This window comes from Leptopilina boulardi, unplaced genomic scaffold (assembly GCF_019393585.1).
Source record: "Leptopilina boulardi isolate dan_hultmark-lab unplaced genomic scaffold, ZJU_Lbou_2.1 LbouV2_223, whole genome shotgun sequence".
Classification (NCBI taxonomy): Eukaryota; Metazoa; Arthropoda; class Insecta; order Hymenoptera; family Figitidae; genus Leptopilina; species Leptopilina boulardi.
Genome location: NW_026137778.1, coordinates 27,541 through 99,629, shown reverse-complemented (window position 1 = coordinate 99,629; position 72,089 = coordinate 27,541). Strand labels below are relative to the sequence as shown.

At 29.8% G+C, this 72,089-nt stretch overlaps 3 protein-coding genes across 5 annotated transcripts in view; 1 reads left to right on the top strand and 2 right to left on the bottom strand.

The window, feature by feature from the left end:
• The first annotated feature begins 20,205 nt into the window (after positions 1 to 20,205).
• LOC127279728 (tumor protein D52) lies at positions 20,206 to 35,064 on the top strand. The gene is made up of 5 exons (XM_051302253.1): positions 20,206 to 20,418; positions 25,515 to 25,666; positions 31,072 to 31,220; positions 31,498 to 31,660; positions 34,303 to 35,064. The coding sequence occupies exons 1-5, from the start codon at positions 20,400 to 20,402 to the stop codon at positions 34,429 to 34,431; spliced, it is 612 nt and encodes a 203-aa protein (XP_051158210.1). The 5' UTR covers positions 20,206 to 20,399; the 3' UTR covers positions 34,432 to 35,064.
• Positions 35,065 to 42,834: 7,770 nt separating this feature from the next.
• Positions 42,835 to 58,402, bottom strand: LOC127279734 (putative uncharacterized protein DDB_G0277255). Of its 2 annotated transcripts, XM_051302259.1 has the most exons (4): positions 56,710 to 58,402; positions 50,393 to 50,517; positions 50,072 to 50,310; positions 42,835 to 45,932 (listed from the first exon to the last, which is right to left on the bottom strand). In XM_051302259.1, the coding sequence occupies exon 4, from the start codon at positions 45,800 to 45,802 to the stop codon at positions 43,703 to 43,705; it is 2,100 nt and encodes a 699-aa protein (XP_051158216.1). In that variant the 5' UTR covers positions 45,803 to 45,932; positions 50,072 to 50,310; positions 50,393 to 50,517; positions 56,710 to 58,402; the 3' UTR covers positions 42,835 to 43,702. The 2 variants fall into 2 exon arrangements, with proteins under 2 accessions (XP_051158216.1, XP_051158215.1); XM_051302258.1 differs by lacking the exon at positions 50,072 to 50,310.
• Positions 58,403 to 64,937: 6,535 nt separating this feature from the next.
• The window catches only part of LOC127279735 (serine protease inhibitor 88Ea-like), a 7,545-nt gene continuing 393 nt past the window's right edge, over positions 64,938 to 72,089 (bottom strand). For both annotated transcript variants that reach the window (XM_051302261.1, XM_051302262.1), the window contains exons 2-4: positions 69,854 to 70,236; positions 69,037 to 69,418; positions 64,938 to 66,529 (exon numbers count right to left, since the gene is read on the bottom strand). In XM_051302261.1, the coding sequence (XP_051158218.1) occupies positions 65,976 to 66,529; positions 69,037 to 69,418; positions 69,854 to 70,198 (1,281 nt within the window). In that variant the 5' untranslated portion in view covers positions 70,199 to 70,236 and the 3' untranslated portion in view covers positions 64,938 to 65,975. The remainder of the gene's footprint in view (positions 66,530 to 69,036; positions 69,419 to 69,853; positions 70,237 to 72,089) is intronic.

The window sequence follows — 72,089 nt, the reverse complement described above, 5'->3', positions numbered from 1 at the left end:
TTAAAGAATTTGATTACAACTTTGGAAATATTTCAATGAAATTTTGAAGAATTTTAATTGAAAAATTATGGTTTTTTGTTGTCGCAAAGAGTTCAGGTGAACCTTGAACAAAATTTATATTGAAAATTTTTTTTGAATAGTTGCTGGATACCCACAGTTTAGATAAAGTAAAAATTTTGTTCTAAAAAAAATGAAAAACTAAAATTATTTTAAAATGTAAAAAAGAGAATTTTTTCTTATATTTATTTTTATATGCATCTAATTATTGATTTGATTTCTGTTTATATTCATTTTTAGGGTTCCGTACCCGAAGGGGGAACCCTATTAATGAGACTAGTGAAGCAAGGCATGTACCCCCCCCCTAGCGGCCACACGAATTTATCTAGAGGGCTGAAATTTGGTATACATATGTATTTTGGCGTGTAGATTACAGGAAAAATATAGCGAATCTCATAGGAATTGATTATCATAGCGTTGTCAAGGAAAAACCATGAATTTTTACGAAAAATCCCTGAAAATGACTATGTACCCCCTCTCTGGTTGCCATATCTTTTTACATAGAGAGCTCAAATTTGGTACACTTATGTATTTTTACGTGAAAATTACAGGAAAAATATAGCGAACATGATTCGGATCAATTTACATAGCGTTGTCAAGGAAAAATCAAAAATTTTGAAAAAAAGCGTTTAATCCACCTAGCGCACACACTATTTGACCAAGACAGTTCATATTTGGTATACTTACGTATTTTTGCGTGTAGATTACAGGAAAAATATAGCGAGCACGATTGGAGTTGATGATCATATTGTTTTTAAGGAAAACTCATATTTTTAGAAAAAATCATGGATTTTTCGAATAAAAAAAGAAGAAAATTTTATCCTAAGAGATCCAAATTTATAGTTTTTAACGTATTTTTACATGTAGATTATAGAAAAAATATAGCGAGAACGATTCGGGTTGATTATCATAGCGTTTTCAAGGAAAAACTGATAATTTTCGTTTAAAATCATGAATTTTCCTCAAAAACCGAAGAAAATTTTATCTAAAGAGTTTCAAATATACACTGCGACCCGAGTTTAGCGAAATCTCGGAAACGGCAACAATAGGATGGTAATTAAGCGGTAAGCGTAAGATGCTCCGACTCGAGCAGGAGCGTAGAAGTAAGGCAACGCGGTTCCTTCTAGTTGAAAATGAGTACCAAGCGGAGACGTTTGTCTGGGAGGTACAAGGTTCTTTAATCTTTAATTTTAAATAAAAAATTTGTTAAATTATAAAAGCTTATTTATATACATGTATACAAATTTTATTTTTGTTTTCACTCCCAGCAAATTTATAAATTTACTTTATGAAAATCTTAATTTTAATATTTGCTCTCAATGTTATATTTGATGAAATTTATACTATTTAATTTCAAATGAATTTAAAATTTATAAGGCAAATGGTGAGTTTTTCCCCTTTCTTGTCTGATGTCAGTACAATTATTTGAATTTTTATTAAAAGTAATTTTAAGTATTACTTATTACTGTTTATAATTATAATAAAATCTAAAAATTAAAATATAATTATAATAATTATTGCAATAAAAATATTATGTATTATAAGATGAAGAATTTTTAAAAAAAAGAGTTTAAGGATTTCGTATTTCAAGTAGTTCGTACGGCCCTGATTGCTGACGCCGATTTCGGGAAATCTCATTACTGAGTTTAGCGAACGACCCACCAAACCTGCCGCTAAACTCAGGTCGCAGTGTATACACTTTTACGTAATTTTGCGTGTAGATTACAAAAAAAATATAGCGAGAACGATTGAAGTTGATTATTATAGCGTTTTCAAGGAAAAACTGATAATTTACGATAAAAATCATGATTTTTCACCAAAAAAATTTTTTAATTGAGTTTTTTTCAAAACATACAATTTTTTTAAAAAGTGGACTTTTTCCTTAAGTTTTACAATTTTTGAAAATGTATCGAAATATCTCGATGATCGAAAAAATAGAATGTAAGAAAAAATGAACTTTGCTTTCCAGAGCATCTAAATCAATATTAATTTTATAAAAATCACCTTAAATTATTGTTCCACATATATATTTTGCATAACTTACTTAATTGCAATAAATATACACTTGCAAAGTATTTATTTGTTGTAAATATTTGCAGCTGTCATGAATCAGACACGAACATAACCTACATTTAGTTCAAATCACTTCATTGGCCCAATACAAAATAGCGCGCGCTTTTTTAAAATAATGAAATTTATTAAATTTTAATAAAATAATTGTAATAAATTAAATTATTATGAAAATAATATTACCTTGAATAAAAAAGTGTTTTTAGTTTAAAAAAAAAATTATTCAACAATTATTATTATTTTTAGACAAATTTTACAAATATAATAGATTATTATTTTTCTCTTTGAAACTTTCTCTATAATTACATGCCTTTTTGCATTTTGTTAACAATATTATTAAATATTTAATAAAGTAATTGTAATAAATTATAAAACATAAATTGAAAATTAACTTGAATGAACAAAGAATAGAAGCAACAGAGACGGCCAAAGGCCGTCGAAGGCACTAGTAAGGATAAATAAACATATGTATATTGGCATTATCCATATCACTAGAATTTTTTCTTTAGATTTTATATATATGACACATATGCACGAACAGAACAAACTATATATTATAAAACACTTAGAAAAAAAACATCTTATCTGTTTGATTCAACACTTATTAAAAATATACTCTTAACTTCCGATTTGAAGTATTTGCACATATATAGGTACGTATATCGTTCTCTCGACAACACCCGATTAAAAACAATTGAAAAAATATATACTAAAATTGGAAACAGTTTAAGACAATTAAGAAATTTTTGTACTCAATCGTTCTGAATCGTGTTCAATTGATTTTTTCTAGAAGGCTTACAACATTTATATAGTTATAGAAATTCGTTAATAGTTATTATGTCAGTGATTATTGTTAGTCACATTAACAATTAAATAAATATTGCACAAATAAATAAATAGACATTAATAAATAATAAATTATGTCATTTGATAAAAGTCAAGAATACAAACAATATAAACATGACACTGACAGGCTAGGATAACACTTAAAGGGAAGGAGTACATTATAATGATGACTGTAATGAATATCTGTTGTAGGTGGCGCCACTATATAGGTTGATATTTTAATTTTATATTATTATTTAGTACTTTTTAACATTAAAAATGCAGTTTTTGTAATTTTGATTTAAATTTTTAGTATCAGATCTACGATACACATCCTAATGTTGTGTGATACATTTCTAGAAAGTTACGTTTGAACCAATTATATCTGTTCTTAACTTATAATATTTTAATATTATTAAAGTCAAATACATGGTGATTGTCATGAGAGTGGTGAATTAGGGCTGACATATTTCTATCTTTTGAACATGAAGTCATGAAGACGTCTTTTTTGTCCGAGGACATCCTGGGACTTTGATGATAATGTTTCGAAGACATCATAAAGACATACAAAGGACTTTTTTAATATGCTCTATGTCTGGCCAAAAGACGTCTAAAAGACATTCGGAAAGGACATCTTTTATGCTGAGTCTACATTGGGCACGTTAGTACACGTTCACGTCGCGTACTAACGTGCCCAATGTAGACTTAGCTTTATTAGACGTTCCTAATTTAATTTTCCATCTTTTCTGCATCCATTTAATTGCTTTTTCTTAATTAAAAGCCCTACAAAAGTCATCCTTTTCAGTGCGTTTACAAGTTTATGATTATTTCGGATACCAAAAAGTGCTCGTGTCCGAGATTCTCACAGATTCGTTTACCAGCTATCGAGCTCGTAACCGGAATCCGCGGTTCTGGTACACGGAGAGAAAAATCATACTATATTCACATGAGCCACTGTTGCTTTTTTCACATAACACTATTTCATGTAAAAATCGTTTATCACGCAAGATATTTTTTCATGAAATCTTGTGTTTATTGCATGAATAAACGTTGTGTGAAATTAGAAAGACATGTATACTAATTCTGATTGATCTGTAAACTATAAACGCTTAAGAAACATGATAAAATTGCCTTCCTTCTCTCTATATAAAATTTGCTTGAAATCCATGCGCTTTTCAGATGGATTTCTTACAACGGAGATAGAAATGCTAGTGCGCATGCGTGACTCCCGTTCACGTGTCTAGTCATATATATATAGTCACGCATGCGCACTATCATTTCTATCTCCGTTGAAAGAAATCCATCCGAAAAGCGCATGGATTTCAAGCAAATTTCGCATTGAGTGGAGGGGAGTATTTACGACATGGACTTGAAGCAAATATAGTACATGTTCCAAACTTTTCTTGCATAGAAATCTACGATCCAATAAACACATGAATTTTGTGTAAAAAAAGCACGTCACAGGTGATGTGAATAATGAGTGACACAACCCATGTGAATATAGTATGATTTTTCTCTCCGTGTAGGGATGTGAGTAGATAAATCGTTTCATTGAAACTTTGAAACTGTAAACGTTTCACGGACCAAAGTTTAATGAAACATTTAAAGTTTCACAAATAAGAATATACATGCGCGTAGATATGCAGAATTAAAGTTAGGTCAGTTGCACATTTTATTTTTTCTTATTTAAATTTATGCATTTTTAAACAAAAAAAAGAATTTTATACATTTAACGGTCAATCTATTTCAACAATGTTTACGTGAATATTTTCGAATATGGTTCGTCATAAGCATCTGGTTTACAAATATATCACAACGCATATAAAAAAATATAAACTTACTTTATTTAAAAATAAATGAATGTTTTAAATTTCAATCGAAATTGAATCTTTCTTATTATTACAATTTTTACAATTACAATTTTTTATGATCAATCTATATAATAAATATAAAAATTAGCTAAATTTAGAGATAATTTATTAATATTATAAATTTTAAATAATAATAGCTTGTAAATAATTTACATATAAAATTTAAGTAGTTTTTGTACAATAAAAAATTTGCAACAATTAACTTTCAAGTTAATTAAATAATGTGAAACTTTTTTTTATATTAACTAAAAGTTGATAAAATATTTCATTGTTAAAGAATTAAAACATAATTAGTTGTTCAATTGTGTAATTAATCATAATTATTTATTTTTATCTTTCAAATTTTTAATTTTTCCCACTTCTTCTAACGCCATCTTGAAACTTTGAAACGTTTCCAAAATTTAATGAAACTTTACAACCCTACCGATAAGTCTGACAACAAAGATTCATATCTGGTATAGAAAATATCCGATAGAGGCAGCAGTTGACGGTTACATAAAATTGTAGAATTGTACTTTCAGTCCACAGAAAAAAGTTTCAATTTTGTTTAGAGTAAATAAGATTTTTATAACGCCAAATAAGTGAGAATATTACCAGTCTTACAATAATAATTTCGAGAATGGTAAATTCAATCTCACAATGTTTCTAACAAATTTGAGGAAGTCTGTAATTTGTACAATTAATTTATCATTAAATTAAATATGCACTTATCATATATATATAATATAAATTTTAAACGCATTAATTTAAAATATGAAAATGAACTTCATTTAAGGCAATCCATAGCAGATCAAATAAAATAACTTTCGATAATGTAGAATACACCTTGTCCTTGAACAGGAAATATAGATAACTAGGGATACATTATATAATTTATATACTGCACTAGCGCCTCCGACGGCCGCAAGCGGCCATCTTCTTTGCTTCTGCTCCTTTTTCAATTTCCATTTTATTCGTTTCATTTTAAAAAATGATTTAATTTCTTCTTGATTTTTTTTATCTCATATCGATTCTCAATTGATTCACTGAGAGACCTTTTGCACCGTAGCCGACTTTTAACAGGCAGCTGCGGAGAATTCTGTTGGTAAACTACGAGACTATACGTTTAGGCTGCTGCGGTACATTTTTGGGCGCGTGTCTGCCAAAAAGTTATACAGCTACAAACCAAAGGTGGCGTCCCCATAACTTCGGTGAGCTACTCACCAACATTTTGAACTGTCACGCTCCCAAAATTGTACCGCCGCACACCAAAACCATAGTGGCGCTGCTGTCACTTACCTTGTTCCGCTGCAGTCCAAATAGTTATAGTCTGTTGATAAAATACTTTATCCAAGAAGACTAGAATGTCTTCTTGACTTTATCAATGGATTTTATTTAAGGTCTTTATTTTATAAACTTTTTAGATACATAATTTAAATTTCTGATAAATTTTTAATTATAATATGAAGTTAGTGAAAAGAAATTTTTCAGTCTTTTAAAATAGTCACTGAAATGGTAATTTAAAAAATTACATTCAGTAAATCATGAATTTAAAAAAACCATCAAAAAATTTCTTCAGAAACAATATTTTTCACTATCTACAGTTGTAATTATGTTTATTTTTCTATTTTATAAATTATTTATTAATAACAAAGGAAAATAATATACTATAATATTTAAGTGTTATTAAGTTGAATGACATATTTTTAAATTATGGCGCGCTAATTATTTTGACCATTCAAGTGCTGTAACTCAATAGGTTATATTCATTTCTACAACGTAACAGCTGTTCCAATCTAAAAGCATAATAAAAAACTTAAAAGAGATCCGAAATTAATTTCCGCTTTGTGTAAAATAGTGTTGTACCTATTAATCTTTTTTGTATAATACAATTTAAACATTTTCAATGTTTGTGTTTTATAACAAATAAGATTTAAGGTGCTTATATACCTCAAATTTCGATCAGATGAACATTATTTCTGGACCGTGAAAATGCGTGAAAAGTCATTTTCACGGCGGGTATTTTTGAATTGTTTTAAACAAAAAATGTTTTTTTAAGAAATATAATATTAAATAATTGTTTTAATATGTAAGAACACTTTAAAATAGTGATAGAGAGATGATTTGATTAAAAAATTTAGCAAATTTTGCTTTAAAACGTTTTCTGCTACAAGAAAGTGTAAAAATGACGATGTTTGTGAAATGGTTTGTACAGTGTACATGTGTACATGTTTCTTTCAGTTATTCGAAACAATTAGTTGAATTTAAATTTATTTGATAAACATTTCAACTTACCGATTTATTTTCAGCACTCATTATTTATTACAAGTTAAAAAGAACCGACATAACATAAACAAAACTCTGAGAGACACTAACAAGGAAGAAGCACTGTACAAACCATTTCACAAACATCGTCATTTTACACTTTCTTGTAGCAGAAAACGTTTTAAAGCAAAATTTGCTAAATTTTTCAATCAAATCATCTCTCTATCACTATTTTAAAGTGTTCTTACATATTAAAACAATTATTTAATATTATATTTCTTAAAAAAACATTTTTTGTTTAAAACAATTCAAAAATACCCGCCGTGAAAATGACTTTTCACGCATTTTCACGGTCCAGAAATAATGTTCATCTGATCGAAATTTGAGGTATATAAGCACCTTTATATATAATTTAAATATAAGCGCTCATTTTTAACGAAATCAACTGCAGCTCCACCTGTATACATTTCTAATCTTAAAATATGTTTCGCCCTTCTATTTACATTTCTCATTCTCAATGCTCATTTCTTATTTCGATAGTTTTTCGAGTTCGATTTTTTTCTATTTGACCTTTTATCGCAATGTTTTTTTAGAAAGGATTAAATATACATAGGTACACTGTAAAAAAAATTTTGTGTCGATTTACACGCCAAATGTAAAATAACTTATTCAACAATGTTAATTTATTATGCTTTGTAAATTTACAACGCGCATAATAAATTAACATTGTTGAATAAGTTATTTTACATTTGGCGTGTAAATCGACACAAAATTTTTTTTACAGTGTATATAAAACAGTAGTCAATTAGTATAATATTACTATTGTAATATTATTAGTAACTTCGTACAATTAAATAAATATGTACATAGATATGTTTAAAATTCTGCTTAACAACAAATTCATGAGAGTTTAAAAAATTAATTAAATTAGTAAACTAATTTAAGAATGTCTCGTATGTAAACAGTGAACGACGCATATTTTATTTTATATAAGTGAACAATGTTTAACACATACCAAAAAACCAAAAAAAGATTACAATGTAAACTTACAGCAGACTTGCGGTAAACTAAAAATGTCCGACATACAGTGACCTTATACAGTAAGGTACAGTAACCTTAAAAGATAAGCCCACTGCAAGCTACCATGATAAGGTCACTCTAAACATACATATTAAGAGTTTGTAAGTTTACATGGTAAGGATAAAAAATTAATAAATTAGTTTAAACAATATTTATGCGCAGTGTAGCTTCCTATAGCACATGAAAATGCGTTAAGTCAAACATTTTATTAGGCTCTGTCACTTGTGACGTCAGAGTCGATTCTAGGTGTGAAGTCAGAGGCCTGGAGGGACAACAAAATTCAATTGCATTTATAGATTCTCTGAATTCGTGATAAAATATAAATTTTGAGGTTAGGGGTGTTTGTTTACTAACTTGAAATCTTTTACTGCTGTGGTAATTCTCACTTAAAATACATATTTTATATCTTTTTAATAACATGCATACTGGATATTGTTAATAATGTTGTTAAAATGTAAAATGTGATTAGTAAACAAGGTAAACAAACACCCCTAACCTCAAAATTTATATTTTATCACGAATTCAGAGAATCTATCAATGCAATTGAATCAAATATATAACAAAATTAATTATCAACACACATTTTAATTATATTATATATGTCAACAAGCGTTTTCCATGTTTAAAGTATGAATAAAATTGATGAAAGTGGAAACAAATTTTCTTCCCCGTAAGAATAACATTGTGTCGTCTGTTTGTTGTCCCTCCAGGCCTCTGACGTTACACCTAAAATCGACTCTGACGTCACAAGTAACAGAGCCTAATGCTGACTCTACATTGGCTGCGTAAACGTGTACGTGAACGTGAACGTGCTGACGTCACCCATTTGAATAACATTGTGACGTCAGCACGTTCACGTTCACGTACACGTTTGCGCAGCTAATGTAGAGTCAGCATAATACCCCTCTCTCTCATTAGGTACACGTTCGCATCCACGTCCGACGCGCTTATTGTAGGCTGGTTCTACAATGGGCTCGACGCAAAGTAAACCCAGCGTTGACGCGACGCATCCCCATTTGATTAGCATTGGGATGTGTCGCGTCAACGCTGCGTTTACCTTGCGTCGAGCCCATTGTGGTACTAGCCGTAGACGCTGCTTAAATGTTTGCATTGCGCGACTGACAGTTGGTTCGCAAGCGCATCAAAGCATTGAAACCAATCGCGAACAAAAATTTTGGGTTATGATTTTAAGACACTACATTTTTTAATTATAAATATTAAAGAATTAAAATTATTAAAAGCCGTCGAGAAACATTTGCATTTAAAATTGTAAAGTTGGAAAACAGAGATAGGAGGAACATAAACCAAACTTTTTGTTTGCGATTGGTATCAATGCTTTGATGACGTCACTGCGCTTGCAAACTAACGTATCAGTCACGCAACGCAAACATTTAGAAACATATTGGAGAAAGGCCTTGATGGTGCGTCTCCAAAGGGACCCTAGGAACAAGCGTTGCGTCACGGATGAATAGTAAGGAGACCGATCTTGCTGTAGTAGCGCTTCTGAAAATGTCCGAGAAACATGCACGATAAGTGCCAGTTTCACTGCATTCTACTCAACCACCAAAGTAGTTGAGCATGCGCATTAACCATGTGCTGTCTCTTTCTCTCGCAAAAAGTGTGCGAGTGAGATCTGGCTGACGTATATTTGGGGGCGTCCATTAATTATGTGAGGTCAAAATAGGGAGGGGGAGTCTGGCCAAGTCACACCAAATCTCACTGAGGGGAAGGGGGGGGGGTCAATAAAAATCTCACGTCAACTTGTAATTTTCATCAATACATATTTTATACTCATCCCTGTTGGAATACGTCAGTGTTGGGTAAGCTACTATTTCTAAAAACTCGTGACAGTTAAGTTTCTACCCAACACTGGAATAGATGTTAGTTCAGAGTTGCCAATCACCCTTACCAAACACAACTGCGCTTGTGCTGCGTTTTCTGTCTCATTGGTAAAAATAAGCACGCTTAGCTTATTTTTACCAATGAGAGAGTAAACGCGGCGCAAGCGCACTTGCGCTTGGTAAGGGTCATTGGCAACTCTGCTTAAGGTTAGGTTCGACCACTGCACTGTAAACAACTGTAAAATAATATAAATAATAAAATGATATAAAAAATATAAAATTGTATTACCATATTCTGAAGAGTACAAATGATATAAATAAAAAATATATAATTGTATTATCATATTAATTAATATCATTAAAATATAATGTGATTTAAATACCTTCATTTTTCCCTCGTATTTTAATGAAAAATAAAAAATCTTACCAGAGGGAGTGGGGGGGGGGGTGGAGCTAAATCTCATCAAATCTCACCAAAGGGGAGGGAGGGGTCCAGATTTTTAAAAAAACTCCTCACGTAATTAATGGACGTCCCTTTTCTCAAGTCTTCCATGCGTGTTGTGATGAAGGGGTTAAGTGTTATTATTGTTATTATTTTAATAATTATTATTAATGTTTATTTTATATACTAAAACATGATTTTGGAGATACAATATCGCAATGGTAAATCAAATTTCTGAAATAAACACTGAACACTAAGATTTTTTTTGTGACATACATGTATATCGCATAACCACACTTTTCATCTGTCAAAATTGAGGTCCAATGCGCATGCTCAACTACTTTGGCCAGTTGAGTACAATGCAGTGAACCTGGCACTTATCGTACATGTTTTTCTGACATTTTCAAACGCAGAGATCTGTCTCCTTAAGGCCTTTCTCCAATAGGAACCTAAACTTTTGCGTTGCGTGACTGACGCGTTGATTTTAGCATTGGTTGCCAATAGCAACCGACGCAATGCATACGCAACGCAAGAGTTTAGGATCCTATTGGAGAAAGGCCTTTACTATTCCTCCGTGCGTTGCGTACACGTAGCGTTGGTTCCCATGTAGTTTAGCATTGCACACGACATACGTATACGTTTACGAATGTTCCTATAGGTTCCTATAGGCCAAAGCAGAATAGAAACGTAACGGGAATCGTAACCGGAATAATGAGTTAGAGAAGGACAAACAATATATCTATCCTTTTCTAACTCATTCTTCCGGTTGCGATTACGTTTCCGGTTACGTTTCTTTTCTTCTGAGGTCTTATTGGAGACGCTCCATTACGACAACTTACATTAGTACTTGTATCTGCACTTGCTTTGCATTTGATCTTGTATGTGAACACGCACATTAATTTCCTGATATCGAATTAATTAATGAATTACTAATTAATTAAACGTAATTAAGTATTAATTCATTAATTTAATATTCGATAACTGAAAACTGATGCGCACATGCAGTAGCAAATGCAAATGTTGTAGAAGCTCCTTTAGAAACATATTGGAGAAAGACCTGAATGGAGCATTTACACCTTCGGTAAAAAAATTTCTTTACTTTGCATTTTCCGAAATACACATACCTGATTGGTTGTCCAGAATCTGATTCATTGTGGACAAAATCAGCTAAGTGTATTTCGGAAAATGCAAAGTGAAGAAAATTTTTTACGGAAGGTGTAAATGCTCCATGAATAGGTGCAAAAGCCAAGTTCAAGTGCCAATCTCATGAGTGCGAAAAAGATAGGTAGTCTATTTAACTCTCTTGCACTCATGGGATTTGCATTTGGACTTGTCCCAGATAGCACCTAACTTTACAGGAGGTTAACATGTTGCTCTCTAAATTTGAATCAGCTAAAATCCGCTGATTGACAGCGAATAGTCGCTGATTGAAAAAGCTATAAGTATGCAGCTGCGAATCAGCGACTAACAACTATTTCAATCAGCGGAATACTCCATTTTAAAAATAAATTTATCTTCCGACGAAAATGAAATTTTAGCTAATTCAAATTTAGAGAGTGAAACTTAGAAAAGAAAATTTGCTGAAAGTTTTCCTTTGTAATTTTACACAAAATTTTTATGGTAAACTCAAAAATCTATTTTCATGCGCAGATGTTTTCTATGGCAGCTAGGGCTGTGCAATACTTTTTAATTACGGTTCCCTATAGACAAGCTATGGATGTATTAAAATACATACATCTTGAAAAAAAAATATTTTTCTTTAATTTTGAATTTATCAGAAAAAACTTCTTTCATAATTTATGCAAACTTACTAAAAAAACTTTCGGCAAATTTAACTTTCATTAACTTTTTCTTTCCTTCCAGCAAGTTAACAGTGTTAACTTAAACTCTGAGGACATTTAAAACTTCTGGGAAGTTAATAGTGTTAACTCCCGAACTTATGGTCGTTAACTTCCTGCAAAATTCGGTGCTATCTGGAGTACTTGCTCTTGCTTTTTGCATCTAATATGGAACCGCCTTTCCACCTTTGGAAAAAAAAATTTTTACTTTGATTTTCCGAAATGCAAAATTCTGATAGGTTGTCCATTATCAATCAGATTGTGAACAACCAAGCTGGTTTGTGTATTTCCGAAAATGCAAAATAAAAATTTTTTTACCAAAGGTGTAAATGCTCAATAATTCTCGTCAACTACATTGTGGAAAGTTCATTTGTTCGTGCCACATTTGTCGGACAGACTGTACGCAACTTGTGAAAAGTGGTATTTTTGAAGGGTTATTCACAACAACTTTTGCATGAGGAAAATATTTAAATGACAGTTTCGATCCAAATAATATATATTATATTATATGATAAAATACATTACAAAGCAAAAAAGCTGTCACGATAAAATACATAAAATGAAACGCATCCAATGGAATTATTATATTTGTGAACAGTTGTGAATGACCCTAATATACGAAAACCACTTTCCACAAGTGGCAGAGTCTGTCCACTTGTGGTACGAAACACCGTCACATGCGTACGGAAGCCTGTACAGCTCACGAGCGTCTCGGACACAAGTGGCAATATTTCGTACCACAAGTGTCTTCGAGTCCGTCCAACTTGTGGCACGTTCGCGTTAGTTAGTGCCACTTGTTGGTCGGGCTCCGAGACACGTGTGGAAAGTGGATTTTTTGAAGGTCTATTCACAGAAAAATAAAATAATTTTTAATGAAAAACGATATTATAATCGATTAAAACCAAAATTTATCGTAGAAAAATGCTGCTAAGCAGCATAATTATTTATCAAACATACATGCTAACCACATAAAATATAAATATAAAACAATTTAAAGCAATTATTTGTGTGAATAAACCTTCAAAAAATCCACTTTCCACAAGTGTCTCAGAGTCCGTCCAACAAGTGGCACGAACTAACGCGAACGTGCCACAAGTTGGACGGACTCGAAGACACTTGTGGTACGAAATATTGCCACTTGTGTCCGAGACGCTCGTGAGCTTTACAGGCTTCCGTACATGCGTCCGTGGCGCAAGTGAGCCGTACAGGCTTCCGTTTGTTTTCAGAAACTTGTTTTGTTTACAACTGTGTGGTGAGCAAATTTTTTTCGAAACTAGTGCTAAAGGTGCTTATATACCTCAAATTTCGATCAGATGAACATTATTTCTGGACCGTGAAAATGCGTGAAAAGTCATTTTCACGGCGGGGATTTTTGAATTGTTTTATACAAAAAATGTTTTTTTAAGAAATATAATATTAAATAATTGTTTTAATATGTAAGAACACTTTAAAATAGTGATAGAGAGATGATTTGATTAAAAAATTTAGCAAATTTTGCTTTAAAACGTTTTCTGCTACAAGAAAGTGTAAAATGACGATGTTTGTGAAATGGTTTGTACAGTGCTTCTTCCTTGTTAGTGTCTCTCAGAGTTTTGTTTATGTTATGTCGGTTCTTTTTAACTTGTAATAAATAATGAGTGCTGAAAATAAATCGGTAAGTTGAAATGTTTATCAAATAAATTTAAATTCAACTAATTGTTTCAAATAACTGAAAGAAACATGTACACATGTACACTGTACAAACCATTTCACAAACATCGTCATTTTACACTTTCTTGTAGCAGAAACGTTTTAAAGCAAAATTTGCTAAATTTTTCAATCAAATCATCTTTTTATCACTATTTTAAAGTGTTCTTACATATTAAAACAATTATTTAATATTATATTTCTTAAAAAAAACATTTTTTGTTTAAAACAATTCAAAAATACCCGCCGTGAAAATGACTTTTCACGCATTTTCACGGTCCAGAAATAATGTTCATCTGATCGAAATTTGAGGTATATAAGCACCTTAAGCCATTTGATTCTTAGCAGCCTGAGCTGTGTTACTGCTGTTAAAATTCAATGATCGAAAAAAATTTAAAGTTGTAAATAAAACAAGTTTCTAAAATACGATAGAACAAGCACACCTGTTCTGGTCAGAAACAAGAAAAACTGTAGCCTGTTTCACGTACACCTCTTAATTGCAATATTTTAACCAATCAGAAACAATGAAACTAAACTATTTTTATAAACAGGTTGAGAACCTTTTCCTGCTTAAGACCAACGCACAATAGGTTCGCGAAAGTCGTTCAGGCCTGAGCAGAATAGAAACGTAACCGTAATCGCAATCGTAAACGGAAGAATGAGTTAGAGAAGGATAGTCATATATATATTGTTGTTCTTCTCTTACTAATTCTTCCGTTTGCAATTGCGATTCCGGTTACGTTTCTATTGTGCTTAAGCCTTTCGCGAACGAGATGCATGAGATAGAAAAGGAGACAAATATATCTTTGTCCTTTTCTAACTCATATTTTACTTTCGCGAACCTATTCTGCTTAGGCCTTTACTGAGTATACGCCACAGCTTAGATATAGGCTTGATGCTGATTCTACACTCACCGAAAACTGAGCGATCGGTCCGCTTTTCCGTGACGCTTCCTATAGTTAACTATATCTTTATATATTAAAAACGTAACGCATTTCGGACCGCTTGCACAGTTTTAGGTGAGTGTAGAATCAGCATAAGCAGAATGTTCTACAATAAGCGTGTTGGACGTGGACGTGAACGTGTACCCAATGAGAGAGAGGGGTACGGAGATATACATCTATACTCCTCTCTCTCATTAGGTACACGTTCACGTCCACGTCCGACGCGCTTATTGTAGAACCAAATTTAGCTGTAGTACCCCAAGGCGCACTAGTCTTCTGCGCATACCCACCCAAGCAGACAGCATATGTGTATTGGGATCTGAAATACTGCGATACGCCATCTGGTGAGAGCCTTGTTGTGGTGGCCATGTTTTCATTCCGTGTTTCTCTAACATATACAAAAGAAAGAGATAAAAAACCAAGATGGTTGTCACAAAGAAGGCTCAGGGGTGAGTCAGTTTCGCGTGATTTCTGATCCCAATATTAGTTAAGCATTTGTGGGTAAGCGCAGATACTAGTACGCCTAATCGTGGTGTCACAATCAGGCCCATCGTTACAGCTCAAGTTGTTCCTCCTGTCTCTAGTCTTCTTGGGCCGTACCCTGAGCGCTCACATAGTTGGCTCATTACCATCATATTGGGTGTTTTCGGGAGTTGCTGTGATTGGCTGATCCATTAGCATGTTTATCCTGATTGGATAATTTTTTACTTTCAGCAACTCCCGAAAACATACTATGTGTAAATTTAAGCAGGAAATTCTATACATTTGTATTGTCTATGTATTACGGAAGCTTCTATGCGCCACCACTAATCCGGCTGAAAAAACTTGTACAAGTTCTTGCACATGTTCATTGATGAACTTGTACATTTTCTTGTACATGTTCGAGTAATGTTCTTGTATCAGAACTTGTACAAGATCCTTGACAAGAAGATATGTACAAGAACATGTACATTTTCTTGTACAAGTATATTTTCTTGTCCAGGATGTTGTACAAGTTCTGATACAAGAACAAGTCTCAATTCCGGATGCTGAACTTGTTCAAGAACATTACTTGAACATGTACAAGTACATTAATGAACATGTACAAAAACTTGTACAAGTTTTTTCAGCCGGGAAGTACTCACTCGCTTTACGAGGCACGATTGAATCGACCCACTCGTGTGTGCCTCGTAGTGTGCTTCGTAGCGTCCTCCGAATCTTACGGAAGCTTTGACGATGCTTATTTGTTTTGATTGCAAACCCAGTATAATTATTTTATTGTTATTACCGTGTTTTAATAAATGAAATGACATCAAATGTAACAAAACAATTTAATAAAACTTAATTTGTAAGCATAAATTGATTTTTATAGGTACTGGTTAACATTATCGATAGAATATTATTTATAGTGATTAAATAATAATAAGTGCGAAAATGTTTACGTATATCCATTTGTTTAAGTCTAAAAATTTCAATTTGTTTCTACATAAATTACAAGTTAAAAATCAGATAATAATTGCGTTTGTCAACTTTATCTTGAAACCTTTTTATCAGTAACATATTTCTCTATTTTTTAAAATTTTTTCTTTGTGAATAATCTATATCAGTAGCAGATACATTTGTGTACATGGTGTTCCAAAAGTATGAAAACTTGCAAATATATCGAAAAGTACGCATTTTCGTGATACTTCTTTTTCACTGTCGGGTCCCGGAACCAATTTTTTGGCTTCAAAAATGTAGATCTTTTTTCGGGAACAACTTTTGTTTTGAATATTTTTCACGAAAATGCGTACTTTTCGAGATATTTGCAAGTTTCCATACTTTTGGAACACCCTGTATAATATGACAGAATAAATATAAAATTATCAGAAATAATTTTTTTATTTTGTTTTTAACAAAACGATCATACTTTAACCTTAAAATAATAAAACGAAAGCACATTTAAAATCCAATTGTTTAATAAAATCTATCAAGAATATGAATATTGTTTAATTAAGTATATCAGATAATTTTACATTTGATGTCATTTCATTTATTAAAACACGGTAATAACAATAAAAAAATTATACTGGGTTTGCAATCAATACAAATAAGCATCGTCAAAGCTTCCGAAAGACACGGATACGGAGCACGCTACGAAGCACCCTACGAGGCACGCGTTGGTTCGCAAGCGCAGTGACGTCATCAAAGTCACGCAACGCAAAGGATCATATTGGAGAAAGGCCTTAACGCGAGTGAGTGCTTAGTGGTGGCGCATAGAAGCTTCCGTAATGTATAGACAGTGAAACAGATCTATGGGCGGTATTCATAGTTCCGACTTAAGCAAGGACTTAAGAGTTGCTTGATCAAGACGGTCTTATTCGAATGAGTCGAGCTTAAGACCATATATATTCATAGTCAAAAATAAGCAATTGCTTGGTAAAGGAAATGCAGCTTAAGAATTTCTTGACCAAGCAAATGCTTAAGATGATCTTATTGAACGATCGGATTTTTCCGTCAATATTCTTTTGAATCCACCAATAAGAAATGGTTTTGAAAATTCGCCTCAATGCGCCAAGGAATATTTATACTTGCGTTGTATTCAATTTGAGTTTTTCGTTTCAGCGTTTTTAATGTTATTTATAAAATTGTTTTGTTTAATCATTTGAAAAAAGTAAATTTGTAAAATATTTTTCTTATTAAATGTTTGTAATAAAAAACAGTAATAAAACAAAATTCAAAAATATAAACCTGTGAATATAATTAATGTTGTTTAAAAGTAAAAATTTTTAATAATCAACGAATGAAATATATTTAAAATTTGATAAATAATGATACATAATAGTGAAATATTCAAAATAATGATCAATATATTAACATTAATATTTTTAAAATTAGGCGTACAATTTGTAGAACACAATTTATTTTTTCTTTTTCAAATTAAAAAGACTGGTAATTTTTTTTATATCTTATCTTATATACTCTCGTTTTTAAAAAAGTGCTGTACGCTAAAAAATTTTAATTGTTTATAAACATAAAATAACTACTTTCATACATAAATTCTTTTTTCTTGTAGAAATAATAAATGTATCCAAATATAAATCTGCTACTCTCACTCCCTTAAATTATATATTAAAATAAAAATATAATGGAATATAAAATTTGTAAACAATAAATAATTAAATTATTATAAATAATACTAAATTTTAATACTAATTAATGAAACTTTTTGTAGTAATAAAATGTCTAAAAAGCATTACACCAATACGGATAAAGAAAACTTTTCCTGCAAACTATCAAAATTTTTGCCCATGTTATTGAAAATCGCAAAAGCGATTGTTCCTTGAAAGCTAAGGAGGCTGCGTGGAGTGAAAACGATAACGTCTCTGAAACTCTCACTCATCTATTTCAAAAGAATTTTCCGCATCTCGAATGTATCGTTTTGCACGTCTTATATTGTTTGGACCATCTTCATTATCAATATCATCCTCAATGTCTCTTAAATAATGCATTATATCCATTGTTAACACTTTTTTCACTATAAATACACTAATAAGTTATTGCTTAAGTCAACTAAAACGTTGACTTTAAATCATAGGGCGGTATTCATAGTCGATACTCATTTCTTAAGCAGCGACTTAAGCTGACACCTAGATTCATAGTCGTGCATTGTGGATTGACTTAAGTCGCAACTTAAGCATTTGCTTAAAGAAGTAAATGCTTTGATTTTGAGATGCATAGTCCCATCTTAAGAATGCCAAGTATTCATAGTCAAATAGGATTTTCTTATTTGACATTACCGGTGAACTTATTTGAACGAATTGAGGTTATGATTTAAAGTCAACGTTTTAGTTGACTTAAGCAATAACTTATTAGTGTATTTATAGTGAAAAAAGTGTTAACAATGGATATAATGCATTATTTAAGAGACATTGAGGATGATATTGATAATGAAGATGGTCCAAACAATATAAGACGTGCAAAACGATACATTCGAGATGCGGAAAATTCTTTTGAAATAGATGAGTGAGAGTTTCAGAGACGTTATCGTTTTCACTCCACGCAGCCTCCTTAGCTTTCAAGGAACAATCGCTTTTGCGATTTTCAATAACATGGGCAAAAATTTTGATAGTTTGCAGGAAAAGTTTTCTTTATCCGTATTGGTGTAATGCTTTTTAGACATTTTATTACTACAAAAAGTTTCATTAATTAGTATTAAAATTTAGTATTATTTATAATAATTTAATTATTTATTGTTTACAAATTTTATATTCCATTATATTTTTATTTTAATATATAATTTAAGGGAGTGAGAGTAGCAGATTTATATTTGGATACATTTATTATTTCTACAAGAAAAAAGAATTTATGTATGAAAGTAGTTATTTTATGTTTATAAACAATTAAAATTTTTTAGCGTACAGCACTTTTTTAAAAACGAGAGTATATAAGATAAGATATAAAAAAAATTACCAGTCTTTTTAATTTGAAAAAGAAAAAATAAATTGTGTTCTACAAATTGTACGCCTAATTTTAAAAATATTAATGTTAATATATTGATCATTATTTTGAATATTTCACTATTATGTATCATTATTTATCAAATTTTAAATATATTTCATTCGTTGATTATTAAAAATTTTTACTTTTAAACAACATTAATTATATTCACAGGTTTATATTTTTGAATTTTGTTTTATTACTGTTTTTTATTACAAACATTTAATAAGAAAAATATTTTACAAATTTACTTTTTTCAAATGATTAAACAAAACAATTTTATAAATAACATTAAAAACGCTGAAACGAAAAACTCAAATTGAATACAACGCAAGTATAAATATTCCTTGGCGCATTGAGGCGAATTTTCAAAACCATTTCTTATTGGTGGATTCAAAAGAATATTGACGGAAAAATCCGATCGTTCAATAAGATCATCTTAAGCATTTGCTTGGTCAAGAAATTCTTAAGCTGCATTTCCTTTACCAAGCAATTGCTTATTTTTGACTATGAATATATATGGTCTTAAGCTCGACTCATTCGAATAAGACCGTCTTGATCAAGCAACTCTTAAGTCCTTGCTTAAGTCGGAACTATGAATACCGCCCATAACCTCAATTCGTTCAAATAAGTTCACCGGTAATGTCAAATAAGAAAATCCTATTTGACTATGAATACTTGGCATTCTTAAGATGGGACTATGCATCTCAAAATCAAAGCATTTACTTCTTTAAGCAAATGCTTAAGTTGCGACTTAAGTCAATCCACAATGCACGACTATGAATCTAGGTGTCAGCTTAAGTCGCTGCTTAAGAAATGAGTATCGACTATGAATACCGCCCTATATATACTAGTTTATATACTTCAGTAGTCTTTACATCTGTTTTGTTAATTGTAATATAATAATAAAAAAATTATAACACATTTAGAACAAACATTTTTCTGTGTCTTTATGGTATATTTTCAACTTACTGGAAAGTGTTTTTATGATACATACTTGTGAAAGATTATCAAAGAAATAGTGTAAATATACTAATTTTAAAATGAGTTCCATACCAACAGGTAAGAAGGGAAAAAATTTACAAAATAAAAACGTAAAATTATGATAATGGTCTTTTTTAATTGGTTTACGACATTTTTTCTCTTTTATATGACTAGAAAAATTTGTTGTCTTTTTGATAAGCATGTATAAGGGAAAAAAAGTTGTGTCTTTTTTACACGTGTAATATTAGTAGATAGTTAAAAAAAAGTAAAATTAGATAAAAATGTAGCAGATTGTTATACAATCATATTTATACACTGTTTAGTATTAAAATGACTATCCAATCGTCAATGAAATTATACATACTCTCAAGAGAAAAAATTATAATGCGTTTACAACGCGATAATCACTACATACAAGTGCAAATTTAAACGATCGTGAATATTTCTAACCTAAAATTTTTTTCTACAATTAAATCCATTAAGATTACAAAATTTCTTACAAAAATTAGTTCTAATGCCAATTTTAATTTCGATCTCCAAAATTTCATTGCATTCGAAATTTATCATTTTTGCATTTCTTATTTTGTATGTATCAAGCATAGCATATGTTTTCCTTTATTAAGGAATGTGCAATTTAAGTCATTTGACCTTATTTACAAATAAAAAAGTATGGAGTTGTAAAACAATTAATACAACAATCGAAAAATATTTTTGTTACTAACAATAAGAATCAAACAAATTAAAAAATTTTAAAGTAATAAAATTAACAACTTTTACATATTTAATGTATTACAATGAAACTTAACTGAAATAATCGTTATAATACATACACTGAAAAAAATGTTGTCGAGAAATTCAACTACCATTGGGTAGTTGACTAGAAAGTAGTTAAAATAACTACTTTTTTAGTTAATCTAATCATGTTCATGTAGTTAATGTAACTATTTTTAATAAGTTAATAAGTAATAGTTGATTTTACGTAAATATGTAGTTAAAGTACAACTACAGGTCGGTAGTAAAATTAACTTTCTTAAGGTAGTAAAAACAAGTGGAATTGTAGTCGCCTCAAAATTTGAAAAGTAGTAAATCCAACTACTATTCACCAGTTATATGAAATGTAATAAAAGGAATTATTTTCTTTAATTAATATAACTGCTTTTTGAGTAGTAAATTTTTTATTAATTTCTATGATTTTATAGGCTTCAATAAAATTCTCGTTGTAGAATTAACAAGTCGTCTGTAATTAAAACTACTACTTTAAGTAGTAGATTTTTACTATTTTAATTAATTCGATAAACTTAAAGAAGATTTTTTATGTAGAATTTACAAATCGTTTCCAGTTAAAACTACTACTTTAAGTAGTAGATTTTAGTACTCAAACTGGTACAATAGGCTTTAAGAACATTTTTGTTGTAGAATTAACAAATCCATTGTGATTAAAACTACTACTTTAAGTAGTAATTTTTTACTATTTTAATTAATTCAATAAGCTTGATAAACGTTTTTGATGTAAAATTTAGAAATCGTTTCCAATTAAAACTACTACTTTCAGTAGTATCTTTTACTACTTAAAGTAGTAGTTTCAATTACAAAATATTTATTAAATGTACCAAAAAAATGGTCTTAAAGCCTATTGAACCACTTTAAGTAGTAAAATCTACTACTTACATCTTGAGTTGTTTTAACATTTTTAAATTGAGTTAGTACAATCACAATATGTCATTCTACCAATTACATTTTTAATTGGTTTAACTATTTTTATATAGTTAATAGAACCGTTTAAATTCAGTTGAGGACCTATTGTACTACTCAGAGTACACTGTTAAAAATATTTGTAGTTTTAATATACATAAAGTACTTAAATTTAAGAAACTGGTATATTAGAGTGTAATTCATATACAAAGTATATTAAATTTTGTCACTGAAAAAAATTCAAATAAAAAAATTGCATTTTACTCAATTTATACATGTTCTTGTGTACAAAATAAGGTTTTATTAATAAAGCAAAGTAATTTCTTTCATGTAAATACAAGTTTAAATCAATTTACATTGTAAAAATGCATATAATTTGACATTTATAGTACTTAACCTAAATGTCACATATAAGTATTAAAATTCTTGTATTTAGAATGTTTTTTTTTGAAAAATTTTCCCCTTATAAAACATTATTTGGACATAAACAACACAATAGTTAAAGAATTACGCACTGTTGTTTCAATTTCAAATAAATTTTCAATATCAAGGAAATAATGACCGTTTGGTGAAATAGGCATCTACAGCCGCCATGTTGTCACTTTAAATTTAATATACATGTATCTTAGATTTCAATACCTGTAGTGCATATTCGCTTCATACGCATGTATATTAAATCTAATACAGATTTTTCTAACAGTGTATAGTTAAAAAGTAGTAAAACTAGTTTTTTTTTCAGTGTATACCTAAATTACATTTAAAACTTGTGCAGAAATTTTAGAACTTTCAAAAAGACTAGAAATTATCGATAACAATAAGCAATCTCTGAAAATAAAAATTTTCTTTTAGCCCCTGTGCATTTTAAAATTATACAGTTAAACTTTTTTAAATCTGTTTATAAACAAACTGTTTAATCAAGTTTTATTTGATTGCTTTCTATCAATTAAATAAAATGAAACCTTGATTATTCGAACCCTCTGTTATCCGAACTGTGAATCATTTTATCCAAACTTTTTACTGATTTTCAAAGTGTAAAATGTATTAAAAATTTTTTTTTTTATCATTCATAATTTTAAAAAAGATATAAAGAGTAAAATAATGATGTTTAAAAATACTTTAAAAATTTTATTTATTATTGGTTAATATCCGTATTTAACCAATTTTATTAATATTAGTTTGGCAGCAAAATCTTTTACCCCCTCCCTTAGCGACTATCTGAATTGATCTGTAGTACTCAAATTTGGTACATGTATGTATTTTCGCGTGTAGATTACAGGAAAAATATAGCGAACCTGATTGGAATTGATTATTATCATAGTGCTGTCAAGGAAAAGCCATGAACTTTTTCGAAAAAAATACTCCATAGGAAGTTAATTTAATTCAGTTTTCTTGTACCTTGTACCCTAATCTATCATCCCCCAAATTATAGACAAAAATCTGTTCTCATTTTAGAGTGAAATGTATACTACCAAAACACTTTTTCCCATACTAGGTCACGTGGGAGGTTCCCATATACCCTTAAATAACTTCGTTTGAGCCTTTATTTGGAAGAGTTTGTGGAATGAGGATTTCAACATCTTTTTTAATTTTATTTGATATCATATAAATTTCTTGTCATATTCGTGTATGATAACTTTATTCTTAAAAAATGTTAAACTTCTGTATTGATTGATATTGTGTTTTAATTAGTTAGTGGAATAATACTTTAGGTTGTGCATCACTGAGGACGATTCATTAAATTTTTTTTTTTACTTAAACTAGTAATAATTTCTTAAAGTCAACATAAAAATTTAATAACAGAGGTATTAATACAAATATTTATCACAATAATTAATTAATAATCCTACGTATATCGAAAATATTCAATAATATTCAGGACGGTAATCGAATGTGACGTGAAACGAAATTCATTTTTTATATTTAAGAAATCTCTAAGATATATTTTATATAAAGGTCTACTTTAATACCATAGCTTTTAGAAACAATATAGGTATATAAAGTACCGATTTTCATGTTTTAAATAGTTGCTTTTCAAGGTGCACGAATGAAAAAAGTTACACAACAGGTTAGAAAACCGATTTTTACAAGATAAAATAAGAAAAAAAGCACATTAAGAGTGTTGAAGGGTATCTGAAATTTTTTGGCATTTCATTATGTGTAGGAAAGTAATATAATGACAGCTTTATTACATCCTGCAGCCGTTAGGTATCAGAAGCATGCAGGAAGCACAATATCGCAACTGTCATTATATTAGCGGACAAAATTTTTTTTTTGGGGATATATATTTGACACTTAAGGCGTTACGTCATTTTACAATTTTAAATCAGACAATTTTTTTCTATGTTGCTTTCTTCTTTAATAAGTTGAGTAACATCGACCAGTGTTATACAATAATATTAAGAATAAGAAAGACGCTATTTTTTTGGCCTTAACTATATAAAATCTTTATTGAGTATTGTAGAGTAAAATAAAGAAAATTCTGAAAAAACTGTATTATTATTAGGATACGAATGAAAATAAAAAATTAGGAAGTAAAATTTTACGAAAAACGAAATTTTATTTTTAAAGTTTCATAACGAAATAAAAACCTATAGAATAATAATGATATAATAAAAAATTCTCAGATACAGTTGTACTTTTTTTCCGTGCATAAATCAAGCTTTTCTCATTAATACACTCATACGCATGTACAGAGGACTTACTAGTGGTCTTTTATGTTCTGTGGGTATCCGCACCTGCTTGCTTTTAACTCCTGCGAATTGATAGGATTCTAAATTCTATTATTCTCATTGCTTATTCCTGTAGAGCGCCCAACCTCCTACTTCACTGTTTTAAAATAATCAAAATATTTATAATCATGCCTTGTGTTTCATATAGCACTATGTGCTCCGCTGGGACAAGCCTTTTGCGCAAAACGCTTTATTTTGCCTCCTTGGTACACAATGTACTATTTTTAATAATTATGTTTAAAATTATAAAGATTTAAAGTGATGAAAATTTTCGAACTTTATAAAATCAATTGTTTTAAAAATTTTTAGCTGATGGGATAGATATATTTCCACATATACGGAGAAACCTTTAGGTATACTTTGCTCGCCCAGAGTAGCAAAATTTTTGTTTCTCATTATGTTGGACGTCTGTTCTCCCGCTCCGGTCGCGCAGTGTTCCCGTTTTTTGGTGGGCTTTCCAAAAATTGGAAAAACGCCTAATGGGAGAACAGCATACCCAGAATCGGGCGAACTGTCGACTCAAAGGTTTCTCCGTATACGGAAAAATTATCCAGATGTCTGTGTGTGAGGCCATTTCTTATATCATATTATGTTTAAAAAACACTGAGACAGGTCGTTCTGAAATCTGATTTAAGTATTTCCAAATTGTTGCCTAAATCTGTGCTGAGCAATATTATTTGTGAAATTTTCGTTCTGTTTAAGGTAAAATCAGATGTCTCATTTATAATTAAATGTATTATTATTATCTTTTAGGAGAAGATGCATCACTTTACTCCAGTGGTTCTTTAAATTCTGTTGGATCTGTTTCACCTTCTACAACTGAGGATTTTACAAATGAATTACAAGGTCTTTCACCAGAGGAACGAGAAAGGCAGAAAGAGGAATGGAGTGCAGAACTGGCTAAAGTATATTTGAAATGAAAAACTTTGTTTATAATTTTAATCTTTGAATATTCATGGCGTAAGTATATAAAGTAGATTTTGCACTGTTCTGCTCAGATTCTAAATTGTTTTATTCCATGCACCTTTTTATATCAGGTAATTTCAAGAGTAGACAAAGAAAAGTCTACAAAGATTTCGTCAACAAAATACGACATATTTTTTTTCAAGTATTTATTTGTTGATACAAAAGTATCAACTCGAAAGTAACGAATTTCAAGCCATATCAATTTTTTGTTTTTTTATAGATAATCATCTTTTTCCTTAATGTTTGAAATCATTAACCATTGAAACTCCCAAATAATTATAGCTTCAAGCGAATTTATTTAAAAATTCGTTTGTCATTTTGATTCGACATTTATAAAGTTTAAAAACTGACATCAATTTCAAGCGAACAATTTTGCTGAAAAGAAATCCAAAATTAATTGAGAATTGTAGATTATAGGTTATTTTGAACCCTACTTTTTGATTTCAAACCACTGTGTGAATACACAAATTTTGTTTATTCAAAGAAATCGATTTTTATTTAAAGAAACTTTTGTAGGCGTAGTTTAAAGCGATACCTATACAAATTTCTGATAATAGATCGACAAGTCTAGAATTTTTGAAAAATGTTTGAAATTGTATTTCTCAGAAGTTTCAACTTTTTTTTAAAAACGTAACGTAATGTCAACCCCATGTAACTAGTTGTACAAAAATCGAGCACCAGCAATATGAATGAGCTCCAGTAGAAGTACTTTGCATATGCAATTTACTGTTCAAAAAAGTTTACAGTCTAGTTTTTGCCGGATTATGGTGATCTTTTTTTTGGAAAGAGTCAACAAAAATTTTAAAGAAACTCAAGGACGTATTTCTTAGAATTTTTATTTGTTATCAATTTTATTTTAATGCTAATAACAAATTATTAGTGGCTTTATCAATTTCCTTTCATTTATTAAGGGGTTAGTACCACAGCTCACTGACTTTTCGAAAACATTTTTTTTTATTACAAAATTTATTTTATTTACTTCAAACTTTTTATACCTAAAATATTAAAAATACTTCATTTGTTTGCTCATAATTTTTATATAATTTTTATTTCTGCAATATAGACTAGAAAAAGTTTTGATAAATAATTGTTTTAACTTTTAAATTATTCTATATTTCTTTTTCCAAATATAATTATAGAATATTTGTTATGAGTTTGCTTCTATAATTAAATTAAATGATTTTATGATAAAAATTGTTCTTTGAAAGGTAATAAAATATTTTATTATTTCTTAATAAATAATTATTTTTATTTTTAAATTTTTAACAATGTAATATTAAGTTTCTCACAAGTGCAGAAAAATCTGTCTATTTAGTTCAGAATTTCTCATTTCAGCGTGAATTATGTATCTATGAGTGACTATACACCGCAGTGAGAAGAGAAACATTGTCATGGGAAAGTAAGAAACTTTTCTCATCGATGAGTGAGTGAACTCAAGGTTGCCAACCTAGAAGACGTGTTGGTAAGGTAGGTATTGAATAGTTTCTTAAGAAAAAATTCAATACCTACCTTACCAACACGTCTTCTAGGTTGGCAACCTTGATTTCACTCACTCATCGATGAGAAAAGTTTCTTACTTTTCGCATGACAATGTTTCTCTTCTCACTGCGGTGTATAGTCACTCTATATGCGTTGCGTTATTCTGCTTTTACGTATGCGTACACGGAGAAAAAGAAAAAGTAATTTTTACTACTTTCAGAGTAAAACTGGACCAACTCGAAGTTTCTGCGCATCTCTGGCAATTTTTACTCCAAAAATAGTAAAATTTATTATTTCTGTAGTAAATTTTACTGTTTCCGTAGTAAGTTTTACTATTTCTAGAGTAAATTTTACTATTTTTGGAGTAAAAATTGCCAGAGATGCGCAGAAACTTCGAGTTGGTCCAGTTTTACTCTGAAAGTAGTAAAAGTTACTTTCTAAAAGAAATCTTTTTTCTCCGTGTATTGTAGTTAGCATGTGTTAGGAATAATTTTAAGCCAATCAAAGCGTACCAGTTATGTGTGTGTATTAAGAAAGACCCCCACTACCCTCCAATAGAAAAGGAGAGAAAACCTGAGAAAAGAGCCATTGGTGGTTCCGACGTTCTTCTTTTTTTCACGGCTCCTGCTTTTTCGTATAGTTTTAGCAAATTACGAAATGTTGGTTCTTGTTTTTCGTATAAATTTTGTAAATAATAAACACTGGTTGACACGGAAAATGGTTCAAAGATCGGACTAGGCTATTCTTAAAGGCTTTTCATCGATGAACTCGAATCTGACCTCCAAAAGCTCCCATCACGTCGAGATTTTGAGAAAAATGGACTCAAAGTCTCAAAAAACGCTGTTTTTGGCCTTTTTTCATCACGTGTAGAGAATGATGCCGAGGAGCTAGAAGTCTCTAATTAGTCTTAAATTAAAGCTTGAACTCTCAACTATAAGAATCAAATCAAAAAAGCTCTGAACCAATAAAAAATTTTCATATAGCACAACTTTTTCATGTGCGCGCGCACTCTACTTGCACTCATAGAGCGGTACACAATGGCACACTTACTTATTAATTTTATTTTCGCTATTTATTTTTATTTATCATTTTTGGGTTGTTCACTGAACATTGCTGATTAAATGTAAGGTTTTTATTAAAAAATCCAAAATAGTGGTTTCAAAATGTCGGACATAAAATTTCAAAAATTGATGGATTCGACTGAAACTTGGTATCTAGGGGTTTTTGAGGGTTTTTTTTAATAAAAGCCTTACATTCAATCAGCAATGTTCAGCGAACAACCCAAAAATGATAAATAAAAATAAATAGCGCAAATAAAATTAATAAATAAGTGTGCCATTGTGTACCGTTCTATGAGTGCAAGTAGAGTGCGCGCGCACATGAAAAAAATATATGAGAGATTCTTTTTCAATCGCCCCAGCCCAAAAAGTCAATGTTCTGGGATTGGCTTCATACTTTGGTAAATTGTTGTCCTATATGATAGTAATAAATCCCTAAAATATAAATTAATTAAAAAAATATTTGTAGAAAGTAGAGGGGGTTGAAGTTTTGACGTTAAGGGTAACATTGTCATTTTCAAATCCGTTTAACTATGACAAAAGTTAATGGATTTTAATTTATCTATAATGAATTTTATTGCATTTTTCACGTACTTTTCAAAAATGTATATGAAATTTAAAAAAAAAAATTTTTAACCCCTTTTTTGTCAAAATCAACCCTTATTTTTCGATTTTCACCCCTTCGGGTATTTTTTTTTTTTTTTTTTTTATTTTCATTGGAAAGCTGAGGTTTTTTCCGATGAGCTATTTAAATATGAAAATGGGACAACAATAATTTTGTGAGTAACAGAATATTAAAGTAGGCGGTGCCGATAAGGGGTGTACCTGGAGATCATCTTTGAGGATTTAGATAGGCACCGCCTAATTTAATATTATGTTTCTCACAAAATTATTGTTGTCCCATTTTCATATTTACATAGCTCATGGGAAAAAACCTCAGCTTTCCAATGAAAATAAAAAAAAAACAAAAAAAAATTCCCGAATGGGTGAAAATCGAAAAATAAGGGTTGATTTTGAAAAAAAAGGGGTCAAAATTTTTTTTTTTTAAATTTTGTATACATTTTTGAAAAGTACGTGAAAAATGCAATAAAATTCATTATAGATAAATTAAAATCCATTAACTTTTGTCATAGTTAAACGGATTTGAAAATGACAATGTTACCCTTAACGTCAAAACTTCAACCCCCTCTACTTTCTACAAATATTTTTTTAATTAATTTATATTTTAGGGATTTATTACTATCATATAGGACAACAATTTACCAAAGTATGAAGCCAATCCCAGAACATTGACTTTTTGGGCTGGGGCGATTGAAAAAGAATCTCTCATATTCGAAAATTGTAGATTTGAATTAAGAAATAATAATTTCAGTTTTCGTAAAATGTTTTCAGTTAAAGGTATTCGTAAAACTATACCAACTTTTATTATCAAACCAGAATGTTTCGCAATTGAAAAACAAAAATATCAAAATTTCTATTCAGATTTATTAAATATTCTAACAAGATTTTTTTCCGTGTATTTCAACTACAAATATTAGTAATTTTAACTAGGTGAAATTGATTACTGAAAAGTACCACGAACTGTGTAAGTTTAGTTAAAAACTGAAAATGATTCTGAATATGGTACTTTTAACCAATTTTCTTTAACAGTACAATTTTACATTAAAAATTATTGACTTAAATTACTAACAGATGAACAGCTCTATTATTTATAACTGAAATTAATTTTTTTTTTCAAATTGTTTTGCCACCTTCGGTTTCTTTCACATTTCATAAATCTATCAAAATCTGTAGACTGTGGAATTTTTTAACAGTCAATTGCAAATTCTGATCACAAGCATTGTAAAGAGTAGCAAGGCTATGGGACAAACGCTTTTGTGCAGTATCTGCCCTGCAATAGCGTATCACGAGCTATACAAATGTGAGGCTACTGTTGCTCCAATAGTAGGTATCATTGTACGAAAATTTTTACCTTGCAACTTTAAATGAATAGTTTAAATTCGCAGACCAGTGCAATTTACGTTCTTTTTAATTTTGTAGTTGATTTTAAAAACGATTTTGATTTCTTTATATTTTTATAAGTTTTATTGACTAATTATATATTTAATTATATAAGTCTATAGATGGTATTTATTCAAAACATATAATTCTATTTTATTTTACAAATAAAAAAATACATAATAGTTTTTTAAATCTTCTGCCATTGCTGTCTTACCTCCACTCTAGCGTGTACATAGATCGTAATTTCCATTTTTCTAACATCAAGTATATCTGATTTGGCTCTGATTTTTAACGACAACGATTGTTGGAAATGTTAGAGAGTTAAAAATGTATAAAAAAATTCACAAAGTTATTTATAATTAAAGTCTAATAATATGTTACCACTGGCATTGTAATACTGCCGTTATGATTTAAAAACACGTTATCTCGATCCACCCAAATTTCCTTAAAATAAAGTACAATTTTATCGACTAGATAAATAGATAGATAGTAATAGATAGTAATTTTGTTATTGGGATAGTCGTCGGTCCGAGGTTGTAAAACTGGCTTAAAAGCACATCTACGCAGCTGTGATTTTTAATTAGGTTTCACCTCAATTTTATACGCAAAAAAGTACAGATATACAAACGCGTTTTGTGAAATATCTCAAAAAGTCTCCAAATGTAGATAATGTGTCTTTAAAACCAGACGGCAGAATATACCGCAAATGTAAGAAGTTAAAAAAATGTGAGAAATGGAAGCAGTGAACAATGTATTTATAGTCATTATGTAAGTACAATTTAATAAATGAATATCTTTCTTGATAGGTAGAAGAGGAAATCCAAACATTACGACACGTATTATCAAGTAAAGTAAGAGTTTCACATGAATTAAAAAGAAAACTAGGTATTAGTGTTTGGAGAGAATTATCAGAAGATGTCAATCAAGGACTTCGTAATGTTAAAGAAAGTCATGTGTAAGAACTTGAGTACAATTTTGATTTGATTGATGTCTATTAGGTCAAGTAATTTACATTATTTAAAATTTTTTATATAACATAACATTTTATTTTCTAAATATATTTTCTCATGAAATTAGTATGCTTTGTATACTAATTTATTTCTTATACATATTTTTAAATAGAAATGAAAATTGTAGTCGTGAATAAAAATAATGTACGTACTGACTAATTAATTAAAACAATTGAATATTTGTTTCGAGGTCGACATGATATACATTCTGGTATTTTTTAGGTTTCAGAAAACCGAATCAGTGTTTAAATCCACAGCAGAAAAAACAACCAGTATCCTTGGCGGTTTTGGAAGTGGGCTTTCTATGAAACTTGGACAAATGAGAAATTCTAATAGTTTTCGATCTCTTGAAGAAAAAGTCGGTTCAGCTTATGAGAATGTAAAGGTATATATCATGTTATATATGAGATTCATAAAACTTCTAGCCTAAATGGAGAGGTCCAGTAGTATTGCAGCTTTGCAACATTAATTACACCAAAAAGATTGAAATAATATATTTTCAATCTCGATAAGTTTGAATGTTTGCATGTCATTGGTTGGACAAAAAACTTTAAGCCAATCAAATAAAAATATTCCCACTTTTCGAGATTGAAACTATATAAATTCGATCTTTTTAATGTAAAGTTCAAGTTCGATTTTTAATAGTGTACTATAAAAAGTTTCTCCTATGTGTAAAATTCAGAAAGTCTAGAGTTTTTGTTGATTAAATAATAGCCGCTAATTGGGCTTCTTAGTTCCTAACCTACCCGCTACAGGTAAAACTAAATTAGAGAGAGAAAGATATAGACAGTCTTATTTTATGTATCGAAACTTTTTTAAATTAAAAAAAAAATTTTATATGTTTAATTATACTTAACCCAGATAACCAAGCGTATACTAATCGTTATTTACGAGTACGGAGTACCAGTATTATACTAAAATAAGAAGCACAACATACTCGTACGATACAAGTATAATACTGGTACGTCGTACTGGGAATCTTTGCTGGTAATGCTAACCCAATCTCACTTTCTTGACAATTTATTGTCAAATATGAACGCGTCACTGAAAACGGTGCAATAAATGTTGGTGAAAAAAGTGGTTTATGATGCAGCAAAAGAGTATTAACGTTTGTAACTTGTGCTTCTGTACTTATCTTGAATATCCGAGATTAAATTTATATTAAATTATCGATCTTTATAAGATTTATATTCTTTTACTTTGACATGCCGCTTTGTGCCGTGGTGTTATTTCATTGAAAAACATCAAAATCTTTTCTTTTATAATCTTTTTTATACATTTATATTGAGAAAAATTGATAAATTCGGTCTTGATCATATTGATATATTTTTAAATTCAATTGCGTGTTATTTCGTTATAGTTTTTCTTATACATATAACATATTAATAGGTTAGGATGTGCTAATATGTTTTTCTTAACATCAAAGCAGTTTTAAACATCAAGTTTAAAATTCTTTTGAAATAATGTTTAAATGTAAACAAATAATCAATTAATATTTGATAAAGTTAAGAAATTAAAATAATATAAAACACTGGATATTTTAAGATAAGTGAGAATACAAGTTACATATTTTATATAATATATGCAAAAACATATATCATATGAATAAAAAAAAATTATTCAATAAAAATAAATAACTAAAAATGAATTATTATTATTTCAGTTCTCCCACAGATTTTCTTTTTAATAATAAATTCAAATAATTAAAATACTATTGTGGGAAGAGAAAGGGGAGGGTATATAATATTTTATATTGTACATCATACTAGTATTGTACCAGTACAATAACAGTACATTATACTAAGTCACAAAAGTTTTCAGTACGTCGTACTCGTATTCTACCGATATTGCATACCGGTACGCCGTACTAGTACAGTACCTGATACCGTGCGAAGGTACATGGCTGATACAGTACCAGTACGCCGTACTAGTATTTTTTTAAACATTTGTTTTTATACCAAATAAGTTCGCTTCGAGTACGGAACCCTCGAATACAGTGCGAGTTACACTCGCACTTGTCGAATTTTTTTATGAATATTTCCACTAATTTCCCACGCTTGGCTTCAAGTAGATTTAGGTTTTGCAAAAATGGTGACAAAATCGGATAGCGCAATTTCATTCTTAAATTTAAGTAACTTATATTTACAATTTCTTGTGAGGTAGGTATTAAGTAAAAATCTATTTTATGTTGAAACTCGAATAATGGGATATTTAATAAAAATCCAAATTTGAACCAAAAAATTACAAGCTTTTTACTTTTTGAACTTTTTTTAATGAATGCGGCTATTTCGACTTATTTTTATATAATGTGACTTGTTTGTTGTCATAAAAATCTACTGAAACGACTTCTTTCTCTTTCTAAAATCAATCCGAGGTCTAAAATAGGAAAAAATAAAAAGTGTATGTAAGCAAATCAAATTTTTATAAAACATTGAAAATGACATTTAAAAAAAATTTATTATTATACTGGGAAAATCTCTTCCTTAAATTTCACTTCTCTCTATAACTTTATCATCTTTTAAAAAATTTGGAAAATAAATTTTAGTTCTATACTTACTATGTTTTAAGATATTTTTTATTCCTAAAGAATGAGTGGTCTCAAAATTTTCACCGGTAGTGTAATTTAAAACAACTTTAGGGGTAATCCATAAAGCATGTGATACTGTAGGGGGTAGGGGGGGGGGGGTCAGCAAAATATCACACTCCATGTTAATCGGTATTGGAAAAAGCATCACAAGGGGGAGGGGGGGTGTTAAAATTCTGAAAAAATGTATCACATGCTTTATGGATGACCCCTTTAAAGCATTTTGTTTAAGGAAAATATACATTTAGATTTTACTTTACTTTTCCCCTTTTTTCAAACAAAATTTTCCCTTCCCTTTTTTTTAGCAAATTTTATGCTGTCAAGTCTGCTTAAATTTAGCCCATATTGAGCTACCTGCTCAATTGTTTAAACGTATTTAATATATAAAAGTATGTTTTTTCTTTAAGAGAGAAAATGAAATCATACAATATTTTTGTTTGCAGACAAAAGTCGTGCCTTCCAGGTCAAATTCTACGCAAGGCTTTGATGAAGCTTTAAGAGAAGCCGAAGCGTCTAGACGGTCATCCGCAGCATCGAACGCGACCAGTCCAACTGATAAAACTCTTTCTTAATTTATTTTCTCTAAAGTCATTGAGTGTAAGAATATTTTTCATTCCACACTTAAAAAATATATGACATTACTCACATTTTTGTACAGTTAACAACAATTATGTAAAACTAAACTACTCTTAAACTAACATTTAAAAAAAACATTTATTGTATTGAACTTGCGCACTTGAATTTCTTCCAATGTTCATATTATGAGAATTTAATGTTCAGAACCTCATTTTTCTTAATTAAATTAGTGCTAGATTCTAAAACAATCGAAGAAAATCTTAAAAAAGCAAATAACATAACTGTCGTGTTTTCGAGAAACACAGTAACTGCATACGATGTTTCTCGAAAACACGGTAGATAATGTTAATGATATTTTTCATATGCGAGGAACATTAACAATTTTATCAAAATATTATTTTTAAAAAATCAAACAAATTATAATTATTACATAGAGCTTATTAACTATCGTTTCACAAGAATAAGAAATCAAACATTTATAATGGATACAACGTCTTTGTTAATATATAGAGAATGACCGCTACACGAGTTTTATCTCATTAAAAATTACTTAATTTCCAAACTGCAATAGAAAATATTATAATTATACTCTTTTATTTATTATAATAAATTTCTTTATTAATTTTAAAGTTTAAACACTTTTATTAAAAACTTTATACAACAAATTTTATTTAGAAATAAAATTTAAAACGAATTCACTCTCGTTACTGATTAAAAAACTGGGTTTAAATCTAAAAATAATGTATCGAATTGCGAGTCGTTGCAATTAATATACATTATTTTATGATGAGTACTATTTAAATAGAAACTTTATACATAAATGTATCTAAAAAGCTTGATACTCGATCGAGTAATTTCGAGCCTTTCGTTTCATGACTCCAGTCGACTTAAAACTAGCATTCAATTCTCCATAGAAAAACAATTTGGATGCCGCCTGATATTCAGGCCGAATTTATACAACCCAACTTAATCTGCGTGTATCATAGCGAACTCACACCCTGCGTATTTGAATGTGCATACACGGAGGTTAGTTTTTGTTGTATAAATTTCCGGAAATTAATGCAAAAAGAGCCATTTTTCTGTACACGTTTCTCAAAAACTTTTTAATTTATCGCTTCGGGTCTTGTTGCATTCAATTACAGATATATAGTCAAGTATTTAATCAAACAGTTACAAGACTCCAAGTTAACAACAAATGTTTTTATAAACATTTAAGCCCACTGATAAAAAAATTATTGACTTTTTCTCATGTTTTTATGTATATCTTTTTCAAAAAAAGTTAGAATTATGTCAACTATTTGATTGGTATCTTGAAACTTTCCTTAAAAGGACTTGCTTTGACCTATGACCTTTAAAATTTTAAAGGGAGGGTCATATCTTGACCTCAGATAATAATTTTGAGGTTATGTCCGTCTCTACTCCATTAAAAAATTTTGGTTTTTGACATATGTCCTTGATTTTTATGGTTATGTTCGTTTTAATCTTTGATTCTGTCGTTTGACCTTGAGTATTGATGTCATGTTAATTTAAAACCTATGTTTTTGATATAGATAGTACAATATCTGAAATTTTCGAGACAAATTCTGAACGGTACGCGAGATTTAATGCTTCGCGAGTTGAATGGTAGGCGAGTACTGTAGCGACGAAATTTTCGCCTAGAGTTGATCTTCTATCATTTCTAATAGGTTTAATTAAGATTGGTTCACCTGCATGAAGCATTACGGGCTTGCAGTGGCAGGGGGATTGGGTATATGCTATTGAATACTTTTTAGGGGCTTGCAGTGGCATTCTCCATACCGCATCGAGAATAGCCAGGGTGGCCACTGATCCGGGAAAAAACCAGGAAAAATTTAAATCTGGAGAAACCCGGGACTGAAATTTCACGTCAGGAGATTTTTTTATCACGCAGTTTACGAGATATGAATTTAAGAATTTTAATGATTTTTTATATTTGAATTCTCTCATGGAAACAAATTAGTCGCATCTGCTGTGCAAACGCATTAATTAAGATATGCATTTTCCAGACATAACGTTCTTCCTTTGTGAATCGCACAATAGTCAGCTATAACGTGGTCTAAATGAGACGTGGTTTTGAAACGTCAGAATGAGACATGGTTATGAGACGTCAAAATGAGACGTTAAAATGAGACGTGCTTGTGTCCTTGTGAGACGTCAAAATAAAACCTGGTTTTGAGACGTCAGAATGAGACGGGGTTATGAGACGTCAATGTGAGACGTTATAATGATTCGTGGTTTTGAGACGTCAGAATGAGACGTGGTTATGAGACGTCAAAATGAGACCGCATATTAAAAAAGTAGTAAAGAAGAGCACTAAAAAAAATCAATATCAATCCATCAATTTTTAAAATTTTCGGCCGCCATTTTGAATTTTGAAAATCTAACTTCAGATTCGTAACCAGCGACCCAAGAAACCCCTAGATACCAAGTTTTAAGTAAATCCATCAATTTAAAAAAAATAGCCTACCTCTCAAAATCCGAAAGTTTTTTTAAGGTAAGAAAAAAATCCTGACATGATGGAGCAAAACGGACTTCGGATTCGTGTTCAGCGCGTTAAAATACATAGGAATTAAATGTTTTTATACAGGATTTCATAGATATAAGGAATTTTTATTAAGGAAAATTTTTATAATTTGATTTTAGTTTTTATATGAATTGATATAAAGTAAGTGCACCTATTACTGAGGATACTCCAATTTTCGAGGTTCATAATTTTCTGTATGAGATGAATAGTATATTGTACAGCATTTAAAAATAAAATTTATTTCTAAATAATAATTTTTATATTTCAAACTACATATTTGCTTAAGCCAAATTAATGTATTTACAATTACACAATTTTCTTGATAAATATAAAAAAAGGAAAAATTTAACATTTTTGAAAGTTTATTGCAAGTAATTTTTTACAGTTGAAATTGATTCAATATTATTATTCTCATTATCAACTAACTTCAACTTTGAAAAATTACATGCATTAACCAAAAAAAAAAATAAAAATTCTAAATATTTATATATTTCCTAATATAAACTCGGGATCAATGCGAACATGATGATTTGACTTTCTTCTAATTAATGAATAAGAGTCGCCAAATCAGGTTTACAAGTGATCTTTAAAATTTCATTTTATATTGAATTTCGTATCAATTTAAAATAATAAATTTAGTTGTAAATAAATTTCAATAATTTTTTTACACTTCTGTAGTGAATTGTATGTTTTTCAAAAATATTTTTTAATTCCTGAATTAAAAAGTTTTTTGCATTTCTATTTATTTAATAATAATTTATGGTAATAAAATAAACTAAAAATAAATTTTATTTTTCTTCATACCTCGGTCGAAAGTACGTATCTCCCGCATCGACTTCTCAGCAGAAAGTCGAACATTTGTGCATTTCTGTAGAAATGCACAGACTATTATAGGTCTGAAAGTGTATGAAAGGGCTCCTCACGAGACGAGACAAAACAAAAAATTTCGAGACGAGACTAGTAATTTTGTAAAAATATTTTTTTATAATAAAATATTTTTAATTTTAATTATAATGTTTTTGTATTGTTAAACCATAATCTAATAAAACTAGAGAATGATCTGTGAATCTTTTGTTTTTCAATCAATTCTTTAGAATATAAAATTTATTTTATCTCTAATCTCGAAATTTTTTTAAACAGTGCTCTAAAATTGCAATGCATCATAATATTTACAAAGACTTTCCTATAAATTACTGTTGTATTCTTTTTAATTTATGTATATTTAAATTTTAATTGAAATAAATATTCTATAGTTTACAAGGAATCATTTTTTTTGCTTCCTCGTGGAGGATTTTTTCAAACGCAAACTTCAAAGAAGGATATCTCAAACAAAAAAAATTCTTAAAAGTTCTAAACTCAAAAAAAATTTGTACCGGTATAAAAAATCAAAAAATACCCAAAAAACGGAATTTTTTCAATTTCCAAGGTCAATTTTTTCGAAAACATAGGGTGATGGAACAATTCTGAATTTAGATTCGTGTTCAGCGTCAAAAAACCCTGTAAGAATCACCCGATGCGATCCTAAAAATAAAAAAAAATAAATTATGTTGCAGTGTTAGCAATGGCAGATGTGTTTAATCTTTTGCGGTAAATAAGCTTTTCTTATGATGAGACGAATCTTGGCCCATTAATGGCTCATTAACGACTGACGTGTTCCTCACCCTTACGAAAAAATATGACATGGAAAAAATGATACTCATGAATGACGTTCATGTGAGTGTGATTATTTCGCGACCACACTCAAAAAACGACTCTCAAAGAACGACATGAAAAACGTCATTTAAAAAATGACAACATTATTGTGTATAATAAAGGTAATTTAACAAACTAAATGAAAAGGTGTTAATTTAAAAATAGTATGTTTATTTATAAAATCCTAAGGGGAAACTGCCACAAGTAACGCACCATAAGCCAATATTAAAAATTTTTTAAAATCAATTATTTAAAAAAAATTTTTGTTTATTTTTATTATTCTTTAATAGTTATTATTATTTCATTTTTAATAATTAAATTAAAATAAAAAAAAATGGTCATCACAGTATTAGTGAAATCATTTTTTCCAAAAAAAAGTTTGGATATAGTTCCGAATAGCACATACCTCCGATTTCAATAAAACTTAGTATCCCTACGTAATTTGGTGCGCTGATTACCAAAATCATAGTGAAAATTGGCGGAAATTTAATTATCATGGTAAAAACCATAAAAAACACCATAAAATCATGGTTTTTTTCGATTATCTCGTAAAAAACAAAAAACTTCGAAAAAAGTTTTAGACGAAAGTTGTAGATCTCTAAAAAACACACATTTCATGTTTTATGCATTTTTTACCAAAAGTCATTATTTTTCGAGAAAAACGCAAAATAGTAAACACGGCCTTCGGCCGCGTAAGGTACTGCTCGCTTCTCTTTTTAAGAAATCTTGGCGAGAGGGGGTGGATGTGTCCGAAAGTAATTTGCAGAAATTGTGGGGTGGAGTCTACAGCAGCGGTAAACGCAAAATAGTAAACACGGCCTTCGGCCGCGTAAGGTACTGCTCGCTTTTCTTTTTAAAAAAACCTTGGCGAGAGGGGGTGGATATGGCCGAAAGTATTTTGCGGAATTCGTTGGATCCTGAGTAATGGTGAATATGATAATTTCTGCAAATTACTTTCGGACACATCCACCCCCTCTCGCCAAGATTTCTTAAAAAGAGAAGCGAGCAGTACCTTACGCGGCCGAAGGCCGTGTTTACTATTTTGCGTTTTTCTCGAAAAATAATGACTTTTGGTAAAAAATGCATAAAACATGAAATGTGTGTTTTTTAGAGATCTACAACTTTCGCCTAAAACTTTTTTCGAAGTTTTTTGTTTTTTACGAGATAATCGAAAAAAACCATGATTTTATGGTGTTTTTTATGGTTTTTACCATGATAATTAAATTTCCGCCAATTTTCACTATGATTTTCGTAATCAGCGCACCAAATTACGTAGGGATACCAAGTTTTATCGAAATCAGAGGTATGTGCTATTCGGAACTGCACCCAAAAGTTTGTCACTTATATACATATCTATTGGCACCTCAACTGCGAGAAGAGTGATTTTCACCCTCCCTATGTGGCGTTGAGCGAACTAAAGTCCAGAGCAGAGCCCATGAAGTAGTATAAGGAGCACTCACTGCTTGTTAAGCATATAGGCCCCTTGCATGAGAATAAATCAGAAATTACATATCTCCGATTATGATGCCTCTAGCGGGAAAGCGGTGTACTTAGAAGTTTTCAAAATATGGCTGTACCTAGTGACAGCTGTTCTCACATATATAGCTAGACATTGTTTGTCGTGGAAATTTATTCTCAAATAACTGCAATGGCCCCTCAAAGTTCATGTGCGCAGTTTTTATAGTTTTCCCTTTATTTCTTTAGATATGTATAGCCTTTCTAGAATTTAGCTAGTTATTGTCTAGAATGCTTACTTGAAAATTTTGTACAAGTTCGTACTAAAGACTATCTAAAATTTACCAAGATGCGGCCTAGGATACCGTCATGAAAAATTAATATAAGTCCGTCAAGCAAGTGTCACTGAATTCGCTACAGTAACTAGCTAGTAGACGAATTCAGTCTTTGACAATCTTTGACGTGCATATATGCTTCTGGCTATTATTATATAATGTAAGCATTATATTATAAATAATAAGTTTAATTGATTTGAAGTTTTTATTTTATTGGGCTAATATTGACAAGTAAATTATAATTTATATATAATTATTGTTTCTTTATCTTTCTGCTCCTCAAGTCTTCATTTTCCTCAGTCGCAACTTATCAAATCAATTTTGTATTTATTTTCCCATGTTAAGGTGGCGTAATTGTTAGCCTGTTAGCCTGCGGAGCGTTAGGTTCGGGGGTTCGATCCCAGCGAGCGTTAAATATTTTCCAAAATTTATGAAAGCGATTGCGTTAAATAATAATAGGTAGGGGTAAATATAAGGTCTCCAATTATAAATAATGTGTTAATCGTATAATTAATTCCATAATTAATTTTTTTTTGTGTAGGTGTTACTACACGGAGAAAATCTGAAAGCACTGAGTATTTTTTCTCACATCACTGGCTACTGTGGAAACCAAAAAATTAAATTCCAAAACTCTGAATGTTTTTTGCACAGCACTCAATGCTCTGCATAAAATAATCACTATTTTTTTGACAGTTATTAGAATTTCGGTTTATATTAATGGACAACAGAGTTTTCAAAGCTAGGAATATAGCAATAAATTATTCGCTCGAAGTCGTGACTGCTTTCCTCACAGCTCTGAGTACTGTGTAGAATTATTTTTTAGGATTAAAAAAATAAAAGAACATTTAACCTTTAATAAAAAATAAATAACAATTTTAAACAAGCGTTCAAGACTATTTTAATCAATTTTAGATGTTTTCTTATATTTTTATGAAAAACAGATTATTTGACTAAAATTATTTATATTTAATTAAATAAGAAGTAATAAACTTTAATAATATTAAACAAATTACTTTTTATTAATAAACGTAAGAAATAATAATTTTTATTACTTCACGAGATAAATATTTAAATTAATAATGTTGAAACTTAATATTTTTTAATCATAATTATCTATAAATTTAGATTAGGTTGTAATTTGATATTAGCTAAGAAATCTTAAAATCTTAAAACTTGTGAAATACAAATAAATATTTTAAATTTACCTATAATAATTGATTTTTAAAATAATTATTTATTATTTCATTATTGTATAATAACTTTATTTGCTACATAACTGAAAAATTAAAAAAAAGCGATAGTTTTCAAAAAGACTTTTTGAAGTCTTCATTTTTTTATATCTATTATTCATTAACTGTTTATAAACATGTCAATTAAAATCAATATTTGAAAAGAAAAAATAACCATGGCTATCTTCTTTTAAATTGACGTTAAACGTTCCTTTGTTTTCTAAATTCTTAAAAATAATTCTGCACAGTACTCAGAGCTGTGAGAACAGCAGTCACGACTTCGAGCAAAGAATTTATTGCTACATTTGTAGTTCTAAATAATCTGTTGTCAACTAATATGAAACGAAACTCTCTTTACTGTCAAAAAAAGTTGTGATTAATTTTTTGGTTTACACAGTAGCCAGTGATGTGAGAAAAAATACTCATTGCTTTCAGATTTTCTCCGTGTACCTATTTAAAGTTGGGTCGACCCTTGGGTAGATAGAAACTGTATATTTTAATATAATGAAACTGGCTAGAAATTTTTATTTTACTAGAAAGGGATTAGACAACACGCCTGGAAAAAAACTAGCTATCCCCAGCGTCACATACCATACTTGATTCTGTCCAGTTTTCCTCTCAAGTTGCTTGATTGAATCTAGCTCAACAGTACAGTTTCCAATACATTTCCACGATAAATTTCCACACGGGAGTACAGGGGTTCCAGTGTAGATTGAAATTTTTGTGTTTTATTCCAATCAATTTACTTACTATAAAATAGTGCAAAACAAGCGTGAACTGGCACAATTATTATATAGATTATTTCTCTAATCACAAGTTTTAATTTAAAGGCATTAGTCTAATAAAAATTAGCGTTTCTGAGGATACGTTTTTATTCTTTTTTTTAAGTTGATAAAAACATATAATAAATCTTTCATATGAAATTACATTTAAGTAACGTGTAAATATTCTTTCAAAAAAATATTTAAAAATATTATATTGACTTTTTAAAAAATTAAAAAATTACAATAAAACTAAATTTAATTAAAGTAATACTAAAGGATAAATTTTCACTAAAATACATCACATAAAACCCTTCATTTTATGAAATAATTCTTAATATTTAGGAAAGCAAATTTTCCTACTACATTCAACAACCCTTACAAATACAAATAAAAAGCTTTATTAAAAATCTCTTTTAAAACCATTGACAACGTAAACTCCAGTCGATAAAAATATTTAAGCTACGAATATTGTATCTAAATCACAGTTTGTGCTAATAATTGTTCCTTACATTTGTTTAGAATATTATAAAAGTCTAATTAACAAATACGTATATTGAATTATCAAGTATTAGATGTTATTCGTAGCAAGTAAAATTGCACTTCCACGAAAAAACGAGTGTATAAACGTAGAAACTAAAGTTAATTACTTATAAGAAAATTTAAATTAATAAATATTAATATAATAAGTTCATTTCATTATAAAACGATAAATTTATCATAGATTACATATACATATAATATTCGTTGCATTGGTTCAATCAATAAAATACATACTTTTTTACAAACGGCAAAAATAATTCGATATATAAATTGCGTTGGCGACGAGAATAAAAACGAAAAGAAAACGATAACAAATATAGTGAATAAAATGTTAGCTTGTATAACACACAATATAACTGTAATATAAAATGAATTGTATTCTTAAAGTCTTTGATATTGCTTTTTTCTTAATTAAGATTTTAAATTGTTATTAAAGTATGAGTAACAGTTTTTTTCTTGCCGAAAGAGGTTTTTAAGTTTCTAAAATGGTACATTATTAAAGTAACTCAAAATTAATTAATTAATAGGAAGCAAATAGGTACATAATAAGCTCTTCTAGAATCATTTAAAATAATTAAATTTGAGCGAATGTTTCAGATAGAAAATTACTATAAATAAAAGTGTAAAAAAGTAGTACCACATTTTTACAGTTTAGAACACATTGTGTATTTAAAAAAAATAATAATCATGCCGCTCATCACTCAAATGAATCAATTGCAAGTAGGGTTACAACTGGCTGTAATAGTAGTAACAAGTTGTGGTTGTGTACTAGATAAATCGGCTGAAGAATTATTGTTATTGTTACTGTTATTATTATTATTATTATTATTACTACTACTATTACTACTACTACTACTACTATTAGTTGTACTAGTGCTTGCATTATTGTTGTTGGCAACATTTGGCTTTTGTGCTACATGTGTCTGGTAATGTTTGGCTAAATGAGCCTTCTGTCGAAAGCTTTTTCCACATAGTGAACAAGCGAAAGGTTTTTCTCCAGTGTGTGTCCTAATGTGCACATTTACACTATATTTATCCTTGAAACCTTTACTACAAATACTGCAGTAATGAAGAGATCTTTCTTTCCGTTGAACACTACTAGGAGAACCACCAGGCGGGCCAGATTGTTGATTAGAATTATTGTTACTATTACCACTACTACTATTAATACTATTATTGCTACTTAAAACTGAGGAAGAGGATGATGTAGCTCCAGCGTTAGAATTATTTGTGCTATTGTTCTTACGTCTGCAATATTTTTTACCAGATTTTGTTGTAGTATTAGTACTCCCACTAGTAGTGACTCTGGCTATCTGGTTAGATGTTACCTGCTGCTGAATTGATTCGGTAATATCTGCTCGGTTGGTGACGGCTTGTTGAAGTATATCTTGTTGAGTTGCAAGGCTACTGGCAGTCACTACTGTTACAGTTCCAACTTGACTCAAATCGGCAGGTAAAGTAATGGTTCCAAGATTTCCACTACTTGGATCCAATGTATACATAACCGTTGTAGCAGCAACATTGCAAACAGGTTCCAAGTACGATTCAACTACCTCATTGGCAATACTCTTTAACTTGTCATATTCTCCTGGTCGATAAGTAGGTGTATCTAAATGAGATAATATTAAATCCTCATCAGTGTTTATTACTTCTTCTTCTAAATGATCTTGTTGCTGATGTTGATGAAGATGTTGGTCTGCAATAAGTTGTAATGTACTGCTTGTAGAAGAAGCTGTTAAGGATATAGTAGAATTAGCTTGAGATGATGAAGATGATACCAAAACAGGAGAAGAAGAACATGTCGTATATAATTTTCCCTGTAAAGCACTTCTAAGTAAACTTTCTGCTGAATCTGTAACGACAGTGGCTGCTGTTGCAACTGTCGTTTCATTTAGATGATTTTGATCAGACAGCTTCCAATCATTGTTGTTGTCACCTAAAGTGTTAGGCTGTAATCTAGGTAATTCTTTACTTTCAACAAAATTTCCGTCATCTGTAGGATAATGAGAAGTTGGATGATTGGCTGTGTGGAAAGAATTTCCGGAAGTATCTATTCCCATTCTTTCATGATCTTGTTGTTCCGTTGTTGTGGGCTCTAAGCTAAGAATCGCGTCCAAATCTAAATTAGGTCTTAGGGACCATGAATCAGAAACTGTTGGAACTGGACTTTTACAACAGTCTAGAGCATCCATCGAATCGGTCTCATTATTGAGTACTGTTAATGTATAAATAGCGCCGTCTGTATTTTGTCTGTCACTACAAGCTACGGAGTCATTAACTTGTTGATGCATAGACGCATCAGCAGATTGACCTACAAGTGAGTGATGGCAATCTGTAGCAGACCAACAATATTTATTTAAATCTTCAAGAAGTATATTACATGCTGATTCTTTATTATCTCCAACAGCGCTCCAATAATCACAGTCAGAATGTTCCATTGAAATTTGATCATTTTGAATATTATCGCAATTATTATTTCTAGAATGCTGACTTAAAGAGCTGGTAATTGTAGAAACAGGTGGCAAAGCAGTCAGAGTATTATTATTTGTTTCTTTAATGAACGTTAATTCACGTTCATTATCTTCCATACTTAATTGTCGATCATGTAAGAAATCCAGGGCTCTACAGTTTGGCGTTTGACGTAAAATACTTTCTTCATTACTTTCAATTGAATGAGAAGGAGGCGGTTGTTGTGATGACGATAAAGACTGTGGTGACACAACAAAGTCAAAAAAATCGGTTTTGTCCATATCTTCAGTAATTACAACACCGCTACCACCACCAGGAGCAAAAGCCTCAGTTAAATCCATTTTAAGCCTCAAACTTTTTAATTCTCGTTGGTAATAATTTTTAATACGGATTTACTCTTGCTGATTAGACACTGTAGATATAGCTTTTTCATTCAATATATGTTTTTTGCTGATAAAAACTCCAACAAATCTGTAAGTAGAAAAAAATTCGTTAAATAAAGAATTTATAAATAGTTATTTATGTCGCAAGGGCGCGAAAGTAGGGGAATCGAGAATCGTGTGAGTTTGACAATCACGCGAGTCGAGATTTCCATATTTACGCCCATGTCCCATACATAATTTTTTATAACATTTTGCGTCAAAAACTCGACTAAATTGCTGTGATGGAAGGGGAAAGTGTGCGTAAAAGTACGATTTACCCTCCTTTTAAGCACTAGTGCGTAAAAGACAGCGATTTAGTCGAGTTTTTGACGCAAGGTGTTATAAAAAGAATGTTTTGATAAATTTATTTTTCTTTTAAAATCGTCCTAAGAACTTAATAGTTAGGAAAAAATGACAAAATAAAAAAGTACGGTTGCAATTTTTATTGACCTGCTCATCTTGCAAAAAGAAGTATCTTATTTTAAGATGTTTTGGTAGCGTCTTCAAGACATCTTAAACATCTTAATGTCTTAAAAACGCTACACTGAAAAAAATGTTGCCGAGAAATTCAACTACCATATTGGGTAGTTGACTAGAAAGTAGTTAAAATAACTACTTTTTTAGTTAATCTAATCATGTTGATGTAGTTAATGTAACTATTTTTGAGAAGTTTATAAGTAATAGTTGATTTTACGTAAATATGTAGTTAAAGTACAACTACAGGTCGGTATTAAAATTAACTTTCTTAAAGTAGTAAAAACAAGTGGAATTGTAGTCAACTCAAAATTTGAAGAGTAGTAAATCCAACTACTATTCACCAGTTATATGAAATGTAGTAAAAGGAATTATTTTCTTTAATTAATATAACTGCTTTTTGAGTAGTAAATTTTTTATTAATTTCTATGATTCAATAAAATTCTTGTTGTAGAATTAACAAGTCGTCTGTAATTAAAACTACTACTTTAAGTAGTAAATTTTTACTATTTTAATTAATTCGATAAACTTAAAGAAGATTTTTGATTTAGAATTTACAAATCGTATCCAGTTAAAACTACTACTTTAAGTAGTAGACTTTACTACTCAAAGTGGTACAATAGGCTTTAAGAACATTTTTATTGTACACGGAGAGAAATCTGCTGCGATTTGCGCATGAGCAAGTCCATAGGAATATAGCATGGACACTTCCAAGCAAAAACTATAAGATTCCATCTGAATATCAGGTGAGACTCATACAATAATACCTCGCTCACTTAGGATTTTTGCTTGAAAGCGTCTGTTACTATATTCCTAAGGACATGCTCATGCGTAAATCGCACAAGATTTCTCTCCGTGTAGTATTAAAAAATCCTTTGTGATTAAAACTACTACTTTACGTAGTAATTTTTTACTATTTTAATTAATTCAATAAGCTTGAAAATCGTTTTTGATGTAAAATTTAGAAATCGTTTCCAATTAAAACTACTACTTTCAGTAGTATCTTTTACTACTTAAAGTGGTTCAATAGGCCTTAAGAACATTTATGTCGTAGAATTAAAAAATCCTTTGCAATTAAAACTATCACTTTAAGTAGTAGATTTTACTGCACAATGCAATTAAACAACTTATAATATAATTAAAAGATGAAAAATTTACAAGTCAAAACTTAAAAAGGATAGTCATAGCAACTAATAAAAGTAGTAAATATGACTACTTTAAATAGTTAAATTACCAATTCGACAAGCAGAAAGTAGTCTTCGAGTAGTTTGCAGACTGTCGTAGCGAGCGTGCGTGGTTAGTCGGTTAAGGTATCAGATTGCGAGCGTTAGGGTCGAGGGTTCAATTCCCGTCAGTTAGAAATTTTCTCTGTTAGGGCATAAAATAAGCGTCAGTATAGGAGAGAGGATAAAAAAGTCAATACTACTGATAATAAACAATTATAATTAAAAAATAATTTTATTTTCCTATTTTAAGTAGTAAAATTTACTACTTAAAGTAGTAGTTTGAATTGCAAAAGATTTATTAATTCTACAAAAAATGTTCTTAAAGCCTATTGAACCACTTTCAGTAGTATAGTTTACTACTTAAAGTAGTAGTTTCAATTGCAAAATATTTATTAAATGTACCAAATAAATGTTCTTAAAGTCTATTGAACCACTTTAAGTAGTAAAATCTACTACTTACATCTTGAGTTGTTTTAACATTTTTAAATTGAGTTAATACAATCACAAAATGTCATTCTACCAATTACATTTTTAATTGGTTTTACTATTTTTATATAGTTAATAGAACCGTTTAAATTCAGTTGAGGACCTATTGTACTACTCAGAGTAGTTAAAAAGTAGTAAAACCTACTAGTTTTTTTTCAGTGTACCAAAACATCTAAAAATAAGATACTTCTTTTTGCAGTGCAGTCTGACGGTGAAGGGTATTTTTCAAGATTACTATAAAAGTAACTAGACAAGACAGAAAAAGATATTGTTTTAAATTTTAATAATTTATTTGAACAGGTTGTTTTATAAAAAGAGGAATGAGTTTAAATTTAAATTTTATTCTGAATTTAGAAAAACCGACCTCAGAATTTTATGCCCAGTGGTGGGACTTTTTGTTACTTGCAACAAACTTATCGCGCAAACTTGGTAACCTGTTATAGTTTTCTGCAAACTTTTACGCTATCTGAGAATTCCAGGGATATCCTTTTATTGTGTGGGATAATTTTAATTTTAAATTATCAATAACGTCAAAAAAGAAATTGGAATATGAAAATAACAAGAAAAAAATGATCTTTTTCTAAGAATGAATGCAAAGTAAATTGTAAATGGAACAGCAGCAACTGAGACAGAGCTTTAAAATTATATTATATATACATCTAAAATTCGAAATATTACAGGTGTATTACAGTAATATTACAGTAATCTTAAAAAATGGCCGCCTACAAGTAATATTACATATAATATTAAATGTAATTTTCAATATACAATTGCAATGTTAACTAATTGTTTTTTTAAAATCAACACATTTTCCTGTTTGTAACAATATTTCAAGGACTTTTCATTGAAATATTTAAAAAGTTTTATATGTTGTGTGGGTTATTATTACTTGAATATAAAACTAATATTACATGTTATATTATCTTCAGTCAGACAGTTTAAGATTACATTAAATGAGTCTGCATTCAACTCATTTTGATGTGCAACAATAATGAGTCAGAAAGATGGCGCTATATTCTATGTCATTTAGCATTTTGACTCCTTTTTGTTGCACTTTAAATTGAGTTTATATGAACCTACTTTGAGGACAGGTTTTTTCTGTGTAAATAATAGGATATGATATCTATTCTTCGGACAGCGTTATTAACTTGTCAAATATATTGTAACTCTGTGACACAATATCTTTTGGCTTGAATAGTGAAAAAAAACATAACCCATACCATATTTGTTGTAATAATTAATACTGAGTTTATTGTAGACCTTATTGGTTTTTACAATTTCCTCACAACATTATTAGGGTGTTGTAGGGTGATGTGCAATTAGGGAGATGTGCAACGTTTAAGATTCCCCGTCTGCATGTCGATATTTGACAGAAGCGTATACTGCCATCTTTTGGTGTCCACAGTAGCTTGTTTTTTATGTATAACACACGAGATAGCACGCCCTCTGGTTTACTGTACGAAAAGTGAGTGACATTTCTCATGTTGAAAGTTTTATTTGTGCTTCACATTCGTGGGGATTTGACGCATTGTTTTTAATCATTTTATAGGTAAATATGTTTGCATAGTTAGTTTTTTAAGTGCTTTTGATATTCCGAAAAGATTTTGTGATTTATTTACATTGTGTGCGGGTGTCACACTATTCCGAGTAAAATAGCGTGTTTGGGGGGATGTACAACACTTTTTTTGGGGTGATGTGTAACACTCACTTTTCGATAATTTATCGCTATTTTATGATTTAATTTGTGTTATCAAATAACCTTGCTTTTAACCTTAAAAAATTTAAAAAAAAAATGTTTCGTCTAATTTATATAATCAAATTTATATAGGTAATAAAATTGTAAAAATTATACGAAAAATTAAAAAAAAATTCTTTTAAGTATAAAGTAAGGTTATTTGGCAACCTTGCACCAGCCTTGCTACAAGCTTACCGTGCAATCTTGTGACAATCTTATAGTGCAATCTTTCAGTAACTTTACACTGCAATCTTTCGGTAAGCTTACCATGTAAGCTTGGGTCAGGTGGGACATTTGAAGCTTGCGCCAAGTTTGCCGTTCAAGGTTAGCAATATTGCACCGCAAGGTTGCTGCAAGCTTATGTTCTATCTGGGTAGCGAGTACCAAGTCGGTCACCCATCCAAATAATAATCGTACTCAGGGGTGCTTAACATCGGTGACCGCAAGCCAAGGCGCTTCACTGCATGAGCTATATATCATCTGTCCATCTCATTCGTTGTATTGGTCTTCAGAGTCCAATGGATGAGATAAATTATTTAATCTTTTTTCTCAGTGCATAATACTTGTAAATGATCAATTTATAATTACCCGAAAATATGTAAACTATTGTCCTGAAAACAATATGTATCATCCTTAATCGACATCAAAACATCCAATTTTTATAATGCGGTAGAAAACGTCCAGAATATAAAGACAATCCTTAGTTGCAGTATCTAAAATTAATTAAAATATATTATTATAAGCATTACTTTATAAGACAAACAACATCATGCACAGAAAAAGAGAAGTGTTATTTTTTTGCCTGTTAATTTAACTAATGCTAAGTCACATAGACAGTGATATCTTCAACTTGTGTTAAAATGTTGTTTTAACACGATTTAAGGTGTTATAATAACACTTTTTTCTAATGTGTGATATGGTCTACTAAAAGAGACATAAGGTTCAAGTTCAGTTTTTCAAATACAAAAAGGAGGTTCCAATATGGCGAAAAAGATTTTAAAATGTACTGTCTATGGTACAGTTAAAACACACAAATTTTCTTTACAAATGGCTGCAGTAATCTGATAAAGATTTAAAAGTGAAATTTCAAAGTTACACTGTGTTTGCACGTCCTGATGAAAATGCATGTTCAAGATATTGTATACAAGAAAATGTACAACGTTACCCTGTGGGCACACTTCTTCAAAAGACATCCTAAGGATGTCTTTTTGCGTACGTCTTTTGGACTTGTGACAAAAGACGTCTTTGAGACGTCTTAAAGACGTCCTAAGAATGTTCTATATCTTGGCCATTAGATTTCTTTAAAATGTCTTAAATACGTCATTTTTCAAATTTTAAAAATAGAAAAATTTTCATAAATAGATAATTTATTTTATAAGTTCAATTTGAACTTAGAAATTGATGAAGATAAAACTTATTGGAATTTTTCTAAGTTAAATTCATTTCATTGAGAAGAGAGATGGTAAACTTTGTCGAGGTTGATATTTGTTTTCAACGGCTGAGATGCTTAAGGCGCAATGACTTCAAGTCCAAGGTATACGAGTTCGATTCTAGCTTGATAGACATTTTTTCATTAATTCTGTATAATTTAAAAAAATATAAAATTAAACTTAAAATAAATTTAATACAGTACTACTGTATTTCAACATAGAAAATATTGTAAAAGAAATGTCTATTTAAAAAGATCTGACGGGATCTAAACAGGAAATCTTTCAGACGTCCCTTTTATGTCCTTTAAACACCTTTAAGACGTACTTTAGATGTCCTTTTGAATGCCTTTTAGACGTCTTCTGGACATCTTTTGGACCACACATAGAATGTCTTACAGACGTCTTTTAGTTGTCCTTATGATGTCTCCGAGATTTTACTATCATTGTCCCCGGCTATCCGCGGACAAGATGAAATGTCGCTTTTAGACATTTTTAAGATGTCCCTATGCCCACTGTGTAAGCTTTAAATTTACTGTAAGGCAGAAGTTTTAATATGACCAAATGAAAAGTACTCTAAAGGAGAAATTTTCACAAGTTTTGACAAGTCTAACCTTTGGAGTATATCTGACGCACAGACAAAGACACTTAGGTGGGAGAAAGAGTTGAGCGATTACATGGTCACATGTGGAAAGGGGCAAATGTTTAATAGAATACCTCCACCGCGAGAGTAGCAATTTTACCTCTTTTCATATTTGAGCACCCACTTGAAAAAGTTCCTGGGAGTGGCTCGATCCCCGGGGAAAATTTGTATTTCTTATCAAAAAAAGGTCCACAAGTATATCCTGGTGTCTAGGTCAATTTTTACAGGGAAATTGCTTAAATGTTGGTGTGCAATATTCCCGCATGAAGTTATCACAGGAAAAAAGTACGTGAAATTTCAATTGATTGAGTGCTTCACTTTTGGATAAGTCTGACGCTTATACGAAATAACCGTAACTGTACACTCTAAATCTGAATCAGTTAAATTTTCACTGATTCAGATTTAGAGTGTAACTTTCATGTCGGGAAGCAATCGTCGCTGCGCATGCTAAATTTCATATGAAAAGACGGGGTCATGTCTTCGATTTTTTTTTAAATTAGATAAATTGTATCGATACTGTTGCTAAATAAGTGTAAAAAATTTTGAATTTGAAATTTACAATATTTTTGCAAATATTTATCTTACAATTTAAACTAGTAGATAAAAATTACTTTTTAAAAATGTTTTTTAAACAATTTGTTTGATAAATGAAATTTGTTTATTATTTTTAAACATGTTCTCTCTCTTTTTAAAACGCGAAAAAATAAACAATATTGTTTAAGTCATAATGAATCAACTGTTAAATTTTTGAGATGGCATTATTTGTTGTTTTTGGAGAAATTATTTAATTAAGTGATAAAAATTAATAAAAAATGAAATAATTTACGAACAAATACAGCTAAATAATTTTAAAAACACTATTTCAATGATCATCGAAATCCGCATCCAACAAGCCCAATATCAACCATTTCAGATGAACGGATGTTAAATTAATAATTAATAATAAAAATTATTTAAACAATTAATAACATCTGAAGGAATGAAGATTAAGTGTCAATTATTTTTTTATTTTGAAAATCATCTAATTTTGCGTCAAAAAAGAATATTAAGTATAATTAAGAATCAAAAATTAATTATAGAATTTTATGGGAAACACTGAAAAATACCAATTCGAGTAGGTAGATAGACAACTACAACAAAGTTGTGCTGCGGGATGCAAGAAAAGCGATTTGTAATATTTATTTGTTAATACTTTGGATTGTTAAAAATGCTATTTGCATTGGTCTTGCTAGACACATAATTAAATGATCTTAAAATAAAAAATTGACATTTCACCTTTATTCCTTCAGATGTTACTTATTGTTTAAATAATTTTTAATATTAAATCTTAATTTAACGTCAGTTTATCTGAAATTGTTGATTTTGGGCTTGTTCGATGTGGATTTTGACAAGCATTGAAATGGTGTTTTTAAAATTAATTTAGCTGTATTTGTTCGTAAAATATTTCATTTTTTATTAATTTTTATCATTTCATTAATTAATATCTCGAAAACAAAAAATAATGCCATCTTAAAGATTTAACAGTCGATTTATTATGACTTCAGAATATTGTTTATTTTTTCGAACTTCAAAAAGAGGGAGAACATGTTTAAAAATTATAAACAAATTTTATTATTAAACAAAGTATTAAAAAATTAATATTTTTTTAAAAAATAATTTTTATCTACGAGTTTAAGGTCTATTCGTATGGAATGCCTAGCACAGAAAAAAATTGAACTTGTTCCAAAGACGTCATGAGGATGTCTTTTGGACGTCTTAAAGACGTCTTTAATTTGGCCTCGTATGGTATATCTTAACAACGTGAATAATATGTCTGAGGTACGTCCAAAAAAGGTCCTATGTCTGTTCATAAAGATGTCTTTATCATGTCTAAAAGACGTATTTTTCAGATTTTGAAAATAGAAAATTTTTCATAAAAATAACTTTTATATTTTATTTTCTAAGTTCAACGTAAACGTCCAATCTGTTTAAGATAAATGCTATAGAAATTTCTTAAGTTTGATTCATTTTACTGACAAATAAGTTCGCAAACTTTGTAAAGGATTTTATCTGTCTCCGATGGTTCAGATGCTTAAGGCGTAGAGTTTGAACCCAACTTATCGCGGATTCGATCCCAGGTCCGGGTGGATTATTTCATTCCTGATTTCTATATAACCGTGTACAAATTAAACAAAAATCAAAATAAAGTTAAAATTTAAGTAAGATAATAAATAATTAATGTGTTTTAACTTAAAAAATATTCTGAGGAAAAAAAAATTTCTAAGTCCTAAATGCGTCTTAAGGACGTCTTTTAGAAGTCCTTTCCGGATGTCTTTTTGACGTCTTTTTCGGATATATTTTAGACGTCTTCTGGCCAGATATAGAACGTCTTAAAGAAGTCCTTTGTATGTCTTTATGATGTCTTCGAGACATTATCATCAAAGTCCCAGGATGTCCGCGGACAAAAAAAGACATCTTCAAGACGTCTTTTAGACGTCTCGGTGCCCACTGGGGTACTTTAAAAACCGACATCTGATGTTCTTTGCAGTGCTTCAGTCACACATAATCAGGATGACAGTTGCCCTCAACCCATAGTACAACACTTCTACCACAGATTGCGCATCAGATGAATCACAATTTATTCCGTGCACAGTCAATTATTTTTTTCACGTACTCTGTTTCCATGACAATACTTGAATGTTTTTAGGAATTTTTCTAATTATTTCGAGTAAATACTATTTTTCTTAACAAAAAGCATATTATAAAATACTATCGAAATTTTGCCCTATCCAAAATTCAAGCATTTTCAAGAAAAATTTCCCATGCTTTTTTTCGTGTACACGCAGAAACTTTGTATACCATTTTTTGTTAAACTCACCATGTATTTTTAGTAAATTGACTACTAAAGTAGGGAAAAGCGAGAAAAAGAAGAAATTTCTTATTTAACAGAAGTCTCTTTAATAATATTCGGTTTTTTTCAATATTTAGTAGCCAAGAAAAATTCATTGTGGACACAAAGTCGTAACTAATAAAAAATTAGTAAAAGTGAGGTTAGGACATACAATATATGTACAAGAAAGTTAATTATCATGAAAGGACAGCAATCACACCGCAAAGAAGGAACAAGTTCTCATCTAATCACCAAAGTTGAGAAACGCGTTGGACGCAGTTAGTACTTGGATGGGTGGTCACTTGCATTGGCAATAGACAAAATGTTTTTTGTGAAATTTAATTTTCGATCTAATACTAAATTTTAGTAGTGAGACTAGAAAATAATGATATCGGTGCAGTATTTCCCCATTTTGGTCATAAAATTACAAAAAATAAATACAACATTTGAAAAATAGGTGTATTACGGGGAGATACACTTATATTGTTTTTCATTGGGTTAAAGAATTTGACAAAGTTCATATGAAAAGGCGGTGTCATGTCTCGGATTTTACTCAAAATTCGGTAAAATACATCACCGAGAAAAAAGATTTCTTTAACAAATTTTTCATTGATTCAAAGAAAATTTATTTCTTTAAAACAAATTATCTTTGATTCAAAAAAAATTATCTTCGTTTCAAAGAAATTTGTTATTTAATTCAAATAAATGTTTCTTTGACCCTATATCAATGTTAGAATTTCTTCGATTTAATGCACAAATTTTTTTCATTCAAAGAAAATTTTTTTTAATCTAAGAAATTTTTTTTCAATGAAAGATGCTTTTTTTGTTTCAAAGAAAATTTTATTTTGAATGAAAGAAAACAAGTCAAAGAAACTAATTTCTTTAAATCATAGAAATCTTTTCTCTGGATGTATAGTGCAACTGCGGTGCTAAATGAATGTACAAAAAAAATTTCTTAAAAAAAATATTAACTTTTTTAAAATTTTAATCATATTTTCCATCTTTTTCATGAGCAAATAAAAATTATGAATATTGTTTAAGTCATAATAAATCGATGGTCAAAGTTTTGTATTGGCATTTTTTTTGTTTTCAAGATATTAATGAATTAATTAATAAAAAATTAAATATTATAGGAACCAATAAAATTAAAATAATTTTAAAAATACTATTCCAATGCTTATCGAAATCTGAATCCAATAAGTACTATATCCCAACCGAAAATTTCATCTTTGTTCACAACTGGCGCGGTACCGCGCCTGTGTATCTGCCGACACTTGGCGTGTCGGGGTTGGTGCGGTAATAGCCATAATACTGTATTAATAGAATGCCAGTATTGACTCAATGGTGGCACAGTACTCACAGAATGAAAATTAAAATTACTTTGCGTATAACACTGCAAAAAGAAGTATCTTATTTTAAGATGTTTTGGTAGCCTTTTCAAGACGTCAAGACATCTTAAAAAAATGTTGCTAAAATTTTTTTATTGTAAATATCTGAAAAAATATTAAAAATTTAAAATTAAAATTTGATACATTCATTTAGCACCAGTACCACTACAATTTACCGAATTTTGAAAAAAATCCGGGACATGACCCAATCTTTAATTATTTCTCAGTAATTAAGATTTTTAACTTAAATTTTATATAAATAATAACACTCCTTTCTTTAAATTTTATGTTAAATAAATTATTTTATTAGTCACAAGTCACCTGTTTTTAGAAGGTGGCACAAAACCTAATTAGACTTAATCGGTTAGTGAAATAAAAAACACTTTTCTTTCTGTACATTATTTAAGCTGATGATATTAGACGGAAATTATTAGGATAATTTTAGGAAGTCACTAACAAAGCTCATGATATTTATCTGTCATAAATAAGTATTATCGTAAGAAAGTCAATAAGATATCCTACTTTCCGTCAAATATCCGGTTACACTATATTAAGGAATATAAAATGTATATACAAACCTATAAATTTTTAAGCGACTTTACAAGTTTTATTATAAACTCTTCTTAAATAGTTGCTGTAACATCGATAACGTTTTAAGCAAGAAGCAACTGAATTTTAAAGTGATAATTCTCCGAATAATTGTATAAATGTATATAATGTGCAAATAAAACACCAATAAATATGAAAACACTTAGTTCTAAAAACACAATGAACAAAAAAAGTCAGCAGTGAAATTATAATTCGTGCCTATTGGCGGAAAATTTGTATCTGAAGAACAATAAATCCTTATAAATGTCACAAACAGGATTCTAAAATATTAGGTGCCCGAAATAAAAAATTTTAGTTCCATACTGATTGTAAGGGTAGTGACAATGCTGTCAATGATGACAGCAACAAGATGACGATGATGAGGACGGCTTGCTTTCACTCGCGTCCCTGTATACCGCGATGCTAACAGATGTTCAGATACTCCACTTTGTCACCTTTTGTCGGTCATTGCGCGTGCCACAATTAAACCCACTCTCACTTGCACTTTATTATTAATATATATATTTTTTGCAAATCAAGGAAGAAACAATCAATTTTGGCATGGGAAATAAATGTTGGTTTACGTCTATGGCGCACACAGAAATGATACGCACACCCACATGCATATAAATGTATGTATAAATTTCTATCTCAAATTAAATAACAAAAACTGTACATAGTCAATACACTATAAATCTTTGAGTAAGTTCATTGTTCATAATAATCATAATAAAGTTCCAGTAATCTCAACAAAATGTCGCGCACTATTCATAATTTAAGATAAAATATTTTAAAACATTCTTTAGAATGTACAATTGACAAATAATAAAATGAGTCTAAAATTTTATATATATATTCAGCAAAACTAAGATATAAAGTGAAAACGGAAAAAGTTTATATGAACAGGTTCTTCAATGCTTTCAGGTTAGGTGTAGGCTTGCATACACAACAATATTGCGGCATTTGAATAAAACTCTAAGCTTTTTGAAAACACTAAATGAATTTTAATAAAACAGTAAATCCGAAACAAAACCAATAGACACACACGCACATAAATTTGGTTAAAAAGTTTGATGATAAAATTTGAAGAAATCTCGCAGCTGGTTGAAGACAACCGATCTTTCTAGGGAGCGCGCGCGAGTGTTCTCCAGCACTATAGTAGCGTTGCAATGTATACTGTATAGTATATAGAGAGCAGCAGCAGCAGCAGCTTATGTCCATTACCTACAGTCTACCCAGAGTACGCTTTTCAAACAAGTTAAAATTATATCGACAACCGACAGCGGTAGTTTAGCGCTACGGCATGTATTTTGCCTCGGGCTACACCGTAGCGGTACTTTCACGTCTCTCGCCCCTCGACCCGATCACAGGTCTTTCCTCATCACATGAAATACTCCCCTCCCCCACTAACACTATTTCACTCACACTAATTCCTTTTTCCTTTTTAAGTATCTTTATTTCTTCTTCACATCTTATATCCACAATGTTTATAACAATTATAAATGTTATCGCACAATCTAAATAATAATAATATTAATTATAATAATAAAAACCAATTTCAACGAATCAAATTCTATTTTTTTAGAACGTAAACTTATTAATGTGTTTCACAAACGAAGCATGAGTAAATCAAATATATATTTTCAAGTTTTCGCTTCAACTAAGAAAATAACACGAGGTGATGGTTTCTGTCCGTTCATTGAAGTCTCCGTGTCAGCGTTCCTTGCATATGGGAAATTACAAAAGATGAATATCAATAAATAAACCTAAATGAGTATTGTTTTTGTATATAAAATAATACCAAAATATATTTTTCAATATAGATATATATATATATATATATACATTATAAGTAAATAAGTATTAATCATAAAGAGAAAAAAAATTCATAATTAGGATACGTCTTAATCTTTCATTTAAAGTTACTATTGTAAGTAATAATATAGGAAATAAATATTTAAATTATATGAACACAATATATATTAAAATATAGTAAAAATAACATTCGACAAGCCCGTCGTTTTCAAGCGATATACAAGGGAACAAACCAAGTTCAGTACACGGTCTCTGCTCCGTAAATACATACAACCACAACCTACTTACGTCATATCCCTGCTTTTGCCGTGTTAAGTTCTTGGTACCGTTAGGATGTGTCTACAACAAAAGAACTTTTAATAAAAGAACAACAAAATGTAAATTACAACTTTCTTTAATTGTTGTATTAATTTTTAATATCAATGGCAAAAACCTGTATACAATAAGTTATTCAACATATCTACTATTTTGATTTCTATTTTCATCGAATTTAAGCTTGTCAATAAATAAAACAAATATTAAATACAATTAACAATTACAACCTCACTTATCATATAATAATAAAATTTAATAACAAACAATTTCATTAAAATATATAACAAAATATGATTTTAATTAAAATAGTTGGAGAAAACTTGCCTGTTTTTAGAAAGCTGAAAACAATTTATTTAAAAAAATTTATTTACAACAAAAACTATACTCATTTAATTCAATTACCTTATTTAAAAAGTCCAAATAATTAAATTTCTCCAGAAAAATAAAATTTTCTTCTAAAAATTTCAAAATTTTTGCAAATATACTCATAATCATCTGCTTTTAAATATTATTCTTTTTTTGAAAGGAAATAAAAAACTGCTTCATAAATTCTCAAAATTTATTCAAGATTTTTAAAAATACACAATTAAATAAAAAAACATGCATTTTTCTAGAGTAAAAGCAAATAATGATTAAATTTACTTTAGTAAAAAGCGTCTTTATACATATTGTGTATAAAATTGTTTATTATTATTGAATTTTTTAAAAATAACCTTATACATGCTCCACATTTTTTTAAGGAAAATAAATATAGTGGAGAGTGGGTCAGTATCGCGTAGGCGGGGCATACCCCCTGATACATACAATATATATATGTATATAGGATCCTACGTAGGTACAGGTGACCACCTTTAAGAAGTGGAATGGTCGATTTTACAGGTACCTACATAGGTATATTGTATATGCGAGAAACTTTTTTTTTGGGGTACCCTTACAAATTTTAATAACCTTAATTTAGAGTTAGTTGAACCATAAATCCCAAATATGTACAAGCTTATAGCTATTATGTTATCTGAGACATATTTCATTCCATGTATATTTTTTTGGATAAAGTTCCAGAAAATCAAAGTTTTAAATAAAAACTACATATTACGTTCATTTCCAAGATACACAATTTTTTACGTAAAATTGTTTAAATAAAAATATGTTTTAAACCGTTAAAAATATACAAGTTTATTTAACATATACATATAATCAATGATACCAACATGATGCTGCAGAATATGTTTTTAACATAGCAATACTTTACCGAAATATGTTGGTATTATTGATTGTTGCTACAGATCCAGGGAAATGTCGCGCACAGTCATAACCAGTGTGACCAAACAGGAGACCAAAGCCATTCTTACTCTGACGCTCTGAAAGACGATCCTGCTCCCTCCGTTGGCCTCCATATGGTCACACAAACACAAGCATTTAGTCTCATCTGTGAGCTTTATTTTCTATAATCGCTACTACGACTACATTTACCGACAGTAGGTTAATTTCGCTGCGCGAACTTTGAAATTCAAGATTATAAAAAATAATTATTTTTAATAGTTTACAATAAATCTTTAATAATAAATAATAATAAATTAATTAATTTTTTCTAAATAATTGTTCCCTAACTGCAGCGCAGGATACTGAAGATATTCTGATGAACAAGCCCAACAGACATACATATTATAATGTCATCTGGATATCTAAAATATGTTTTAAAAATTTTCTGACAGAAAAGAAATTCAAATATTTCCTCAAAGAAAAAAAATTTCTTGTCATTTCCTTAAGGCGGTTCCAGAATAGGTGCAAAAGCTAAGAGCAAGTCCAAGTGCCAATATCATGAGTGCGAAAGAGATAGGTAGTCTATCTGTCTCTCTTGCAGACATGGGAATTGCACTTGTACTTGGCTTTTGCACCTATTCTGGAACCGCATTTACACTGTACAAAATTTGAATAGTTAAGGCAACAGGAATTGAGAGTAAAATTAAGGTAACACAGTGGGCACCCGGACGACTTGAAGACGTCATTTTTTGTCCGCGGGACTGGGACTTTGATAATAATGTCGTGAAGACATCAGACGTCTAAAAGACGTCGTTAGAACTTAGAAATTTTTTTTCAGAATATTTTTTAAGTTAAACACATTAATTACAGAGGCCTTCAAAATTCTGAATTTTATCAGGACCCAGCAACCAGAATAGTCATTTCCGATGTTTTACATTGCATGAACTAAAATCCCTTTCAAAAAGAAAAATAAATTGCGAAGTACTCATAGCACAGAAACTTGTTTCTCGGGGGTTTTTGAGGTCGCTAATTACTAATCTGATGTCAGATTTTTCAATTTAAAAATGGCGGATCCCATAAGGCGGACACTTTTTAAAAAATTTACCGCATTCCGTTGTCATTTATTACTAGGGGGTTTTTAGGGTCGCCGATTACAAATTTAATGTCAGATTTTTGAATCTGATATCATATTCGTAATTAGCGATTCCAAAAGTCTCCGAGTAACAATTTTCAGTGCAATGAGTAATTCGCAATTTATTTTTATTTTTTAAAGGGATTTTAGTTCATGCAATGTAAAACGCAAATAACTATCTCAGAGAAAAAAAATTGGATCAGATCGAGCCTAGAAAATTTTGAAAGGGGAAATATTGTACATACTTTCTTTTGAAATTTGAAGGAAGGATAAAAAAAATTGTCGATTTTATAGTGTCAAATATTCCCAAAAACGGCATTTTTCACAATTTAGGTTAGAATATTTCAAAATGATGACGCGATAAAGCAATTTCCTTGCCATTTTTGGATTCAGCGTGATAAATTACATCGCAAATAACTATTCCGGTTTCTGGGTCTGAAATTTGTAGGCCTGTGTTATTATCTCACTTAAATTTTGACTTTATTGTTTATTTTAATTTTTGTTTTATTTGTACACGCTTATACAGAAATCAGGAATAAAATAATCCAACCGGACCTGGAATCGAACCCGCGATACGTTGGGTTGAAACTATACGCCTTAAGCGTCTGAGCCATCGGAGACAGATAGAGAGATCTATTCCTAACATGAGTCCATTTTTTCGTTAAAATAAGTCATTTTGTAATATTACCTCAATATTATCTTAATATTACAATGGAATGTTACCTAGCAATATTGCCTTAGGCTTGCCGTGTAATATATTCTCAATATTGCAACGCAATATTGCCAAACATACCATGTTACACCGTGTCAAGTTCCATGTAAGAAATTGTGCTATCTGGGATGTTTCATGTATTTGTGTAAAATTATTCGCTAGCGACTTCAAATAATTAATATATCTTAAATAATAATTATTGTAATGTATACATAAATTTACAAAAAACTTTTGTAGATCGTAATGAACAACTTTCTTCCTAGAAGTATATTGTTGGTGAAAATATTTTTAAAAAACGAAACGCTGGAAAACTGAAACGCACTAATTTTGCATTGGTTCAGAAAAAATTAACTGTTATGTTTATTATTAAAATTAATTTTAGTTCACTATCAATTAAACAATAAAATTAGGCGTAGATTCATTTTTGTTTTAATAAAAAATATCAAAAATTGTCTTAATTATTGCCAGTTGAAGCCAAAAAAATCTTTAAATTTTTAGTTTTCCAAAAAAAAAACAGTTTTTTAAGAATATTTCAAGAACTGTAATGTATGAGAATTTTTGTAAAAAAAAGCGCAATAAAATTCTCTATCAGAAGATGCTCACAAAAGACTAAAATTGAAAAAAAAATTTCTACCACGGAAAAAATATTGGGCGACTGACTATTCCAAGAGGCCTCTAGTGGTGTGCCTCTGAGTCGGTAAAAAAGCAACACTCCTTTGATGACGCTGCATTCCTTTTTCGGTGGCGCTGAATGCTCAAGTTTTGGGAAACAGCCTTTGGGACAGCGACAACCACAAATCGGGCGTGCAGCGGGCCCAATCGTGACACATAACTCGCCCGAACTGCAACACTTTGTGAGTTTTCGGCTACTTGGAATAGTCAGTCGCCCAAGATTTTTTCGTGCATGGGTCAACTAATTCGAGAGTCAGAAAATTGTAACCGGATATTTGATCGGAACCATAAATTTCCGGTCAATTTAACCATAACTTCTTGTTAAATAAAACAGAATTTTTCTACTAAAAATTTTTTTGGTTATTAAATTCACATACTGTATTCTTGTTGATTTTATTTTTTTATTTTATTTTAACTCAAAACAAATACAATAAAAATTAATTTCAACAATTTTTTCTTTTTATAATTTCTTTTATCCATGATTTTTAAATTAAAAAAATTTGAAAAAACCGAAACTTATCTCGTTTCACATTTAGGTTATTAAAACAAATTTTAAATCGCCGCTACGTTATTAAGTCAATGTACCACGAGTTTGTATATCGCTCAATTGCCAAGAATTTTTCGACCCATGAAAATCAGCCTTAAGATGGATTTAAAACTTCTGCCAGGAAGTTAAGGTTACATCGAGGGTTACATGTAAAGGTTGTACTTACAACTTACAGTAAGCTTATATGTAAGCTTAATACAACATTAAAATGTAACTTATTACTATCAGCGCCATGTATAATCTCACAAAATATACGTTTAACGTATAACTTAACTTGTGCTATATGTAGCTCATTTAACGTATGACCAAAAGGAAAATTGTATATAACATTTTAATGTTTATTTATACTAAGCTAATCAATTTAATATAAATAAAATTATTATAAACAGAAAACATATGCAAAGGCTAACTCAACAATATACCCAGTGGGCAAAGTGACGTCTTTAAAACGTCTAAAAGACGTTTCATCTTGTCTGCGGACACCTGGGGACAAAAATAGTAAAGTCTCCGAGTCCAAAATATGTCCGAGAAATGTCTAAAATACATTGGAAAGGACATCCTTACATGCAGAAAAATGGAGGTTGAAAAAACGAGATTCAATAATCAAAAAACTAGACTCAGTCTAGTACGCGCACTATATGAATGTAGTCGGCTCAGTCTAGTACGGCAGACCTTAGAATAATGTTTAAGGAGCAGATATTTCGTCAAAATAAACAGCTGATCGAGTTTGCTTGTATTCACTCTCAATATTTTATATAAATAAAATATTATTCAATATTTTACAAAAAAAAATATCTTGCTTATTAACAAGTCCACAATTACATTCACTAATTTTCAATTCTTTTCACACATACATATTTATGATTAACAGTTGAATTTATTGGAAAAATCTAACAATTATTCGGGATCGAACCCACGGCCTACCTAACTAATCTTAACATTAAAAACGCACGCTTTTACATTTATCCTCTCGGATATCGCAATCGATAATGACAAATATTTTGTTAAAAGATATCTTGTAATAGTGAAACAGGTCATATGACATAAAACTATTAATTTGATTTCAATAATTTTTAAGCAATAGTTAAAAAGAAATTTTTAATAATTTGTTAATATTATTGTAAAATTAAACTTTTTATTTATTATTTTATATTATATTTTGCATTAAACTGTTTTTTATTTATTTATTTCATATTGTATTATTGTTATAAATTTAATTTTTTAAAAATTTAATTTAAATTATTGTCAAATTAATTCAATTATAATTAAAATTATTAATTTTTTTCAAAACATATTTCACAACTGAATTATCATTTAAGCTCATTATTATCTAAGCAAAATCTCAGAAATTTGCTTGTGTTTCGTGCCTTCAAGCCAAGCTACTACGCTTGCGCGTTACTTTCTCCGAGAAGGCATAAAGTTCCGCGCAACTTTGATTCTTTATCGGAACTGGACTGAGTCCTCTTCTGTCGACCTTTTGTCGTAATTTTGTATTTGTGCCTTCACAGTGTGACGCACTTTTAATACAACGTTAAATTAAGTATTTCTCATTTTAATTTTTCATAATATCGAATGTTTTCAGAATCTATGAATGAGATAATTTATACTCAGTCCTCTTCTATTTAAGAATGACAATAGTAGTACTGCAGTGTGTGTTTTTCGTTCAGTGTTCAATAAAGGAATACAACACAGATTCAAGAACTCATATTTTAATTTTTTTCCGTGTAGGACATCTTTTGAACTGGGTAATGAAAAATGGTTGAACCATTTTTAAGAAATATTTAATAGTTTGTTATAAAAAAGATTTCACATATTTTGTACAGACCCATAAGTACGAAAACCAACACGGCCCCATCAAGTATCTGACATCATTACTGGGCCAATCTTGGTTGCCTTATTAGTGGCGACACTGATAGAAGCAGGAAACGAAAGTACGTCGAAGTGCGTATAAGGTTAATTCACAATGATGAACAGGCTTTTTTAACCATCAGTATTGTCAAAGTTTAAAAAAATTTAAAAATTATAATTATTAATTAATAAACTAATTAATTCATTATACATTTAAAATATAAGTCCTGACAGAAACTGCAATTTTTTAAACATTTGAAAATTTCTAACGCTCGCGGGAATCGAATTCACAACCTAACGCATCGAAGTCTAAATGTCTGAGCAGAATAGAAACGTAACCGGAATCGTAATCGCAAACGCAACCGGAAGAATAAGTTAGAGAAGGACAAACAATATGTCTATCGCCCTCTAACTCATTCTTCCGGTTGCGTTTGCGATTCCGGTTACGTTTTTATTCTGCTCAGGCTTTAACACGCTAACCACTATACTATAAGCCGAAATGGGAATCTCAACACAAAAATTTTCTGATAACCTCCGTTTGAGGAACATTTCAGCCGTTAATGCGCCATTACTAAACCAAGATTCGTTCCAACTTGGAAAAAATAACGTGTCAAAATAAATTCAACATTACAGCCGTTAATGTGCCAATAATGACCCAGTAATGAGACAGAGTTCGTCTCAATTATGGAAAATTATAATTATCAAGTATTGGTGCCAATATTGGCCAAGTAATGTTACGGAATTCGGATCAATTATATCAAATCAGAATTACCGCAAGTATTGGTGCTAATACTGGCCCAGTAACGATTGCCGTACTTCGTCAGACATTACTGGACCAAAGTTACTCCGTTTTGACAGTCTTGCCATTTCGCATTTGGGGGAGGGTCAAATTTGTAATTATTATAAAATTATATTTATTTATATATTTCAAGTTAACAGCAAAAATTTATCTTTCTTATTTTGTTGGTTTACTAAAAATTCCACTGAATAGAATACTACGAGATGCATGATGATATATAATATACAAAAATGGATGATTCGCATGAAAAACCACTGGCCCAGTTGGTCTACTTGATCTAAAGCTAAACACAGCTGTAGCAGCAGCAGCAGTTGTACCCTCTTCTGTAATCTCTATTTTCGCATGATGAACAGCATCTCCAATGTGCAAACTTTCTTCCCCATCTTCTACAAAACCTAGTAAATTCGCTTCCCCTGGCACTAAAATTTGACCAATACCTAATTCTTGAGCAACTTGTATCACAGGCAGTTCTTCTTCAAAAGTAAATTTAGGAATTTGAACATCCACTGATTTTGGTTTCATTTCTCCGTCTAAAATTTCATGTAACTCTTTCGAGCCATTCGTAGTCATTTTTACAAGTAATTGATAAAGTCCATCTGGCTTTTCAATACCACTGGCAGCAGCAAATGGTGGTAGAAAAATAAACATAGATGTATTATCATCCTTGTATGGTAGCTGAAGAACATGGGCACCGAGAACCTCAGAAATAGCTGGAATTCACAAACAGAAACTATATCAGAAAAAAGAAAAATAATATCTCCCACCCCTCTTTTTCTCTCTTCACAGAAATATTTCGAAATATCAACCTGACTCATCAGTTATGCTGCATTTCAAAATAAGTAGCGTACACTTATTTTGAGAGCAGGTTTTTTTGTCTTTCTGTGATTATTGTAAGGGATCAATAACAACCATTCATACATGCATAATGTATGAATAAAGTTGATTTATTCCAACCATTTATTTTACACGATATGGTATGTTCGCATAAGATACCCAACCCTCACATATTTTGGTGCGCTGAAAAACGAATCTGAGGTCATATTTGCTCCCTCATGTCAGGTTTTTTTTAACCTCAAAAAATATGTCAGATTTTATGTAAAAAAATTTTTTAAATTGGTTAGATTCACTTAAAACTCGTTTGTAAGGGGTTTTTGGGACTGCTGGTTACGAATATGAAGTCAAATTTAAAAATTCAAAATGGCGGATCCAATATGGCTAACGATTTTTTAAAATTTGACTTCATATTCGTAATCAGCGATCTAAAAAATCCCCAAGGAACGAGTTTTAAGTAAATCCAATCAATTTTTAAAACATTTGTGTTACATGAAATCTTACATATTTTTTGAGGTTAGAAAAAAGCTTGACGTGATGGAGCAAATATGACCTCAGATTCGATTTCAGCGCATCAAAATATGTGGGGGTAGAGTACTCGGATTATGCGCACATGATACTTTTATTTTTGTTGGGCTGTGCTATAAATGAAAAAATATTTAAATTTATTATTCTCAGAAAGGGCTCCGGCGATTATTTTCATTTTGTTTAAAATTACTCTACAAAACATCAAAGATTCAAAATCCACAAGAAATTTTAGAGGGAAAGCAATTTTTATTTAAATAGTAAGTATGATGTAAAATTGCAGTAAGTTGTTGTGCTGTATGTGTGAGGTAACATTAAGAAATTTTCATGTAATATTACTGTAATATTTGGGTGATAATGCACGATACTTTGGCAATTGTTCATGAAAAAAATCACAACCAGGAAAATGTCCGCTTCCCACACAGCACAATATCTTGCTGTAAGCTTCCCTTGAGTTTAAACCTAAGATTCGTTAGCTTACAGCGTAAACTTCATTAATTAACAGTAGTGTAAGCTTAAAGGAATTTTACATGTGGCTTACAGTAATCTTACATGGAAGCTTACATTAAGACTATACACACGAAGCTTACAGTAAGTTTACAGGAAGCTTACAGTGTACGGTTATAGTAAGCTTAACTGTAAACAGACTACAATCATACACTGCAGCTTACGGTAGAGAGAACATTTGCAGCTTACCTTAATAACCTCACCTGAAGTTTACGCTGTAAGCTAACGCATCTTAGGTTTAAACTCAAGGGAAGCTTACAGCAAGATATTGTGCTGTGTGGGTTGTGAGAAAATATTAACACAAATCTTGGAAAAATGTTTCATTAAAATATTTTAGAAAAATGATCTGCACAAATAGGACTCAGATTCTATGGCCTGTACAGCAGCTGGTGCAGTAGTTTTTAATTTTCAATATATAGAAAATACCAAAAAATTTCACATGTCTAAAAAATTTTAACTTTATGTCAAATATTTCCCGAATTTTGCAGGTGTCTTCAAGAGATATATCTCACGAAATTGCATGGTAATATTTCATCAGAAGAGGGCAATTTTCTATTTGTTGAAAAGTTCCAGGACATCGCATTGAAATGAGGTAGAAGGCCGAAACGTTTAAAAAAACGAAAAACTAAAAATGCATAAAAGTAACTTTTTGCAATTCCAAACGTTTAAAACCAACCTTAATATAACAAAGTTAAAATATGAAACCATCAACACCAAAATAAACTCATATTTTGGGGGTAAAATTCCCCGCATCATCAATAAACTACACTTTAGCAGCCCAACATTAAAATTTTTTCTTAAAATTGCATCACACACACGTAAGGTTAAAGTACAAGCTTTATCAACAGAACTCTATAAAAAAATAAAATTTACTTCGCAGCTGCATACAGTTAGTAAAGTCTGTGGCCTGTATCCATGCATAAAAATTGAAATCAATCAGTGCGCAAATAATTTAAGTTTAAAAATTCCGAAATATTTCCCCGCAAGTGGACAGTTCCCTGATTTTAGCAATATTTTAATGATTTCGCATTGAAATATTTCAAATCTTTCAATTAAATATTTAGAAAATATCATGAGCTGTGTGGGTGTGGGACTTTTATAGAATCCGGTTATAAAAAGTAATAATTCCTTTTTTTACAATAATAAAAAATAAAAAATTTAGTAAAAACAAAAATTTTTTATTGTTGATAAGTTGATATTAAATCGTTTTCTCATTATGTTATCCTGAAAGGGATCTATGTATTCTTTTGTCGTATACAACAGTAGAATAAGAACATGCAGGTCATTAATAAATATAAAAATCGAATATAAGTTTATGTTTAAAAAAATAACAAATATCAATACAATTACTTACTGTGATTAAATGTCCCTTTCTGACGCATAAAATTTTCAAACGTAGCATTGTTTTCAGTTGGGTAAAAAATATCTTTTTTGGTATTTTCAGGATTAAAACGACTTTTCCATTGGCCCTTAAAATATACTGCATTTGTTAATACAAGATCAGTATCTTCAGTAATACTTTGAAAAGGAAGCAATTCTGGTATGTTTCCTTTCGTAATATTTTTAACCCAATTATTAATTTCATTCCTTGCTGATTCAGGATTAGATCGAAAATCAACTTTTTTTATTTCATGATTAAAAATAGCAGACATACACATTCTAATTTTTGTACTGTTCTTTACCCATAAGCGATTTGCTACGTTATATTCTACACTAGGTAATGAAGAGGTTTCTTCCTGTTAAAAAAAGATAACAATATCATTAAATATAATAAAAACATATTTGAAAACATTAAAATTTAAAAAAATACTACTAAATTTTATTAACAAAATTGAATTTCCAACAAAATTGATTCTGATTTGGGGTCGTTCACAAACTACGTCACGATATTTTATTCCATTTTTATATCCCTCCCAGCCCCACGTCACACACTGTTACATACTTTAGCGCCATTTTTTCTACGGGTCGTCACAAATTGCTTGACCCCCCCCACACCCCTTGAAGTTAGACGTAGTTTGTGAATGATCCCTTTTACATAACACAATTAATAGAAATATTGTTCAGATTATATATTGTTCAATATTATATATTGAAATGACTATGCACATTAAATTAATCACACAAATCAGAAAATTCTACCAATGTTCTCAATTATAATTATAATTAAATACCTTTTTGCCATTATCATTACTTTCAAATGAAAAAAATCTCTGTACATCGATCTTGGAAAAATCTTCAGGAATTCCCAGAGCTTGTTTCAACAAATCTTCAGTACTTCCTCGCGAACCAAAGTAAACAAGAGTAAGAGCTTCATATAAACTGACAGGGCTGAAGAAAATATTTTCACCCTGTTTTATATTGGCTATTATTTTTAAAGTATTTAAAGAAAATTGAAAACGTCCATCGATAAGTAAATTTCTGGCATCGTAATTGGAGGTGAGTGGATTGTCATTTGTTGTTAAACATTGAGCATCCGCAAAACATAAATAAGAGAATAATAAAAGAAACAACTTCATTCTAAAAGAAAAGTTTCTATATCTTGAATCATGTATCCCTAAAAAGAAAAAAAATATAGATAAACATATATATAGATAAACATATATATATATATATATATATATATATATATATATATATATATAATTAATTATAAACACATTCGCATCTCCATTACACAGTATTTGTGTCTACTTTCCGTTTTTTCTCCAACTCAATAAATATGAAGCAGAGGAATTTCACTGATTCACATAATTATAAGTGTATCAATTACTCCAATAAGTATATTTATACGCAGATGAATCACTAACAAATAAGTAATATTTGACAAATTCATCAACGTATATATGCTTATGCGGACCAGTGGCATCCTTATCGCTGGTATATTTAGAGAACACAAAATATCCCATTATGAATATTATCTATAAAGCGCATAGTGAGAACTTTTTGTCGTGTTGAATCTCACAATAAATCATAACAACCATTGAAAAATAGTCATGTAATGTCATCTAATATCTCAGTTGCAATTTAAAAACATGAAATACTGATGTCAATCTCCGAAATTAAATCAGCGGGCAATCACTAAATTGAGTTTAGCTATATATTAGCTTATTTAAATAGCGTATATACACTAATAATCAGTTCACATATGCTTCATAATTGTTATATTTATGTATAATATTAGTTGTGAAGTTTTTAACAGACATGTGTGGAGAAAAATATAAAATGTTATCTTACTAGATTAAATTGGTCAGTAAACAAAAAGCAAATCACATAATTATTTTAATGGAAACTGATTAATACAATAATATGACATTTTGAAATTTAATCTAATAAATGATGTTAAAAAATTAAAACTTTTTTAAAAATAATTGTCACAAAATAAAAACACATCATAATTTCCTTCTTTTTCTCGATATATAGGTTACAAATATAAAGTATATAATAATATTAAGATAAATGTAAAAAAAATGTAAAAAATAATAATAAATAAAAATAATATAATAATAAAAAATGTACTCTCTAAATTTGAATCAGCGAAATCTCGCTGATTCTCAGCTATAAGTATACCACTGATTCCAATCAGCGTATATGCACTGATAAATTAGTGAAAATTCACTGATTTTTCAGCGTATATACGCTAATTGGTAACAGTGGTATACTTATCGCTGATTCAAATTTAGAGAGTAAAATGTAAAAAAAAATTCTGACAAAAAATAAAAATTAAGTCGCGAGAAAGAGTAAGGGAGAAGAAATATACGTGTAAGGTTATTGAATGAAAAATCATAAATAAGAAATCTTTTGTCACTAAAAATTCATTCATTTGAAAACACAATAAAATGCATTTTTTTACAATAAAATTTGCATAAAATAAATTACCCTAAACATAATTATAAAGTAATAATTTTTCAAATTTAGGTAAATGACAAAGATACAATAAACAATACATAAAAAATTACAGTAAATTCGATTATTAAAAAAGAATTATATTCCATCCTTAAAAATAATTGAAGTTGAGGTGAAAGTAATATTACAACGTGCGTACATTACACGAGAGAGTTACAACTTTCATAAAAATGTATAGATTGAATACAAATTAAAATTCATTTACGTGACAAAAAATTCAGAATTCTCATTCACATCAAGAAGGAGGATATTTCATCTTTATATATAGTCTATATTTTATTTTATATATCAATATACATAAAAAATTAAAATTTATATTTACATTAAATAAAATTCTATGAAATTAAACTTTATTACAAGTTGCAAACATATCAAAACTTAACGTAAATATCACCATAATATATCAGGAGAAAAAATAGTGATAAAAAGTTTTTGCAAATTAAAAATTTTTAAACAAAATGAAGAAAAAAACAAAACTAATAAGAAATTAAACAACAATAAAAA

Excerpts from the sequence above, each read along its gene's own strand:
- LOC127279728 (XM_051302253.1), top strand. Across the intron at positions 25,667-31,071 it reads GGAGTGCAGAACTGGCTAAA|GTAGAAGAGGAAATCCAAAC; the intron begins GTATATTTGAAA and ends CTTTCTTGATAG. Across the intron at positions 31,221-31,497 it reads AATGTTAAAGAAAGTCATGT|GTTTCAGAAAACCGAATCAG; the intron begins GTAAGAACTTGA and ends GGTATTTTTTAG.
- LOC127279734 (XM_051302259.1), bottom strand. The coding sequence starts at position 45,802 with ATGGATTTAACTGAGGCTTTTGCTCCTGGTGGTGGTAGCGGTGTTGTA.